This window comes from Macaca fascicularis, chromosome 19, assembly GCF_037993035.2.
Source record: "Macaca fascicularis isolate 582-1 chromosome 19, T2T-MFA8v1.1".
In the NCBI taxonomy this organism is placed as follows: Eukaryota; Metazoa; Chordata; class Mammalia; order Primates; family Cercopithecidae; genus Macaca; species Macaca fascicularis.
Window position 1 is genome coordinate 64,973,432 of NC_088393.1, and position 70,633 is coordinate 65,044,064.

The following is a 70,633-nucleotide window of genomic DNA, read 5'->3' on the forward strand; positions in this document are numbered from 1 at the left end:
GCAATATATATTTTAAGTAATGTAAAAAGTCCATCTTAACGAAACATAAAAATTGTAAATAGAGAGAAGATCCTACCCTGCACAGGCACGACCCTGCAACTTATGCAAGTGAGGGTACCTGTGCATTGAAAAAAATGCCTCACTATTGACCAGTCATTGATCAGTCATTGATCAGTCTTGAGGGAAGCTGGCTGGTGGTTGCCACATTTTATAACTGTAATCTACAATACTGCAGGATAAAAGGGAAAGTTTTATTACATGTATATATTTGTGTAATTTTAAAAATGTTATCAAAAGCACATAGTGAAGTGATATGAATTTCATTTATTGATATATTTGACTATCCACAAATAAAATTTGGCCAGATATCAAGCCATTTTTGAGAAACAATTTTGAACCAGGAAAACAACATGAAATAACATTTAACAGGAAAATTTTACACTTTATTTAATTAAAACAATGATAAATTGTTTTTCTTTTCATATATGATATTTCATCACAATGTTTTTCACCAAATTTATCTGGAAATCTAGAGCACAATGTTCTGCTGTTTATTTATATTGATGTTTATATTTTGATACAAATTATATGTTCATCTACTTGAACATTAGATATTACAATTATAAATGTGTTTTAAATTAATTGACACAATATTGAAAATTATTATAATAAATTATAATATATTATTCAATATATTATATTAATATATAATAATAATAAACAATATAATATTGATATACTATATAACATATATATTACATTATATTATATTTACTCCAGTTAAATGCTGTATTTGCTTTTTAGCTTTATTGAGGTAAATTTGACAAAAATGACATATATTAAAATATACAATTTAAATTTTGATATACACATATAATATAATTACCATAATCAAATCAAGCTGATTGATGTATTTACTACCTCAAATCACACCCTTTGTGTATGTGTACATAAGTATTACATTATATTATATTTACTCCAATTAAATATTGTATTTACTTTTTAGCTTTATTGAGGTACAGTTGACAAAAATGATATAAATGATATATATTTTAAATATACAATTTGAATTTTGAAATACACATATGATATAATTACCATAATCAAATCAAGCTGATTGATGTATTTATCACCTCAAATCACACCCTTTATGTGTGTGCATATATGTTACATCATATTATATTTACTCCAATTAAATATTGTATTTTTGTTTTTTTGGAGACAGTGGTTCACTCTTGTTGCCCAGGTTGGAGTACAGTGGTACGATCTCAGCTCACTACAACCTCTGCCTCCCAGATTCAAGTGATTCTCCTGCCTCAGGCTCCCGAGTAGCTGGGATTACAGGCATCTGCCACCACATCTGGCTAATTTTTTGTATTTTTGATAGAGATGGGGTTTCACCATATTGGCCAGGCTGGTCTCGAACTATTGACCTCAGGTTATCCACCTGCCTCAGCCTCCCAAAGTGCTAGGATTACAGGTGTGAGCCACCGTCCTGGGCCTTATATTTACTTTTTAGCTTTATTGAGGTACAGTTGACAAAAAAGATACATATTTTAAATACACAATTTGAATTTTGATATAGACATATAATATGGTATGGTTACCATAATCAAATCAAGCTGATTGATGTATTAACCACCTCAAATTACACCCTTTGTGTGTGTGTGCGTGTGGTCAGAACACTTTTTAAAAAAATATCCTTCTCTCCCCCATGTAGAAGAACACTTAAGATCTAACCTTGTAGCAAAAAATAAAAATCTGTCCTCTTAGCAGCCGGGCACAGTGGCTCACGCCTGTAATCCCAGCACTTTGGGAGGCCGAGGTGGGTGGATCACGAGGTCAGGAGATTGAGACCAGCCTGACCAATGTGGAGAAAGCCCATCTCTACTAAAAATACAAAAAAATTAGCCGGGCGTGGTGGCGGGCCCCTGTAGTCCCAGCTACTCGGGAGGCTGAGGCAGGAGAATGGTGTGAACCCAGGAGTTGGAGCTTGCAGTGAGCCGAGATCATGCCACTGCACTCCAGCCTGAGCAACAGAGTGAGACTCTGTTTCAAAAAAAAAAAAACAAAAAACAAAAAACTATCCTCTTAGCAAATGTCAGGTAGTATTGTTTTTTCGTTTCTGAACATCCCATTTAAAATTTTTTTCTGATTTGTTAACTATGTCACATGTCACTATGTACATATGTCAAATAATGTCACTATGTACGTTAAATCCCCAAAAATTTATCTTGTAAAACTGAAAATCTGTACCTCTTGACCGACATTTCCCCATTTCCCCTTCACCCAAGCCCCTGGCAATCGCCCTTTTACTCTCTGCTTCTATTTTTGCTCCAACCTCACCTTTCGTGTCCATACTGCTTAATTTTCTTGGTCATGAGACCACGAGCTTAGATAACACCTTAGACAATGACACCAGTGACCCTGACCTGTTTCAGTTTCATTATTTAAAATGCTTTTCTTTCTTTTTTAAATTGTATGTATTTGTTTATTTATTTATTTGTTTTGAGAGGGTCTTACTCTGTCACCCAGGCTGGAATGCAGTGGTGCAACCATGGCTCACTGCAGCCTCCAACTCCTGGGCTCAAGCGATCCTACCCGCTAGGGCTCCAAAAGTGCTTTGAGAGAAAATGCATGAGCCACCATGCCCAGCCATTAAATTTTCAATCATTATAAATTTTAGAGCTGGAAATAATATCTCATTGTTTTATTTTTAATTTGAGTACTAGCGTGTTTGAACACCTTTAATCAAATGTATTTGCCATATTTTATTTTTGTTTTCTTAGCTTTCAGATTCTTTGCTTCTTTCTTAGGTAGAATATTTCTTTGAGACTTAAATATTATGCTGTATTTGTCCTATGTACTGCAAGTGTTTTCTTGATTCAGTATTTTAAAATAATATTTTGTTTTTATGTGTTTTTGTATCTTTATAGCATTCTTCTAAATTGGATCTATGTTTATTTTAATTGTCTAGTCAAAGTACTGACAGGGAGGAGTGAACTTCCTGAAAACGGAGAACAAGATGTGATGCCTTTTAGTAAATGTTTCCCAAAAGACACAGGATTCCATTTCCAATTCCATATCGAGAAGCTTTAAAATTGTACATCAAAATGCAGGTGAAGTCGTGGAGAAGGGAGGCCAACAGTGCACAGGTGGTGCCTCTGGGGAATAATCAGAAGTCATCCTGCATCCTAAATTCCTGACCTGACCTTTCTGCAGGGCGAGTATCTGACCTGTGCTACACCATCAGCAACACAAAGAAACCTTGATGAGCTTTTATTTCCTTTTATTTGTATGTTTCACTCCAGTTCTGAATTCCGTGGCCTCAAAAACCCGGGTATCATCACCGGTACCTCTTTTTAGCCTCACCTCTCTGTGCGGTTCCGCAAGTATGTTGGTCTCCCTGGGAGAGTGTGGCCTGCAACCTGCTGAGCGCAGGTGCCTTGAGCTGCCACGTCTGCCCTTTTACCGGCTTGGGTGCAGGCCAGGGAAATGCGTCCCCGGGCGGGGGCGGGGCGCGAGGGGGCGGGGCGCGAGGGGGCGGGGCGCGAGGGGGCGGGGCGCGAGGGGGCGGGGCGCGAGGGGGCGGGGCGCGAGGGGGCGGGGCGCGAGGGGGCGGGGCGCGAGGGGGCGGGGCGCGAGGGGGCGGGGCGCGAGGGGGCGGGGCGCGCCGGTGTGTTCTTCTCCGCTGCGCTCAGTGACTGCAGGGAGGGCTGGCGAGATGCTGGAGCAAGGTAGGGTCCTGATTCTGGGGACCACTGACGTTTGGGTCCCCCTCCCGCGGCTCCTAGCGCTGAGCGGCCCGAGACCTGCGGTCGGGCGGGCCCCGGCCGCGTGGTCGCCCTGCCAGAGCGGTGGATGTCAGGTAGGCGTTGCTGTCCGGGTTCGCTTCTCTCCTATTGTCCTAACTCTGCATCTCTCCCTAGAACCAAAAATCGCATTCTAAGCTCCCGGCCAACTGAACGGACCCCTCCTCTCAGCTAAGAGCATGGCAAAGTTAACTTGAAACACTAGTTCGGCCATGGTAGGAAGGAGAAAGGGCATGCCTCATTTTACCCTCCTCTCTTTGAAATTCAGGCACAGGCCGGGCGCGGTGGCTCACGCCTGTAATCCCAGCACTTTCAGAGGCCAAGCTGAGCAGATCACCTGAGGTCAGGAGTTCGAGACCAGCCTGGCCAACATGGTAAAACCCCGTCTCTACTAAAAATACAAATATTAGCCGGGCTTGGTGGCGGGCGCCTGTAGTCCCAGATACTCAGGAGGCTGAGGTTAAAGCAGTTCTGTTTTTGTTTTTTGTTTTTTTTTTTTTGAGACGGAGTCTCGCTCTGTCGCCCAGGCTGGAGTGCAGTGGCCAGATCTCAGCTCACTGCAAGCTCCGCCTCCCGGGTTCACGCCATTCTCCTGCCTCAGCCTCCCAAGTAGCTGGGACTACAGGCGCCCGCCACCTCGCCCGGCTAGTTTTTTGTACTTTTTAGTAGAGACGGGGTTTCACCGTATTAACCAGGATGGTCTCGATCTCCTGACCTCGTGATCCGCCCGTCTCGGCCTCCCAAAGTGCTGGGATTACAGGCTTGAGCCACCGCGCCCGGCCTAAAGTCGTTCTTGAGGTGGAGGTTGCAGTGAGCCGAGATCGCGCCACTGCCGCTCCAGCCTGGGCGACAGAGCAAGACTCCGTCTCAAAAAAAAAAAAGAAAAGAAAAGAAAAAAAAAAAAAGAAAATTTCAGGCACAGCTGACCAGTATTAACATTAAAACAATTTCTTTTAGTATCTTCATGCTAAACGGTAAGTAGAGATTGCGTGTAGCCTCCCGTCAGTTTATTCCAAATAGCAAACATTTACTGAGCCCTGAGTTAAGTTATTAACCATGTATTTTCTTTTTGTAAACCTTACAATTGAGCGGGCAAGTAATAATATTATCTCTGTATTTTTAATGTGAGGAAACTGAGGCCCAAGAAGACATGTAATTTTTCCATTATCAGGTATTCAGTACATTGGAGATTTGGAGGACAAGTTATTTATTGTGAAAAATGTATACCTTTTCCAAAGTTCAAACAATAATTCAATGAACACATTTATTTTGCCCCAGAATTGCCAATGATGTTATGTCCTATGAGGTGGCCCCTAAGTATACACTTTGTCCATTTGGGGGATTTGAACTTTGACTACTTGGTTAAGATGGTGTCTACTAGATCTCTCCACTCTTTCTTCTTTGTAATTAATAAGTACTTTGTGGGGCAATTCCTTGCAATGTCTGAATAATATTAAGTCCCCCCACTTCACCCTCTAGTGTTAGCCTCCATTGACAATTATTCCTTGAATCTGTGATCACTGCTTGTGGGGATTCTATTTCTATTACTTCTTTACATTTTATACTTATAAGTTGACACTCCTGTAAAGAACTTTACCCATTCATCCTTTTTTTTTTTTCCGAGAAAGAGTCTCACTCTTGTCTTCCAGGCTGGAGTGCAGTGGCGCAATCTTGGCTCACTGCAACCTCCACCTCCCAAGTTCAAGTGATTCTCCTGCCTCAGCCTCCCAGGTAGCTAATTGTTTTTTGGTTTTTGTTTTGTTGTTGTTGTTGTTGTTGTTGTTTTAGTAGAGATGGGGTTTCATTTTGTTGGCCAGGCTGGTCTCAAACTCCTGATCTCAGGTGATCCACCCTCCTCAGCCTCCCAAAGTGTTGAGATTATAGGTGTGAGCCACCGCGCCCAGCCCATCCTATCCTTTTTAAGTTAATTATTTTAGAAGCCACATGGACTGGAAGATTTTTATCGGCTGCATTATAATCTATTTCTTTCATTGTATTGGTGCTCACACTATCCAGTGTTAGCCTCTCCAAACTCGAGTAGGCTTGACTTTCTGATTTCTACCACAGAGCTCCTAAAACCCTTGGAATTTCCTGTGTGTTGAAATGTCTTTCGTTATTTTTAATGACTTTTTGATCACATCTCAGTTTATACCAATGAGATGGCTTAGGGTGGAGCCCCTAGACAGACTCAAGATGAAGCTGGTCACCAGAAAGACTAGAGAGTTGGAACTTTTGCCCCACTCACCAACCTCTGTGAAGGGGAAGGGATGGGGTGGCTCGACATGAAGCTCTATAAAAACTCTTGGAGAACAAGATTTTAGCTTTCCAGATTGCTGAACACATTAGGTGTGCCTGGAGAGGGCATGGAAGCTCCACACCTCTTCTCACATATCTTGCCCCATGTATCTTTTTTATCTGGCTGTTTGTTTGTATCCTTTGTGATATCTTTTATTACAAAACAGTAAACATAAGCAAAGTTTTCCCTGAGTTCTATGAGCCATTCTAGAAATGAGTTCTAGGTGGTTGTGGGAACACCAATTCTAATGTAGTTGGTTAAAAGCACAGGCCACAACCTGGTGATTGTGATTGGCATCTGAAGTGAAGGGCAATTTTACGGGACTTAGCCCTCAACCTGCGGGATCTGACGCTTCAAGTTGATAGCATCAGATTTGAATTATAGGACATCTGCTGGTGTCTCCTGGAGAACTGGGATGGATGAAAAAAACCACTCATTTGAAAAAAAAACTCATTTTATTCAGCTGTTTTATAAGCCTAGAAGCCCTTCAAATGGATCATCCTTCATCGTCTATGATATAATAAATGAATTAATAGGAAAGAGATTTTCTCCTAAGGACCTGGATGATGATGTTTTTTCAGTAAGCCATGAGAGTATCCTCATCATCTCTCAAAGATCTAGAACTTGTCTGCCAAATACATGGTTTTTTTTTTTTTTTTTTTTTTTTTGTGAGATGGAGTCTCGCTCTGTCACCCAGGCTGGAGTGCAGTGGCGTGATCTCGGCTCACTGCAAGGTCTGCCTCCCAGGTTCACACCATTCCCCTGCCTCAGCCTCCCAAGTAGCTGGGACTACAGGCGCCCACCACCACGCCCGGCTAATTTTTTTTTGTATTTTTAGTAGAGACAGGGTTTCACAGTGATAGCCAAGATGGTCTTGATCTCCTGACCTCATGATCCACCCATCTCGGCCTCACAAAGTGCTGGGATTACAGGTGTGAGCCACCGCACCCAGCTACATGGCCTTTTAAATACTGGAGACAACCGAAAATTCATTGAACCTGATAATCGGCATAATTTCTATGATTCCAAGTTCTTCAATTTGATTTGTCTAATGGAATAAATTGATGTCACCTTTGAAGTGGTATGAGGACCTGATACCTTCGGCCTTCTTCCCCCACTCCCAAACTTTGATAGATCTCCAAGTATGGGCTGTGGCCAATCGGCTGGAAGTGATTCCTCAAACTTGGAAAGATAGTAAAGAATATGGTCACACTTCCTGCAACGACCTGAGAGAAGAGATCCTGACACTCATGGCGATGGATAAGCACCCACCAGAGCTTCAGGTGGCATTTGCTGACTGTGCTGCTGCTATCAAATCTACGTATGAAAGCCAGCCTGTCAGACACACTGCTCTGAATTGACCATCTATCTCTCTCAACTGTATAGCTGTCCTTTCTTTCTTTCTTTTCTTTTCTTTTTTTTTTTTTTTGAGACAGAGTTTCACTCTTGTCGCCCAGGCTGGAGTGCAATGGCGTGGTCCCTGCTCACTGCAACCTCCGCCTCCCGGGTTTAAGCGATTCTCCTGCCTCAGCTTCCTGAGTAACTGGGATTACAGGCATCCACCACTATGCTGGCTCATTTTTGTCTTTTTAGTAGAGACAGGGTTTCGCCATGTTGGCCAGGCTGTCTCGAGCTCCTGACCTCAGGTGATCCACCCGCCTTGGACTCCCAAAGTGTTGGGATTACCTACGTGAGCCACTGCACCCAGCCAGCTGTCCTCTTTTTAAGGGCTGGGAGAATCCAGGAAGCCTGGAAAATGTTGGGGCTTTTTAGGAAGCATAACAAGATCCCTAGAAATGAGTTGCTGAATGAGTTTATGGGCAGTGCAAGAGTGTCTAACAGCCATTGAGGTGTCTCCCAGGCCATTGAAGTAGTCGAGCTGGCAAGTGCCTCCAGCTTACCTATTTGTGAGGGCCTCACCCAGAGAATAATGACTGACTTTGCAATCAACCAGGAACAAAAGGAAGCCCTAGGCAAACTTAGCTGCATTGACCAGTGACAGTGATACTGACAGCGGCAGTGACAGTGACCACGACAGTGACACCAGTGAGGGCAAATGAAAGTGGAGATTCAGGAGCAACAGTGGCCTCACCATAGCTGCTGGAATCGCACCAGAGAACTGAGATATGCTAATATTTAACATCGTTCCAGAGAAGACAAGATACAGATTTGGTGAATTTGTCACTGTGAGATACAGACAGTACACAGCTGATTTAGGTAGATTTAAGCTCCTAATTTGCTACTTAATAACCATCTATTAATACACCATTAAAGGTTTAGCATTTAAGTAGCAACATTGCTGTTTTCAGACACCTGATGAGGTCCGTGGCTCTTGTCATCAGCATAAGCCTGCACACCTACAGTGTTAGTGAGCTGACCTCATGCTGCCATCCTCGTGTGACTGCCCTGTCCCTGCTGCTGGGCTTGAGCCTGGGAGGCAGAGGCTGCAGTGAGCCATGATCCTGTCACTGCACTCCAGTTTGGGCAACAAAAAAAAAAAGAAAAGAAAAAGAAAGAAGGTTTTAAAGATACCATTAAGTAGCCTATAGCTCTAAACTCTGATCTGCTTCTCCTTACCTAATCCTTTTCTTTTTTTTTTTATGGAGTCTCGTTCTATCACCAGACTGGAGTGCAGTGGCGTGATCTGGGCTCACTGCAACCTCTGCCTCCAGGGTTCAAGCGATTCTCCTGCCTCAGCCTCCCGAGTAGCTGAGACTACAGGCATGCGCCACCACACCTGGCTCATTTTTTGTCTTTATAGTAGAGACAGGGTTTCACCATGTTGGCCAGGATGGTCTCCGTCTCCCGACCTCAGGTGGTCCGCCCACCTCTGCCTCCCAAAGTGCTGGGATTACAGGCGTGAGCCACCACGCCCGGCCAATCCTTTCTTGTTACTTTCCTTTAACCCAGAGTTTCTCAATCTTGGCACTATTGATATCGTGGGATGGATAATTTTTGGTTTCAGTGGGACATCCTTTGAACTTTAAGAACTTTAACAGCATCACTGGCCTCTTTTTAGGACATACCAGTGAGGCCGGATAGGGAGTCAAGGAGCAATCGTGTCCTCAGGACACAGCAACCATGGAGTCCATACAATCAACACAATAAGCCTCAGCATTCGCACTGTAGTTCAGCTCATTCAAGCAAAACTATCTTCAGCAGGGAATTTCCCCTGTAGGAGCATGGGCACTTTGATTTTACCTGTCCTCAGACACCCTTTGCTCATTATAATAGTAAAAAACAGGCCGGGCGTGGTGGCTCACGCCTGTAATCCCAGCACTTTGTGAGGCTGAGGTGGGTGGATCACCTGAGGTCGGGAGTTCGAGACCAGCCTGACCAACATGGAGAAACCCCGTCTCTACTAAAAATACAAAATTAGCCAGGCGTGGTGACACATGCCTGTAATCCCAGCTGCTCAGGAGGCTGAGGCCGGAGAGTCGCTTGAACCCAGGATGCAGAGGTTGCAGTGAGCCGAGATCACGCCATTGCACTCCAGCCTGGGCAACGAGCAAAACTCCATCTCAAAACAGAAAAAAAGTAAAAAACACACCCATGGGGGGAGATGCTAATGAGACATGCGACATATGAACAAGTGTGTACAGCTACTGCACCTGGGCACCCAGCGGAGCACCCAGAACACGCTTATTAGTAACACCTCTTCCCACCTCCTCATGAATAATCATGGACGTCTCCCACAAAACGAATCCCCTAACACCAGTCTTTGCTGTCTCATCCTTAGGAGCACCCCAGCCTGAATTCTCTCTCTCAGGGTGTATTGTCTATTTTTCACCTAATTTTCAAAATATTATTTTTGCTTTACAATAAATTACTCTGTGCTCCATCTCTTGCTGTGTGACTCTTGTTTAAGTTTTTTTAAACTCAGAAGACAAGAACTGAGCTATCACAACACCATCAACACCAGTAGCACCTCCCCTCCCGGATATGTGTTAGCAAAAAAATGTCTCTAGATTTTGCTAAATGATCCCTGGACCATGACTCTGACCCATTGCTTGCCTGGCTCCATCATGCTCCAGGAGGAGTGGGATTAAGTCTTTGAGGTTGTTAGGGCTTGTAAAGTTTGGGGGCTTAAAGTTGTACCTGCACCAATTTTGGAGGTGTACACGCACATTTGGGGATGCTAGGACTCTGTTCCTCCCTCAAACCCCAGACTTTTAAGGCACCAAGAAATATCATTTATTATTTTCCAGGCATGTGCCAAGCCCTTTTTATTTAATATTCTATACAAAATTTGAAAACTTAAAAACAAAAAACCTAAAGTGGAGATTTCCACCTCTGTTTTTTCAGATGAGAAAACTGAGAAATCCAAAGTTCTGAGACTCATTTTTTAAATTGAGTTCATATGTATTGAGTGTTTCTCATGTTGCCTGATGTCAATGGAGTTTCTGAGGTCTAAGAGGATGTGGGAAAAACATCGTTTCTTAGCTGAGTTGTAATTAATATTGAGAGCATTACGTTTATGTAGAAAAATCATTTTTCCTTAAATCCTCAAAGATAACAAACAAGGATAAAATTCATTTATAGGTTTAGTATTTTTCTGTTAAAATCGTTTACTCTTCTTTGTTTTTGGGTCAATGTCCAATTGGTTTACACACTTGATAGTTGAAATTTACTTACTGAATACTGATATAATTTGTGGGTCCTGGTAGATATTTCGAAGTTGTCGTACAAATAGGACAATAGGTTCTCTCAATTCTTCAAACGTGTAACATGGTATAACATGACAGACTTATAAGTCTTTTTTCTTCTTCTTCTTCTTTTTTTTTTTGGAGAGATCGGGTCTCGCTAGGTTGCCAAGAATGATCTTGAGCTCCTGGGCTCAAGGGATCCTCTCACCTTGACCTTGGGGGCCTCCCAAAGTGCTGGGATTATAGGCGTGAGCCACCACGCCTGGCCTCTTGCAAAGTCTTATAATGTCGTTTTTAAGCTCTTAACCTGCCAAGTGTGGGTGGCTCATGCCTGTAATCCCAACACTTTGGGAGGATGAGGTGGGAGGATCACTTGAGCCCAGGAGTTCAAGACCAGACTGGGCAATATGGCAAGAACCTGTCTTTACAAAAAACTAAAAAGTAAATTAGCCAGGCATGGTGGTACACACCTGCAGTCCCAGCTACTTGGGAGGGTGAGGTAGGAGGATTGCTTCAGCCTAAAAAGTCAGTCGGGCGCGGTGGTTCATGCCTGTAATCTTAGCACTTTGGGAGGCCGAGGTGGGCGAGTCATGAGGTCAGGAGTTTGAGACCAGCCTGGCCAACATGGTGAAACTCTGTCTCTACTAAAAATACAAAAAAATTAACTGGGCATGGCGGCAGGTGCCTGTAATCCCAGCTACTCAGGAGCCCGAGGCAGAAGAATCACTTCAACGGGGAGGCAGAGGTTGCAGTGAGCCAAGATCACACCACTGCACTCCAACCTTGGTGACAGAGAGAGACTCTGTCTCAAAAAAAAAAAAAAAAAAAAGTCAAGGCTGCAGAAAACTGTGGTCACTCCACTGCAACAACACCCTGGGCAGCTGAATGACCTTTAATAAAATTAAAAAGCCCTTGAGCTACTCTTGTAAACCTAGTAAGACTTACACATTTAATAAATCAGATTATCTTGTAAGACTTACACATTTAATAAATCAGATTATCTTAAGCCTTTTGACATCCTAAATATAAGCTTATGCAGAGCAGCACCACACATGTAAAATACAAAAGTAACAAAGATAACTTCAATATAATTTTTTTATTTAAACATTTTTTTTACGAGTTGGGGCTTGCTCTGTTGCCTGGGCTGGAGTGCAGTGGCAGGATCATTGCTCGCTGTGGCCTGAAATTCCTGGGCTCAAGTGATCCTCCCACCTCAGCCTCCCAAGTTTTGGGGATTACAGGTGTAAGCCACCATACTTAGCTCTTAACAACTTTTTTTTGTTGTTTTTTGTTTGAGACAGTGTCTCCCTCTGTCATCCAGGCTGGAATACGGTGGCACCATCACAGCTCACAGCAGCCTCAACCTCCTAAGCTCAAGCGATCCTCCAGCCTCAGCCTCCTGAGTTACTGGGACGACGGTTGTGCACCACCATACCCAGCTACTTATTTAATTTTTTTTGTAGAGATGGTGTCTCACTATGTTACCCAGACTGATCTCAAACTCCTGACCTCATGCAATCTTTCTGGCTTCCAGAGAGAATTTTTCAGTCCATCATTTTTCAAGATTGTGAGCCAGGGTTCCATTAGATCTTACTGAGGTATCTCTAGTGTGTCCGCTATGTGCCAGGCATGGTTTAAAAGACTAGAGATACAGGCCAGGGATGGTGGCTCACGTGTGGCAATGCCAGCACTTAGAGAGGCCGAGGTGGGCAGATTGCTTGAGCCCAGGAGTTTGAGACCAGCCTGGGCAATATGGCAAAAGCCCATCTGCAAGAACAAAAATAAAAATTAGCCGAGCATGGTGGCACAGCTCCAAGTAGTCCCAGCTATTTGGGAGGCTGAGGTGGTCGGATCGATTGAGCCTGGGAGATCAAGGCTGCAGTGAACCAAGGTCGCACCACTGCACTCCAGCCTGGGTGACGGAGCAAGACCCTGTCTCAATAAACAAAAGAAAACTTGGGATCCAGCAGTGAACAAAATCATCACTGACCCTTGCCCTCATGGAGCTAACATTCGGGAGGAAAAGTCAGAAAATAAACAATAATTGGCCGGGCACGGTGGCTCATGCCTGTAATCACAGCACTTTGGGAGGCTGAGGCGGGTGGATCATGAGGTCAGGAGATCAAGACCATCCTGGCTAACACGGTGAAACCCCGTCTCTACTAAAAATACAAAAAAAAAAAAATTAGCTGGGCATGGTGGTGGGCGCCTGTGGTCCCAGCTAATCGGGAGGCTGAGGTGGGAGAATGGCATGAACCCGGGAGGTGGAGCTTGCAGTGAGCCAAGATCACACCATTGCACTCCAGCCTGGGCGACAGAGTGAGACTCTGCCTCGAAAGAAAAGAAGAGAAGAGAAGGGAAGAGAAGAGAAGAGAAGAGAAGAGAAGAGAAACAATAATTGTAATAAACAAATAGACATGAGAAGTTAATCAATGCTATGACAAACAAAAAGAAGGAAAAGTAGAGTAAGGTGGATCAGGGTGTCAGAGTTTGGGGAGTTGTTTGTTTGCAATTTTCATTAGAATGATCAGGAAAGAGCTTATTGAGAATGTGACATAGACCAAAGTCCATAGGGAGAAGAGGGGCTGAGCCATGTGGAGATTGGGGTAGGAACTGGATTTCCTGGCATGGGCTTTAAAGCAAGCATATAATATCCAGGGCTGCGTGCTGTGGCTCACGCCTGTAATCCCAGCACTTTGGGAAGCCAACATGAGAAGATTGCTTGAGGCCAGGAATTCAAGACCAGCTTGGGCAACATATTACGACCTCCATCTCTACTTTTTTTAGTCTTTTTTTTTTTTTTCTTTTGAAACAGAGTCTCACTCTGTCGCCAGGCTGGAGTGCAGTGGCCCGATCTCGGCTCACTGCAACCTCTGCCTCCTGGGTTCAAGCAATTCTCCTGCCTCAGCCTCCTGAGTAGCTGGGACTACAGGCATGCACCACCATGCCCAGCTAATTTTTGTATTTTTAGTAGAGACGGGGTTTCACCATGTTGGCCAGGATGTTCTCGATCTCTTGACCTCATGATATGCCCTCCTCGGCCTCCCAAAGTGCTGGGATTACAGGCGTGAGCCACCACGCCTGGTCTTTTTTTTTTTTTTATCTTAAAAAATAAATAAGCAAGTATATATCCAGTGAATGCATGAAACAGGAGACTAGTGTGGATTAAAGCTACAGGCAGTAAGAGACTGTTTTAACTCTGAGTTTGGAGCCATTGAAGTCATGACTTGCACAAAGACACATTCCAAATTTATGTTTTCTATTATATTTCTATTGTCGTGTAAAAGACACCAAAAGTGTTATGGCTTAAAACAATACAAACACATTGTTTCAGATTTTCAGGAATTCAGTCACAGCTTAACTGAGTTGTCTGCTTCAAAACCTTACAAAGCTGCACTCAAAATTTCAGTCAGGGCTGGGGTCTCATGAGTGACTCAATTGGGGAAGGATTCACTTTGAAACTCATTGAGGTTACCACTAGAACTTATTTTCTTACAGTTGTAGGACTGAAGTCTTCAATTTCTTGCTGTTGGTGAAGGTTACCCTCAGCTCCTAAAACCTGCCTGCAGATGAATATGTAGGTCTACCAACATGGCTGCTTATTTCATCAAGTCTGCAGAGGAGGGAGAGAATCCAGCAAGATAGGCCTTACTATCTTATATAGCATAATCATGAATACATAGTCATGTATATCCCAGCACCTTTGGCATATTTTATTTGTTTAGAAGCAAATTACAGGTCAGGCCCACACTCAAGGATACAAGTCATACGAAGGCTTGAACACCAAGAGGCAAGGGTTATGGGGCCCACACTGGTCATCCTAGAGTCTACCTGCTACATATTTTCAAAGGCTCACTCAGGCTGCTGCAAGAACAGACTCCAGGTGGATTAGGACAGAAGCAGAGAGAACAGTTAGGAAGCTATTACAGGAATTCAGAAGAGAGATTTTGTAGGTCATATTAGGATGATGATAGCAGTGGAGGTGAAGAGAAGTCCTCCCTCTTCATATATATACATAATAAACTTGTATTCAGAAACAATTTCAGAATTACAGAATAGCTGTAAGAATGGCACAAAGAAACTCTGTATACCCTTCACACAAATTTATTAATTGCTAATATAACATTTGCTTTATCATTTTTTCTATTCCCACTATCCATTGATTTGTATTTTTCTGAATCATTCAAGAGGTTTACACTTTTTCTTCCTAAATATTTCAGTTTAAATTTCCTGAGAACAGACATTATCTTACACAAGCAGAGGACAATATCCAATATCATAGAATTTAACATTGCATTAATGGAGCCTACATCCTTCATAGGTAACCCACCATATGTAATATGATATAACAAAGGATCCATACAAGATTTGATCTGAATAGACAGAAATATGCCTTTTTTTTTTTTTTTTTTTAAGACAGCATCTCACTCTGTTGCCCAGGCTGGGGTGCAGTGGCGTTATCTTGGCTCACTGCAACCTATGCCTCCCGGGTTCAAGCGATTCTCCTGCCTCTGCCTCCCGAGTAGCTGGGACTACAGGTACCCACCATCACGCCCAGCTATTTTTTTTTTTTTTGTATTTTTAGTAGAGATGGGGTCTCACTGTGTTGGCCAGGATGGTCTCAATCTCTTGACCTTGTGATCCACCCACCTCGGCCTCCCAAAGTGCTGGGATTACAGGCGTGAGCCACTGTGCCTGGCTGTGCCCGGCTAATTTTTTGTATCTTTTAGTAGAGACGGGGTTTCACTATGTTGGCCAGGCTGGTCTTGAACTCCTGACCTCGTGATCTGCCTGCCTTGGCCTCCCAAAGTGCTGGGAATACAGGCGTGAGCCACCCACCTGGCCTACAATAAAATTAAAAAAAAAAAAAGATTGAAAAAGAAATGGGCTTATGTGATTGATGGGCACGCCAGCCCCAAATCTGTAGGCTACAGATCAGGCCAGCAGAATTGAAATGTGGACAGGAGCTGAAGGTGCAGTCTTGAGACAGAATTTCTTCCCCAGAGAACCCTGTTTTTCTCTTAAGGCCTTTCAACTGGTTAGATAAGAACCACCTACATTATCAAAATAATACTGATTGTAGATGTTAACCATTTCTACAAAATACCTTCATAACAATATCCTGGTCAGTGTTTAATAAAATTTCTGGGTAGTACCACCTAAACAAGTTTACAAATATAGTTGGCAATCATACTCTACCCCTTGTCACCTTAAACCATCTTTAATCTTCAAATAAATACAGTAAAAAAGGCTTATTTTGGCTGGGTGCAGTGGCTCACTCCTGCAATCCCAGTACTTTGGGAGGCTGAGGTGGGTGGATCACTTGAGGTCACACACACACACACACACAAACACAGATATTTATTTCAAGGACTGAATTTATTATTTTTTGTGTGTGTTTGAAATGTTGCTGATTCTTTTTGTTTTGAGTCAGGAGAAATTTTTGTAAATCTTTCTGTCTCTATGAAACTTTTTTTTTCTTTTGAGCTATTTATAGCCTTTAACAATTGAATATACATTTGTAAACAAAATTTGAGGGCTATTTCTCTCTCTGACTGATTTCTCCAGAATTCAGAAACTATTTGTGAATATTCTTAATTCATGGCAATGTGGTTGTTTGTATATGTTCACTAAGAATCTGTTTTCTAGCTAGGTGTAGCATATGTTCAACAAGAATCTGTTTTCTAGCTACTTGGGAGGCTGAGGCAGGAGGATTGCTTGAGCCCAGGAGTTTGAGGCTGTAGTGAGCTATGATCATGCCGCTACATTCCAGTCTGGGTAAAAGAGCAAGACCCTATCTCTATTTTTTAAAATCCGTGTTATTTTATAACACAATTGTAGGCATTGGGTATTTTCCCAAGGCTTTGACAGGAGTGGCATATTTTTGACGGTGAGAGACTGCTTTGAGGAATTGAGACTGATTTTATGGGCCAGGAGTGGTGGCTCATGCCTGTAATGTCAGCACTTTCAGAGGCTGAGGTGGGTGGATCACAAGGTCAAAAGATTGAGACCATCCTGGCTAACATGGTGAAACCCCGTCTCTACTTAAAATACAAAAATTAGCCGGGCATGGTGGTGGGTGCCTGTAGTCCCAGCTACTTGGGAGGCTGAGGCAGGAGAATGGCATGAACCCAAGAGGCAGAGCTTGCATTGAACTGAGATAGCGCCACTGCACTCCAGCCTGGGTGACAGAACGAGACTCTGTCTCGAAAAAAAAAAAAAAAAAAAAAAAAGACTGACTTTATGGAGCTGATGGGAGCTCTTGGAAGGACTGGCCTCATATCTTGTGTACACAGTTCCTTTGCAGGGTTCCTGGCCTGCAGTAAATACAGTGTCATTTTCTGATAGACCCAGGAACCTCAAGATGTTTTGGGGCCTCAAGAAAAGGGAGTTTCACCCAATTCATGCAGGTATTTGCAGGTGCAGACAGATCTTTGGCTGGGCTTGAGAGATCTTTGGATGTCGAGTCTGAGAGATTCCTTGTGAAGGGTTCCGGCAAAGCCAATTTAGGAGGAATTGTATAAACGGTGATTCTTGCTGTACTTTGTTTGGATAAGTATGGTAGGACTGAAGCTTGTTTTGCAGGTAGGTTGTTCCTGCTATGATTTGCCTTTGATGGAAGTCAGGGACTAGAGAGAGAAAAACTGTGTTTCCAAAGAAAACTATAGTGCTGCTGGGCGCAGTGGCTCACACCTGTAATCCCAGCATTTTGGGAGGCTGAGGTGGGTGGATCATGAGGTCAGGAGTTCGAGGCCAGCCTGGCCAACATGGTGAAACCCCATCTTTACTAAAAATACAAAAATTAGCCAGGCGTGATGGTGGGCACCTATAATCCCAGCTACTCGGGAAGCTGAGGCAGGAGGATCACTTGAACCTGGGAGGCAGAGGTTGCAGTGAGCAGAGATCGTGCCACAGAACTCCAGCCTGGGTGAAAGAACAAAACTCCATCTCAAAAAAAAAAAAAAGAAAAGAAAACTATAGTGTTAGATTAACCTTCGAGTTCATCTGAGTGGCCACGTGGTAATCTATGGTATGCAGCCACCCACAATACCCCTCCTCAGCATAAAGCAGCCAGAAAGATCATGTCCAGATTCCCCATGATCAAGGAATTGATAAATAGAAACCAGCTCCATTGTCCCATAGAATTGATATTTATGATTTCTCTTGAATAAACACATTATAGACATTGAGCCTCCCATTCCTAAAACTCGAGACACTTTTGTCTTATCTGATTTCCTTTCTCAGGAAACCAAGCATCAGCCTTCCCAGATAGTATAAAGAAACTGAAACTTACTGGATTACCACATCTGGAAAACGAGATGCTATACCCCTTACCCATCATGATTGCCTAACTGACCATCTGCTGCCTGTTGACCCATTCCTCTTCCTTACCCCTTCCTAATTCCTGGTTTTCTCACACATAGTTACACTTCTTCCCTGATGTATAAACCCCTAGTTTTAGTCAGTTGAGGAAAGGGATTTCAGATTGATCTCCCATTTTCCTCAGCTGCAGCACCGAATAAAGTCTTCATCCCTGCCAATACTCGTTATCTAGCTCATTGGCCTTCTGTGCAGCAAACAGCAGGATCCAGATGCAAGGCCTGGCCTTTCTGGTAATACTGTCATCAACCATTTAATGATGTAGACTTGGTCCCTGGCTCATGCTCTGTGTGTTCTCTTCTCCATCTGCATGCATTGCCTTGATGGTCTCACTCAGTATCATGACTTGAAATAACAGTGTAAGACAACTCCTAAATTCATATATCCGTGCTCAAACCTTCCAACATTCAGTCATAAGTTGAACTGCCTGTGACAGAGATACTTTGTGGTTCTGTACACATTTCAAACTAACCATCCTGAGCCTCCGAGCCTCCTCCACTTGCAGCCTCCCCACCTCAGAAGTGGGTAAATCCACGTTTTGTGTGGTCTGGGCCAAATACATGACTCCCTGCATCACATGGAGGCTGCACTCATCCAAAGAAAGCCCAAAAGAGGGCAGTTTGCGCACACAACGTGTCAGGGCAGGGCTTCCACTCAGTCATTAGGCTACTTTTTTGTGTTTTCCAAGATGATGATTCGGAGAGGAGGGATCTGAAAGGGGGTCAGTCGCCAGGCGAGCTGAGGACCCAGTTCTGCGCCTTTGCCTGTGCCCTGAACAGAAGTCCCTGTCTCCCGAGCTCCGATTTTCCCGAGAGAAGAATGGAGTGTAACCCTTGCCCCTCGGTTCCCTCCCTCCATCAGCTTCCCCTCGAGTTGTGCCCACCATAAAGAGGTGGGTCTGGAGCGTCTCCTCGGGTCCTGGAGTGCCTTTCCCTAGAAGGAAAACTTGAGCCTTGAAGCGCTCCTCCCGTTGGCGAGCACATCTGGAAAACTACACTACCTAGAAGGCCGTGCGTTATGCGTGCGGCGGGAGCTGGGCCAATGACGACCTAGGACGGGAACGACTCCAACGCCCCACGCCGGCGGGGGCGGGACTTCCGGGTTGTTCGCCGGGGACGCCATTTTCCTCTGCCCTTCTGCCTGGAGGAGTCTGTAGCCACTGAGGGCCCCAGCCGGGACCGCTTTGCAGGTCGCTAGTCAGGACCGAGCAGGGGAGGAGGATAGGAATCCCCGCCGCACCTTTGTACGAGCCTGACTGAGCCTGACCGCCTCCAGGGGCTTGCTCGTGGGTCGTCGTGAAGCCGCGGTCTCTCCTCCCCCGCCCTTCAGCCCCGCGGTCGCCAGGGGCGGCGCCCTGGGTCTGGAACGCGGTTGCCACCGAGGAGGCGGCGGCCCCGGGCGCGCCTGGAAGCCCCGGGCAACCGGCCAGGGCCGGGCACAGGTGGGGTCCGTCAAGCCGCCCGGGGGTCCTTTGTCCCAGCTCTGCGGCCCGGGGGGTGACGTGATGGCGGCAGCGGTGCTGACGGACCGGGCCCAGGTGAGTGGACGGTGGCTTCGCAGTTGCCGCCTCCTTGCCAGCGCGGAGGCGGTTCCCGAAATGGGTGGGAGCCCAGGTATCCCCTATATTTGTCTTCACAGTCGTCGTTCGCTTTGGTGTGTGGAGCTGGTTTGCCACTTAATTTATACCTGGCCGTAAAGGGTGTTGGGCCTGCTGGAAAGAGCTCCGTAGGTGGTTGAGTGAATGATGCTTGCTCTGGGGACTCCCATCACCCTTGGCCTGCAAGCATCCTCTCTGGTGGACCAGGTCTCATTCCAGCATGGAATTGGGGGCCTGAGAGGGGAAGGGGAGGGCAGGGCAGGGCAGTAGCAGGCCGACAAATGCGTGGACAGAGACAAGGTGTATGTTTAAGGAGTCTCAGGAGGGTGTGTGAGGTTGCCATGGTTTCCTGCGGCCGCTGAGACATGGACGGTAAGAGCGTGTGGTCTTTTCCTGGACTTTCTACCCATCCGCAGCTAGTACAGACATTGTGGCCAGTCAGATGCCGTTACTCTCATCGCTACAGCCTGCATTATCCTTGGCCGCTCGTGTTCCGTGGCCCCAAAGTATCTTGGCGTCCGAGACAAGTTCTGTCGGAACCCAACAAGGAAAGAGGCTGGTGGTTGGTTCATTGTGGAATTTCCTTGGGGGGTCTGGGAGACCCAGGGAGATCCCGGAGGGCATGGGAAGCTGTTCTGGGGCCTGTCATTCCCCGGGTAGATGCAGCCCCTCCATTGCCGCTCTGTGGGGTCAGTGAGGAATGCTGAGCTTTTTGTGCCCGTGTTCACAGATACTTTTGTTTTGTTTTGAGACAGGGTCTCGCTTTGTCGCCCAGGCTGGAGTGCAGTGGCGCAATCTCAGCTCACTGCGGTCTCTGCCTCCCGGGTTCAAGCAATTTTCCTGCCCCGGTCTCCCAAGTAGTTGCAGGCATGCAGCACGACACCTGGCTGATTTTTGTATTTTTAGTAGAGACGGGGTTTCACCATATCGGCCAGGCTGGTGTTCAACTGGCCTCAAGTGATCCGTCCACCTCGACCTTCCAAAGTGCTGGGATTACAGGCATGAGACTCAGGTCCTGCTGTTGTAACCTTTGTTGCTATTATTACCATTTCCCTATTTCCTTGTCGTTTTAGAGCCCTTAGTTTCTGTATTTCACAGTCCACAAGTTGTTTCTGTTGTCCTGTGTCATTCTCTAATGGCTCTTAAATAGGAGGCTTCTCTCCTTATTATGTTCAAAGCATCTCCCTTTCCTCTCGAGCCCAGCACAGAGCTAGGCCCTCAGGAGGTGCTCTGTGATTCAGGCCTCCATCACTGTACAACTTTTCCAGTGGAGCACAATCTGTGACCACATTCAGCAGCTGAAAGGCCAATACTGCTAATTCTGTTTGACTTTCCAGGTGTCTGTGACCTTTGATGATGTGGCTGTGACTTTCACCAAGGAGGAGTGGGGGCAGCTGGACCTAGCTCAGCGCACCCTGTACCAGGAGGTGATGCTGGAAAACTGTGGGCTCCTGGTGTCTCTGGGTAAGGCTTTCCTTCCCCGCTTCACCATGCAGATGACCTGCCACTTCTTCATTCCACCTTCTGACTCCAGGCCTGGCTGCACAAGGAGGCCTCTAGAACCTTCCTTGCCTCTTTCTCACAGCTTTAGTCATTTTCTACACTCACCTCTTCCTATCTGGTCTCCCTGTATCTCTTTGGGCTAAAGACAGAGTACTCTGGCTCCCAGCCAAAGGAGAAGGTGGTAAAAGAAAATGGGGTGTTTTGCAAACTCAGAGGTAGGATTTCCGGCTGTGCCTCATGAGGGGCTGGTGTAGGAACTGAGAACCACCACGATGGTGTCCTGGCTTCTCTCTCTGGGTCTGTTCATGTCATGTCTATTCTCTATGGTGTTTTCTGCCTTGGAGAGTTCAAGACAAGAATGGCCACCTGTATTAGGGTTCTCTAGAGAGACAGAACTAATAGAATAGATATATATAAAAAGGACAGTTTATTAAGTAGTATTAACTCACGATCACAAGGTCCCACAGTAGGCCATCTGCAAGCTGAAGAGCAAGGAAGCCAGTCCAAGTCCCAAAGCTGAAGAACTTGTCCGACGTTCGAGGGCGGGAAGCATCCAGCATGGGAGAAAGATGTAGGCTGGTAGGCTAGGCCGGTCTAGTCTTTTCACGGATTTCTGCCTGCTTCATATCCTGGCCTCACTGGCAGCTGATTAGGTGGTGCCCACCCAGATTAAGGGTGGGTCTGCCTTTCCCAGCCCAGTGACTCAAATGTTAATCTCTTTTGGCAACACCCTCACAGACACACCCAGGATCAATATGTTGCATCCTTCAATCTAATCAAGTTGACACAGTGTTAACCATCACAAGTCCATCCCTTGTCAACTTGAACCCATACACATCTCCTGAGATCATACATAATCTTCAAATAAAGACAAAAATAATTATGCCTAACATAATACAACTATCCTTCATGCAACCGAAACACACTAATCCCCAACCCAAGTGCTATTACATAAAGGTAACAATACTTAAATGCTGATATGAAGTCAATAAATCTTATATGTCATATGATAAAGGAAATAAAATGTAGATGTTTTATTAGTACAAGTGTATACATCACAAACATGTTTTTAATAAAAGAAGGAGGAAATACGACAATTATAGTCCTCATTTCTGCAACTGGTCACTTGGTCGTAGTTGGTATTGATGGCTGCCTTCTTCTCCTACACATTCTGTATTCACTTTGCCTTCAGCAAGCACCTCAGCAGGTCATGGTTTTTTTCCTGATGGAGTGACCCAAACCTCCATTCCTGAAGGGTCTGGGCTATTTGTAGTCCTGCCTGGATTGGGCTGTTGTAGCTTCCCATTGACCTTAATCACAGGGCATGGTAATACTAAGAGATGCCCTAATGGATCTCCTGTATTCCATGCATACTCTTCCTTACCTCCATTGTGGAGTAGACTGATTTCATCGTGATAGTCTGGGTCAGTCATCCCAGCCAACACCGTACCTCCCTTCTTAGCCTATTGACTTAAAGATAGGAGGAGCCCAAAGTGTCCAGGTGGCAATCTTAACTTCCAGTTTAATGGAATCGTCGTGTCTCCTGGTGGCAGCATTCCTCCCTCTGGAACTAAGACTTCTAGGCCAGCAGAATGTAATGTCGCGGGAATAGGAAGCAAAATTTTGCTAGTTGATCACTAGGGGTGATGGTGAGTGGTGCCATTTGCACTTCCACCCCTTGATTCCTGGACCCATGAATCCTGGCTGTAGGAGAAACAGTACCATATATTGGATGCTGATGCAGAGCATACATGGCCTACTGCAAAGTATTGTCACTAGTTGGCATAATTGTGACTTCAAAAGGTCATTGCACCCTTCTGTCAATCCAGTTGCTTCAGTACTATGGGGAACATGGTAAGACCAGTGAATTCTGTGAGCATGAGCCCATTGCCACACTTCTTTAGCTGTAAAGTGAGTGCCTTGGTCAGAGGCAATGCTGTTTGGAATACCATTACGGTGGATAAGGCATTCCATGAGTCCATGAATGGTAGTTTTGGCAGAAGCATTGCGTGCAGGATAGGCAAACCTATATCCAGAGTGTCTGTTCCAGTGAGGACAAACCTCTGCCCTTTCCATGATGGAAGAGGTCCAGTGTAATCAACCTGCCACCAGATAGCTGGCTGATCACCCTGAGGGATGGTGCCATATTGAGGGCTTAGTGTTGGTCTGTGCTGCTGGCAAATTGGGCCCTCAGCAGTGGCAGTAGCCAGGTCAGCCTTGGTGAGTGGAAGTCCACGTTGCTGAGCCCATGTGTAACCCCCATCCCTGCCACTATGACCGTTTTGTTCATGGGCCCATTGGGCGATGACCAGGGGTGGCTGGGGCAAGAGGCTGAGTGGTGTCCACAGAATGGGTCATCTTATACAATTGATTTTTAAAACCCTCCGCTGCTGAGGTCATCCGTTGGTGAACACTCACATGGGATACAAATATCTTCACAGTTTTTGACTGCTCAGGTCCATCCACATCCCTCTTCCCCAGATTTCTTTGTCACCAACTTACCAATCATGCTTCTTCCAAGCCCCTGACCATCCAGCCAAACCGTTGGCTGCAGCCCGTGAATCAGTATATGATCACACATCTTCTCTTTTCTCCTTCCATGGAAAGTGCACAGGCCGGGCGCGGTGGCTCAAGCCTGTAATCCCAGCACTTTGGGAGGCCGAGACGGGTGGATCACGAGGTCAGGAGATCGAGACCATCCTGGCTAACATGATGAAACCCCGTCTCTACTAAAAAAAAATACAAAAAACTAGCCGGGCGAGGTGGCAGGCGCCTGTAGTCCCAGCTACTCGGGAGGCTGAGGCAGGAGAATGGCGTGAACCCGGGAGGCGGAGCTTGCAGTGAGCCGAGATTGCGCCACTGCACTCCATCCTGGGCGACAGAGTGAGACTCCGTCTCAAAAAAAAAAAAAAAAAGTGCACAACCAGGTGCACTGCTTGAAGTTCTGCCCACGGGGAAAATTTCCCTTTGCCACTATCCTTCAGGGATGTCCTAGAAAGCAGCTGTAGTGCTGCAGCTGTCCACTTTCGGGTGGTGCCTGCATATCATATAGAACCATCTGTGAACCAGGCCCTAGTCTTCTCTTCCTCTGTCAGCTGATGATAGGGAACTCCCCGTGAGGCCATCAGTGCAGGCTGGGGGAGAGAAGGTAGGGTGGCAGGAGTGGAGTCCGTGGGCATTTGAGCCACTTCCTCATGTAACTTACTTGTGCCTTCAGGATCCGCTTGAGCCCAATCACGTATATACCACTTACATCTGATGATGGAATGCTGCTGTGCATGACTACTTTATGGCTAGCTGGGTCAGAAAGCACCCAGTTCATGGTAGGCAGTTCAGGTTGCATGGACTTGATGACCCATAGTGTAACAGGCCAAGAGCTGTCTCTCAAAAGGAGAGTAGTTATCTGCAGAGGATGGCAGGGCTTTGCTCCAAAATCCTAGAGGCCTCTACTGTGATTCACCCATGGGGGCCTGCCAGAGGCTCCAAACAGCATCCTTATCTGCCACTGACATCTCAAGCACCATTGGATCTGCTGGGTCATATGGCCCAAGTGGCAGAGCAGCTTGCACAGCAGCATTTCGGGTCCCACTCAAAACTGGCAGTCTTTCGGGTCACTCGATAAATAGGCCGGAGTGGCATACCCAAATGAGGAATGTGTTGCCTCCAAAACCCAAATAGGCCCACTAGGCATTGTGCCTCTTTCTTGGGTATAGGAGGGACCAAATGCAGCAAATTATTCTTCACCTTAGAAGGCGTATCTCAACAGGCCACACACCACTGGACCCCTAGAAATTTTACTGAGGTAGAAGGTCCCTGAATTTTAGTCAGATTTATTTCCCATCCTCCGGCACACAAATGTCTCACCAGTAAGTCCAGTGTGTTTGCTACATCTTGCTCACTGGATCCAGTCAGCATAATGTCATCAATGTAATGGACCAGTATGATATCTTGTGGAAGCAAAAAGCGATCAAGGTCTCTCTGAATAAGATTAGGACACAAAGCCAGAGAGCTGATAGGCCCCTGGGGTAGGACCATGAAGGTATATTGCTGGCCTTGCCAGCTGAAGGCAGATTGCTTCTGGTGAGCCTTATGGACAGAAATGGAGAAAAGCATTTGCCAAGTCAGTGGCTGCACACCAGGTACCAGGAGATGGTTAATTTACTCAAGCAATGAAGCCACATCTGGTGCAGCAGCTGCAATTGGAGCCACCACTTGGGTAAGCTTTCTATAATTCATGGTCATTCTCTAAGATCCATCTGTCTTCTGCTCAGGCCAAATGGGAGAGTTGAATGGGGATGTGGTGGGAATCACCACCCCTGCGTCTTTCGAGTCCTCGATGTTGGCACTCATCTCCACGGTCCCTCCAAGGATGTAACATTTTTTTTATTTACTATTTTTCTAGGTAGAGGCAGCTCTAATGGCTTCCATTTGGCCTTTCCCACCATGGTAGCCTTCACCCTACCAGTCAGGGAGCCTGTGTGGGGGTTCTGCCAGCTCCTAAGCGTGTCTGTGCCTATTAGTCCTTCTGGCAGTGGGAAAATGACCACAGGTTGAGTCTGGGGACCCACTGGACCCACTGTAAGTCGGGCCTGAGCTAAAACTCCTGACCTCCAAAAGCCCCTACTTTAACTGGAGGACCACAGTGACGTGTTGGGTCCCTGGAATCAGCATCAGCTCAGAGCATGTGTCCAGTAGTCCCTGAAATGTCTGATCATTCCCCTTTCCCCAGTGCACAGTTACCCTGGTAAAAAGCCAGAGGTCTCTGGCGGGCGCAGTGGCTCACACCTGTAATTCCAGCACTTCGGGAGGCTGAGGCGGGTGGATCACAAGATCAGAAGATGGAGTCCATTCTGGCTAACACGGTGAAACCTGTCTCTACTAAAAACATACAAAAAAATGAGCTGGGCGTGGTGGCGGGTGCCTGTAGTCCCATCTACTCAGGAGGTTGAGGCAAGAGAATGGTGTGAACTCGGGAGGTGGAGCTTGCAGTGAGCTGAGGTCGCGGCACTGCACTCCAGCCTGAGCAACAGATCGAGACTCCATCTCAAAAAAAAACCAAAAAAAACAGAGGTCTCCTTAGGGAAGGATGGGAGAAAAATTTAACTGCATAAATTGTCAGTAGTGTGGTGGGGTCCTTCCTCAAGGGACCTGACCTCCCCTTCATTCAAGGGGTTCTGGGTCTATAAACTGGCCCAAGTCTGGAAATTGATAGAGGAGGGGCCACGATTCTCTGCTTTTATAATTCAAATTAGTCTTTTGTCCGTTCGACCTGGAAGTTTTCTGCTTATATAAATTAAGTAGAATTGCAGTGGCTTCCTATCAGTTTCACTTCTAAGAACACCGCGATTAATTAGCCAATGGCAGAGATCTACGTAAGTCAGACTATTCTGATTGCTGCTTTGTCTCTGCTGTCCATTATGATAGCTGTGCCTACCTTGCCTTTGATGGTTGAGTGCCACCACTTGGCCCCTGCCACCTGGGGATCCAGTTATTCCCAATGTATCTAAATTTTTGTAGATGAGTGACTGCAGTTCCCACTGCTAGATCTGGCAATTACAGGGCTCTTCAAAGATGCAAGTGCTGCCCTCGCAAATCTGTTTCCCAAGGCAATGGTCAAGGGTATGTCCTCTGGACCCTCCCAGCTGGGATGAGTAGGTCTAAAGTTACTAATCCACTCCACCATCCCAGTCGCCCTGAGCCTTTGGATCCCTTCCTCTACGTTAGACCAAGGGAGATCGAGCATTCCCAGCTCGCTCATGATGGGCCATCTTTTAATCCATATTTCAGCTAGCCAAGCAAATAAGCTATTACAACCTTTTTTAGCTCTCCAAGCTGCAACATTAAATGCAGGATCCCTACTTAGTGGGCCCAAATCAATAAATTCAGCCTGATCCATCTGTATGTTCCTTCGTTCCAGCATTATCCCACACCCTTAATATCCATTCCCATGCCTGTTCTCCAGATTTTTGCTTCTATAAATTAGGAAACTCAATTCCTTTCGAGTGCAGCTCACCTCCCCATGGGTCACACTCTGAACCTCACCTCTGTGGGCCCACCAGGACTTTAGTTATAGGTCTAGAACCAAACAAAGGTGTTGGGCGTGCCAGAGGAGAATCAACGTTATCTTGCCTGGCAACTGCCTCAGGAGAGGCCATCACTGTTGCTTCAGGCAGCACAGGGTTCATGTCCTCAGACAAAGGTGGAAAGGCTGATGGCAGCATGGGTCAGGGAGGGGATGTTGCCACTACTGGGGATGGGGAAGCTGTTTCTTCTGGCAAAAAAGTTTCAAAAAGAGTTTACAAGCTCAGCATCCCCAGCTTCATCAGCGTCCTCCCACACATCCCTATTCCGAGTTTCAGGGTCCCATTCTTTTCCTATCAGTGCCCTCACTTTAACAGTAGACACTGTGCATGCACCTTTTGTTGCAGGTCAGCCACTCACATGACGAGCTTATATCTGCTTTCCCACAATTTCAGCTCTTTCTCTACAGGAGATAAGACTCAGGGCAATCTTAGCAGATTTGAGGCTTAGTATCTGCTTCTGAAGCCGGGAGTTAGAATCCCTGAGTTTATCATTTTCTTTCATCACTTTGTCCAGTTAACTTAGGAGCAACGAACCAGCTTCATTAGGTTCCTTGTTTCTCCACATATAGTCAAATGTATTTCATGAACCACTAAAAATTTAAAAAACTGAACATCCTGCTGTGACAGAGTTATATAAGGACATTTACAGAAACATCAAATAGTATCTACTCTCACCAACGTTTCATAAAAAGAGGACTTCTACTTTAAAAAAAAAAAAAAAAGAAAACACAACCCTCAAAGGACAGCTTCATAGGTCTGGAATCACTGAACCTGCCCCTCCCCCTGCCTGCCGGTCCCTGAGGATGACTCTCCAGCTCACATCTCTGTGTCGTCATCACCACCCACCACCCACTCTGTGGTGCTAGTAGTTTCTTCCTTAGTGTAGTGTTTGGAAGGGGAGCCAGGACCCTGGTGTCCAGCCCCAGCCCTGCTCTTTAAAAACTGTGGCCTGGTGAAATGACTGACCTTGTCTGTGCCTCAGTGTTCTCACTGGTGAGATGAGGACTTACCACATCTGCATCCCAGGGTTGTTACCGGGGTAAAGAGTTATTGATAGGGTTTGGCTCTGTGTCCCCACCCATATCTCACCTTGAATTGTAATAATCCCCATGTGTCGTGGGGGGTAATTGAATCATGGAGACGGGTTTTTCCCGTGCTGTTGTCATGATAGCAAATAAGTCTCGTGAGAGCTGATGGTTTTATAAAGGGAGTTCCCCTACACATGCCCTCTTGCCTGCTGCCATGTAAGACGTGCCTTTCTCCACCTTGTGTCATGATTGTGAGGCCTCCCTAGCCTTGTGAAACTGAGTCCCTTAAACTTCTTTTTCTTTATAAATTACCCAGTTTCGGATATGTCTTTATTAGCAGCGTGAGAACAGACTAATACAGTTATTACGTGAAAAGGGCTCAGAACAACACCTGGGAGACCAGGCTGTGTGCAGGGAGCCATTGCCATCCTGTTGCCATCAGTACTGTTACTGTCATCCTCATCACAATCACTGTCGTTGGCATGCCTGGACCCGGGACGTTCTGGGCAGCATTGTGAGCCTGGGTTTCTTTGTCAATAAAATGGTGTTGATCACGATGTGGACTTCCTGAGAATGCTGTGAGAAAATCCTCAGCTACAAACCTCATTTTGTCTTGGGTCTAGAGGAAGAGCGTTATAAAACATTTCTTAGGATGCAAAAAAAAAAAAAAAAGACTTAGATCAGTGAAATCACATACCTTGTTTCGAATGAAAAGAGTCAGTATTTAATATTTAAATACCTCAGTTTTTCTCTAAGGTATTCCCTAAATATTGTTCACTTTTGAAATGACATAATGCATTTAAATGCTTGGCATAGTCCCTTGGATGTGTTTATTTTTTTTGTTTGTTTGTTTGTTTTTTTTGTTTTTTTTTTTTTGAGACGGAGTCTCGCTCTGTTGCCCAGGCTGGAGTGCGGTGGCCGGATCTCAGCTCACTGCAAGCTCCGCCTCCCGGGTTCACGCCATTCTCCTGCCTCAGCCTCCCGAGTAGCTGGGACTACAGACGCCCGCCACCTCGCCCGGCTAGTTTTTTGTATTTTTTAGTAGAGACGGGGTTTCACCGTGTTAGCCAGGATGGTCTCGATCTCCTGACCTCGTGATCCGCCCATCTCGGCCTCCCAAAGTGCTGGGATTACAGGCGTGAGCCACCGCGCCTGGCCTGTCCCTTGGATGTGTTTATATCCTATTAGTACTAGTTTTTGACTTACTATTAGGAGTAGAGATTCTGCGGCAGCATGACAGGACCTGCTGTTGGTTTCCAGGTCACATGCCAGCTTTTCGTTCCCGTGCACAGGAGCGGCTTTATTCCAAGGTCTGGTCCGCATCCTGAAATCCCAGACTAGACTGAAGGTCTTTATTTCTTTTCACCAGCATCCATGTGTCCACTTTCTTTCTCCATAAACAGGGTGTCCTGTTCCCAGACCTGAGCTGATCTACCACCTAGAGCATGGACAGGAGCCATGGACCAGGAAGGAAGACCTCTCCCAAGACACCTGTCCAGGTAGGAGCGAAGATCTGGGGAGGTCGGAGTCCCTGCTGGCTTGAGACTGGATGGAGACCACCGGCCCTGGAATCCCTTGGGAAGCTTCTCATTGTGGCCTCTCTATATATAACTCCATATAACTGTATCACAGTAGAATGTTCCATTTAAGAGCCATGGAGCCCTTTGACCTGTGGTTTCTCTGTCCTCCCAGCCCCGTCACAGTGTCACCATTCCTGGGAAGGAGTGAGATTTATGAACTAAGATGTGTCCAGGGGTTCCAACTGTGTGGGCCTGAGCTGTGGCTTACCAGTCACCTGCTATGTGGTCAAGATCTCCTGTCTTTATATATAACTTCAGCTAAGTTAACAGTAGCTGCTGTATCAGACAGACTCTAACATTTCAGTGGTTCACATATGATAACTCTTACTCATACCAGGGTCTGTGTGGGTCAGTGGGGAGCTCTGTACCACACAGTTATTCAGGACCCAGCTTCCTTCTGTCGTCATCCTGTTGCATTAAGATTATCCTAACATCCACGAGCTGGCAGAGAATTGAGGGAATAAGGGAAGTTACACCCACTTCCAGAAATACCAGCTCCCGTCACATTCCACCCACAGGAACTAGACATTTGTCATGGGTCCATGGGTCTGGGAAATGTGGCTGAACCACTTGCCCACGGAGAAGAGCAGAAGGTTTGGTGAACACCTACTCTCAGTCCACTACATTGAGTCTGTTCCTGAAAAGTGTTACTAGAAATCATTTTTATGTCATTGAGTAGTTTGAAGATGTTATCATGTGATACAGTAATGCATAAAACCGAATAGTTTCTGAGCCATAGTAAGTGACTCATCAAAATGTCATTATTAACCTTAAAGAGTGATGCTCTGTGGCCGGGCGCGGTGGCTCAAGCCTGTAATCCCAGCACTTTGGGAGGCCGAGGCGGGTGGATCACGAGGTCAGGAGATCGAGACCATCCTGGCTAACATGGTGAAACCCCGTCTCTACTAAAAATACAAAAAACTAGCCGGGCGTGGTGGCGGGCGCCTGTAGTCCCAGCTACTCGGAGGCTGAGGCAGGAGAATGGCGTGAACCTGGGAGGCGGAGCTTGCAGTGAGCCGAGATCACGCCACTGCACTCCAGCCTGGGAGACACAGCGAGACTCCGTCTCAAAAAAAAAAAAAAAAAAAAAAAAAAAAAAAAAAAAAAAAAAAGAGTGATGCTCTGTTACATTTCCTTCTGAACTCTGGGGAATAGGGTCTTTCTTACTCTCCCAATTTCTCTTTCCAGTTATATTCTGCCTATCAGCCTCTCCTACCTTCTCCTTTCACCCATTCCCTTAGTGTCAGTCAGACACTAAGAAGCAGTATTTCGCCCATGTCTTCCTATATCTCCTGTTTTCCAAAAACCTCAGGGTGACATTTGACCTTCTCTGTCCCACACTCAGGCTGCTGAGGACACTGAGGCCATCTGTCAGGTGTGTGGATTGGTGCCACTGCAGAAGCCTTGGCGTCTGCCCGCATGGGTTCCTTGAGCTGCTTATCCAACCCTGAGTGTCTGTGCAGTCCCTGTTCAGCCCCTCAGAGTCTCTTCCAGATCGTCCCCTCTTCAATGCCACGTCTCCACTTGAAAATCTCAAAAGCACAAAACTCAACATGCATAACAAGGAACCCATGATCTTGCTCGCTCCTGCCACTTCCCAAGTTTCTGTGAATGGCTCTGCCATCCAGGCAGATTAGGGGACTGGCCCCAACCTCAGACAGGTCAATCCCTCCACCTCCATGAGTCCCTGCATCCAGCCAACCAGACAGTTTGCATCTCCAGGCACAGATGTCTCAGCATGTGAGTGCTGATGTGTCAGCAGGCTTTCATGTTGAAAAGGAAGTCCACCGTCTTGTATTGCTTGATCAGCAGCCCTTAAATGTTTATCTCAACTTCTCTTTTCCTTACTGAAAGAGGTCTTGCCCCAGTCATGGCCAGTTCCTATACCAGGGTCTAGATGACGCTTCCTTTCATGGACATCCTTTCTTCATTTATATTCTGCTTGTTTTGTGATTTCATCCTTCTCTACTCAACATAAAAATATGCTTGTTTTTTCTTTTTTCTTTTCTTTTTGTTTAGATAGAGTCTCACTGTATAGCCCAGGCTGGAGTGCAGTGGTGCTGTCTTGGTTCACTGCAGTCTCTGTGCCTCAGCCTCCCAAGTAGCTGGGATTACAGGTACACGCCATTACACCCGGCTAATTTTTGTGTTTTTTTGTTTGGTTGGTTTGTTTTGTTTTTTGAGATGGAGTTTCGCTGTTGTTGCCAAGGCTGGAGTACATTGACGCAATCTTGGCTTACTGCAACCTCTGCCTCACGGGTTCAAGCGATTCTCCTGCCTCAGCCTCCCGAGTAGCTGGGATTCTAGGCGCGTGCCACCACGCTCAACTAATTTTTTGTATTTTTAATAGAAATGGGGTTTCACCATGTTGGCCAGGCTGGTCTCCTGACCTCAGGTGATCCACCTGCCTTGACCTCCCAAAGTACTGAGATTACAGGCGTGAGCCACTGTGCCCGGCCTCAAGTTTCTTACATTTGAAGAAAATAAATGCTTGTGGCTTATGATACATTTGTATATTAATTGATACATTTGTTTAGTATGTGAGCATTTAATTGTCTAGATTTGGCTGGCACCGTGGTTCATGCCTATAATCCCAGCACTTTGGGAGGCTGAGGTGGGAGGATTACTTGAGCTCAGGAGTTTAACACCAGCCTGGGAAACGTGGCGAGACCCCGTCTCTGCAAAATTTAAAAAATTAGCTGGGCATGGTGGCTCATGCCTATGGTCCCAGCTATTCTGGAGGCTGAGGTGGGAGGATCTCTTGAGCCCAGGAGGTCAAGGCTGAAGTGATCTTATTCAGGCCACTGCACTCCAGCTTGGGTGACGGTGAGCTCCTGTGTCAAAAAAATAAATAAATAAAAATAATTCATGAGAGACCATGAAGCAGAGGCAAAAAATAATAATGATTGTCTACGTTTCATTCACAAAAACAGTGATGCTGTGGACATTCGTATATATAGTTCGTTTTCCACTTGTGGACGAGCATTTTTTGATAATTCTTGGAGTGAAGTTATTGGTTTGTAGGCTATGCAAATGCTCAAGTTTGTAAGATCATTCCTTTTGTTTTCTAAAGCGCCTATGCCAATTTGTACTTAACCAGAAAAGTGAGAGGTTCCACTGATCCATATCCTTTCCATTATAAGGCTTCTCAATGTTTGCTCATCAAATGGACACAGAGTAGTCTCATGTGCTCTTGATTTCCCTTTCTTTCACTGCTGTAATGTTTTAGCAACTTACCATGATTTTTGGTTGATTTATATTTTCTTCTGTGAAAATACAAATCATTTTTTATTTTATGATAAATGCCTATTTCCATTAACCTGTTTTCCTTTCTCTGTTTGCTTGGTAGGGGTTCTTTGTACATATCTTATGCTTACCTTTTATTACTTATATATGCTGAAAAACATATTCTAGGTTTTAATTTTGTCCTCTTACTCTCTTTAAAGTATCTTTCACCAAAACATCTTAATTTACTGTAGTCTAACTTGCGACTTTTCTTATATAATTAATGATTTTTTGTCTTGTATAAAAAATATTGTTTTACCTCCATATTAAAATATATTTTATTCTAAAAGTTTTAAAACTTGGCATTTGACGTTTTTTCAGTGAGGTTGATTTGGAATATATAGTGTGATAGCAATGCAGTTATTTTCGTTCTCCATGTGGCTACCCAATTTTTCTAGCTTCGTTTGCTTAACAGACCATCAAGTTCTGTAATTAAGTATAGTTGGTATTTTACAGGGATTTATATTGAATTTATATAATTTGGGTCAAATTGTCAGTTCATATTATTAAATTCTTCATTGATGTAGATCGTCTTTATTGTCTTCAAATAAGATTATATAATTTTCTTCATCTTGATCATGTGTATTTGGAGTTTTTTTTTTTTTTTTTAAGAGATAAGGTGTTGCTCTGTTGCCCAAGCTATAGTACAGTGGCACAGTCATAGTTTGCCGCAGTCTTGAAATCTGGGGCTCAAGCAATCCTCCCCGCTCAGCCTCTAGAGCAGCTGGGACTACACAGGCTTACACTACCATGCCTGTCTACTGTGTTTTTGGTTTTGTTTTTAAACAATTTTTTAAGAGATGGGAGCTTGCTGTATTTCTCAGAGTGGTGTTGAACTTCTGGGCTCAAGTAATCTACTCACCTCGGCCTCCCAAAGCACTGGGATTACAGGCTTTGGGGGGCTGAGGTGAAAAGATGAGCACAGGCCGGGTGCGGTGGCTCACGCCTGTAATCCCAGCACTCTGGGAGGCCAAGGCGGGCGGATCACGAGGTCAGGAGATTGAGACCATCCTGGCTAACACAGTGAAACCCCGTCTCGACTAAAAATGCAAAACATTAGCCGGGCATGGTGGCGGGCGCCTGTAGTCCCAGCTACTTGGGAGGCTGAGGCAGGAGAATGGCGTGAACCTGGGAGGTGGAGCTTGCAGTGAGCTGAGATTGCGCCACTGCACTCCAGCCTGGGCGACAGAGCGAGACTCCGTCTCAAAAAAAAAAAAAAAAAAAAGAAAGAACAGATGAGCACCATACACAGCAGCCTGGCCATTGGTCGTGTGTGTGGTGCTCATCTTTTCTCCAGGCTGTTCCTCAGGCACACGAGACTCTGTGTCAAGCCAGGTCCTCTTAACTCTTTCCTTATGAGCCTTGGAGTGATAGTAACATCAGTCATACGACCTTCACTGTCACCCAGCTTGGAATCATGGGAATCAATCTCCCCTCTGTCCCTGGATTGTCATCAACACCATCCTGCAGTTTCTTTGTACTTTGTCTCCTAAGACTACAGTGTCCTTCCCGCTTTCTCTTTATGGCAACTCTTCTTCACAAGCATAGGACTCACTTTGTTGAGCACCTCTTACTGGATAACTGATTTCTTCCTACCCAGGATTAGCCAAGCTCAAGGTTAAGGACACAGTTCTCTAAGACTACCAGGTCTGTCCAACTCTACTGACACCGACTACAATTTGGGTCCCAAAGCCATTGTCAGGTTCACTGATTAGCTAAAAAGACTCACAAAACTCCCTAAAACCTATTTTAGTTGCAGTCATGTTTATTACAGCAAAGGGAGCAAATTAGAAGTGACACAGAATGTTGGGTTGGAAAGGTTCCCAACACAAAGCCTTAGTGTCTTCAGGAACTCACTGTGCCCCAGTCTGGCACATGGCAATATGAGCGTAGAGTGTTGCCAACCCAGGAAACTCACCGGCTCTTCATTGTCCCCAGTTGTATTGAAGCCTCATTACATAACCACAGTTGATTGTCTCATCACCTGTGTGGCTCGGTCTCCAGCATGCCATCCTTTCCAGACATTCAGCATTTACATGGTGACTTAAGCCCTAACCTTCTAATCACGTGGCTTAGCTTTCTGGTGTGTCCAGACCTTAACCCGATCAGGATAAACTGTGGAGGGGTCCATAATGAGTTACCTGTTTGCATAAACTGCCAGATGGGGCTGTTAGGTCCCACCGTGAGGAAAAACATTTTGGAAATACTCAGTGTTTACAGGTTACTTTCCACGACTTCACACGAAAAGCGTACTTCTCTTTGGGGATTAATTTTTGTTACTCGCTTCCTGTCTTCCATGTGGGCTTATTAGGTGCTCCTTCCTCGTGTTCTTGTAGCAAGACAGCGTGTCCTCGCTTAGTTGCCCAGAGGAAGCTTACCATGCACAGTGTCATCGTTACTCTGTCTACCCAGGTCCAGTCTGTAATTGTGAAGGTGACTCCACGGACAGACGCATTGTCTCCTGACTCTGCCTGTGCCCCTAGGTCTCCCTTTCAGAATATCCCGAGTCCATGGACCAGGATAGAAAGAAATTGCAAACCATAGAATTTGAGATACAGAAAATAGCAGACACAGAGGCAATGTTTTTATCTACGGTTTTTCACAGAAACGGTAATACTCTTTTTTCCATGTTGTCCTTTACTAACGCCCTTTTGTGTGCTGGATTTCTTTCAGGCAACAAAGGAAAACCTAAGACCACAGAACCTACCACTTGTGAACCAGCCTTGTCAGAGGGAATCTCACTTCAGGGACAACTGACAGAAGGAAACTCAGTGGACTCCCAGTTGGGGCAAGCCGAGGATCAGGATGGGCTATCAGAAATGCAGGAAGGACACTTCAGACCAGGAGTAGATCCCCAGGAGAAGCCTCCTGGGAAAATGAGCCCTGAATGTGATGGTTTAGGGACAGCTGACGGTGTGTGTTTGAGGATCGGACAGGAGCAAGTCTCTCCAGGAGATACAGTCCACAGCCATAACTCATGTGAGTCCGGTAAAGATCCCATGATTCAGGAAGAGGAGAATATCTTTAAATGCAGTGAGTGTGGAAAAGTATTTAACAAGAAACACCTCCTTGCTGGACATGAGAAAATTCACTCTGGAGTGAAGCCCTATGAATGCACAGAATGTGGGAAAACCTTTATTAAGAGCACACATCTCCTGCAACATCACATGATCCACACTGGGGAGAGGCCCTATGAGTGCATGGAGTGCGGAAAGGCCTTCAACCGCAAGTCATACCTTACCCAGCACCAGCGGATTCACAGTGGAGAGAAGCCTTACAAGTGCAGTGAATGTGGAAAGGCCTTCACCCACCGCTCCAATTTTGTCTTGCATAACAGGAGACACACGGGAGAAAAATCCTTTGTGTGCACAGAATGTGGGCAAGTCTTTCGACACAGACCAGGTTTTCTCCGGCACTATGTTGTTCACAGTGGTGAGAATCCCTACGAGTGCTTGGAGTGTGGCAAGGTCTTCAAGCACAGGTCATACCTCATGTGGCACCAGCAGACTCACACCGGGGAGAAGCCCTATGAGTGCAGTGAATGTGGGAAGGTCTTCTTGGAGAGCGCAGCCCTGATTCACCACTATGTCATCCACACTGGGGAGAAGCCCTTTGAGTGCCTCGAGTGTGGGAAGGCTTTCAACCACCGATCATACCTCAAGAGGCACCAGCGGATTCACACTGGGGAGAAGCCCTTCGTGTGCAGTGAATGTGGAAAGGCCTTCACCCACTGCTCTACTTTTATCTTGCATAAAAGAGCCCACACTGGAGAAAAACCTTTTGAATGCAAAGAATGTGGGAAAGCCTTTAGCAATCGGAAAGACCTCATTCGCCACTTCAGCATCCACACTGGAGAGAAGCCCTATGAGTGCGTGGAGTGTGGAAAGGCCTTCACGCGCATGTCAGGCCTCACGAGGCACAAGCGGATTCACAGTGGAGAGAAGCCCTATGAATGTGTTGAGTGTGGGAAATCGTTTTGCTGGAGCACAAACCTCATTCGACATGCCATCATCCACACTGGAGAGAAACCGTATAAATGTAGTGAATGTGGAAAGGCCTTCAGTCGCAGCTCATCCCTCACTCAGCATCAAAGGATGCATGCTGGGAAAAATCCCATCAGTGTAACAAATGTGGGAAGACCTTTTACGGGTGGACAAACCTCAGTTACCCTTCGAGAACTTCTTTTAGGGAAGGACTATTTGAATGTAACCACTGAGGCAAATGTTTTGCCAGAGGAAACATCTTCCTTGGCGTCTGATCAACCATACCAAAGAGAAACCCCTCAAGTGTCTTCACTGTGAGAAAAACCTGTTGCTGAATATTACTTGTCATCTGAAGAGTCATATTAGAAATTCATTCAGTCGAGAGCCTTATTCTCCATCTGATAATTTATCCTGGGGAGAGACCCAGTCGTTATTGTGCACATAGGAAAACCTTCAGCTGCATCTTTCTCCTTAGTTTACAGTGCAATGTTATCTCAGGAATTATTTTCAAAAGGAGGAGGAGACATAGAAAAAATGAAATGCAAGCACAGATCTTTTCAGACTTCTCTGCCAAGCCTATGGTGCTTTGTCATAGATTTCTTAATGTGTTTGGGGGAAGGGAAATGTTTCAAGGTAAAGGGCCTTGACCCTTTTTGTGCTTGTGTGTACATTTATTGCTATCCAGTGTCAGAATAGTTAGTTTAGGAAAAGTCTGCAAACTTTAATCGCACATCTTCTGTGTTCCACAATAGTACTTACTCTTGAGAAGCGTAATTTTATGACAACTTAGGAGGCTTGAGCCATGAAATACTCACGTTTAAGTCAGTAAGGATACACATATTAACACTCAGGCTTTTTTCTTGATGCCCATCTTTTGGTTTACTTCATCACTGTAGCCACATGGTAAATTTTTATTTTTTAAATTTTAAAAAATTACGTAGCTCAAAATGTCAATGGTAAATTTTTAAATTGAGTACAGTGATTCTTCTTTGCTCTTTAAAATTGACAGCATTTCTAGTTCCTTTGACATTCCATATAATTTTTAGGATTAGTTTGTACATATTTACAAAACAGTCTTAGATTTTTACAGAAATTGAGTTAAATCTGTGGATTAATCTGTTAAGAATTGGTATCTTTACTATGTTGGGTTTTGAAATTCATGAGTTCAGGAGTAGGTCTCTTAATTTATAATAGCTAAGCATTCCTCAAAGTATTTTATTAATGTTAAAATTTTCAGCATATAGATCCCTATGCATTTTTGTTAGAATTTGCATCCTAGTGTGCTTTTTTGTTTGTATGTGTGTAAGTTGAGTGATTGTAAATGGCATTGATGTTTGAACTTTGAATTGCACACAGTTTTTGGTAGTATACAGAAATATAATTTTTTGGACATTGTTTTGCTACCCTGCAACCTTGCTGAGTTCACTTATTATTTTTAGCTATTTTTTTTGACAGAGTCGTTGGACTTTTCTATATAGAAATGTCATCTGCAAATACAGACCATTTTTTATCTTTCATCTTATCTGTATACCTTTTATTTCCTTTTTGTTTGTCTTACTGCATTGCACAAGCTGGGACTTTCATTATAACGTTGAATAGGAATAGTGAGAAAGGCCGTCCTTACCTGGTTCCTGATAATAGGGGGAAAATGTTCAGTTTTTTGTTTTTTTGATTTTTGTTTGAGACAGGGTCTCGCTCAGTCACCCAGGGTGGAATGCAGTGGCACAATCTTGTCTCACCATAGCCTTAAGTTCCCTGGCTCAAGTGATCCCACCACCTCAGCCCCCACCACCCCCCAGTAGCTGGCACTACAAGCACACACTATCACGCCCAGCTAATTTTTGTATTTTTTTGTAGAGACAGGGTTTCACCATGGTGCCCAGACTGGTCTCGAACTCCTGGGCTCAAGCAATCTGCTTGCCTGGATCTCCCAAAGTGCTGGGATTACAGGCATGAGCCAGAGGGCACAGCACGTTCAGTTTTCATCATAAAGTATAATGTAAGTTTTATAAAACACATGTTCTCTATAAGCATAAAAAATGTCCTCTGTTCCCAGTCTTCTGAGATTCTGTGTTGCTATGAATGAGTGTTCAATTTTGTCCAGTGCTTTTGCTCCACCAGTTGTCATCATGCTATTTTGCTTCTACATCCTTTTGATAGAATGTATTGCTTTGATCAAGTTTTGAATATTGAGCCAGGCTTGCATCCTTAGAACAAAGCACACTTGTTTGTAGAGTATAATATCATTTGACATCATTCCCTTTGTTTGTATTTTGTTGAGGAAATATTCCTCTAATTTATTGGCTAATGATGTGTAGTTCTGTTTCTTTTTTCTTTTGTTTCTTATGTTCTAAATGTCTTATGTGTGGTTTTGATGTCTAGGTGATCTTGACATTTCAACATTAATTGGAAAGAGTTCTCTTCTAATTTTTGGAAGACTGTGTAGAATTGGTGTTATTTGTTCTTGTCACGTTTGATGACCTCTAGTCAACCATTGGGCTGGAGATTTTTCTTCTGGAGGCTTTTACATTACATATTTATTTTATTGGATAGGTAGAACTATTCAAAGTATCTATTTCTTGTGTAATAAATTTTGATAGTCTGTCCTGTTGAAGGAATATTTCATCTATATTTGTAGCATTCCCTTATTCTTTTTTGATAGCAGGATCTGCACTTATATCATTTTATTTTTAATATTTAAAATGTACATACGGCCGGGCGCGGTGGCTCACGCCTGTAATCCCAGCACTTTGGGAGGCCGAGGCGGGCGGATCACAAGGTCAGGAGATGGAGACCACGGTGAAACCCCGTCTCTACTAAAAATACAAAAAATTAGCCGGGCGCGGTTGTGGGCGCCTGTAGTCCCAGCTACTCGGGAGGCTGAGGCAGGAGAATGGCGTGAACCCGGGAGGCGGAGCTTGCAGTGAGCCGAGATCGCGCCACTGCACTCCAGCCTGGGCTGGGCGACAGAGCGAGACTCCGTCTCAAAAAAAAAAAAAAAAAATGTACATACTCGTTTTATGATCGAGTCTTCTTAGACATTTATCAGTTTTATTGTGCACCATGCTGAAAGATGTAATTTTTGCTTCATCTCTCACTTCAAAGAACTAGCACTTTATATTAATTATTTGTCTCTTTCTATTCTTGATTTCTTTGATTTCTGCTGTGATCTGTATTGTATTCTTCCACTTGCTTTGGCTCTTTGTAACTTTTCAAAGTAGGTTTTTAGATTATTGATTTGAGATTTTTTTGTTTTTTAATGTAAGCATTACATTCTATAAATTTGCCTCATATCACTGTTAGTTTAATCCCACAAGTTTTAATGTTTTCATTACATTTTACTCAATTCTAATAGTTTTTATTTTTTGAGACATTCTCTGTTAGCCATGAATTATTTAATAGTATGTTTAATTTTCTGGTGTTTGGCATATTTGTTACTGATTTCTAATTTGTTCTTTGTTTGATCTGACTCTTTAAATGTGTTAACATTTTTTTTTTATGACCCAGGATAGTGTCTATCTTGTTCCGTACAGCTGCTTGAAAAGAATGGGTGTTCTACTGTTACTGGGTGGAGTGTCTGTAAATGTCTCTGTGATCCTGCTCATTGTTATTCAGGTCAGCTATTTCTTGCTGATTTTCTGTCCAGCATTTCTGTCACTTACTGAGAGGGGTGTTGAAGTCCTGAACATAGGCCAGGAGCGGTGGCTCACGCCGGTAATCCCAGCACTTCGGAAGGCCAAGGCGGGCAGATCACCTGAGGTCAGGAGTTTGAGACCAGCCTGGCCAACATGGCAGAACCCCATCTCTACTAAAGATGCAAAAATTAGCCAGGCATGGTGGCGTGTGCCTGTAATCCCAGCTACTGGGGGACTGAGGCAGGAGGATCGCTTGGGAGGCAGAAATTGTAGTGAGCTGAGATCTCGCCACTGCACTTCAGCCTGGGCAACAGAGCGAGACTCTGTCTCAACAACAACAACAAAAAGTCCTGAACATAATTGTGGAAGTATGTTGCTCTTTTAAGTTCTATCACTTTTTGTTTCGCAAAGTTCAAAACTGTGTTGTTTGGTAAATATACATGTGGGTTTGCCAAGTCTTCATGGTGAATTGACTCTTTTATCATTACTTTTTCTGTCTTTTAATAGTCTTGTCAATACTTTATCTAATATTCTTATAATGACTCCTGCATATTTTGATTAATGTTTGCATGGTTAATATTTCTTCAATTTTAAAGCTTACCTGTATCATTACTTATGAAGTCAGTTTCTTTGAACAGCGTATACTCAGGCCATGCTTTTTTAAATTCATTTTGCATATTTCTGTCCTAATTGGTATATTGAAATCATTTAAATTAAAATAATTACTGATATTTTAGGGCCTAAGTGTGCCCTTAAATGATTTTTGTGTTCCTTTTTTATTGTTCCTCTCTTTGTTATTTAGGGTTGTTTACTAGTCTTCCTGTAGATTACTTCAACTTTTTTTTTTTGGAATTTGATTTGATATATATGTAGTAGTATTTTTTAGTATGGATGCTCCTTGACTTATGATTGGGTTATGTCGCGGTAAACCCATTGCAAGTTGAAAATAATACGTCAAATATGCATTTAATACACCTACCCTTCCGAACATCATAGCCAGTCTTGCCTTCAACATGCTCAGATAACTTACATTAGCCTGCAGTTGGGTAAAATCATCTAACACAAGGCCTACTTTATAATAAAGTTACTACAAAGAATTCTGAATAAAAATTAAAGTATGGTTTCTGAATGCATGTCGCATTCGCACCATTGTAAAGCTAAGTAGTAAGTCGAACCATCGTAAGTCAGGGACTGTCTGTATATATCTGCATTTTTTAGTGATTGTTCTATTACAGTGTAAGTATATAACTTACAACAGTTTAGTAAGTTATCAGCAATTTAACTGATAATTTTATTGCTGATGCAGTTTTAATATTGTAATTGCTGATGTAAGTTTCAGCAGTTTAGCACTTTACTTCCATTAAGTTCCTTTAGCTTACCTGTTAATGTAACTATCTTAAGTAATAGTAATTCCTCTTCAAAAATTGAGCACTATGTTGCAAGACGTAATTTTTTTTTTTTTTTTGAGATGAAGTCTCGCTCTGTCACCCAGGCTGGAGTGCTTTGACATGATCTCAGCTCACTGCAACCTCCGCCTCCCGGGTTCAAGCAGTTCTCTGCCTCAGCTTCCCTAGTAGCTGGGATTACAGGGGCCTGCCACCACGCCCGGATAATTTTTGTATTTTTAGTAGAGACGGGGTTTCACCATCTTGGCCAGGTTGGTCTTGAACTCCTGACCTTGTGATCCACCTGCCTTGGCCTCCCTAGTACTGAGATTACAGGTGTAATTAATGCCGAGTGAGATTAATGCCAAGTGCTGAGATTATAGGTGTAAGTCACCACGCCCAGCCGCAAGATGTAATTTTTGCTTTAGCTCTCACACATATTTTACAAAAGATCGTGAGAAGCATTGTCTCTTGATGTCTTTTTCTTTTTCTTTTTCTTTTTCTTTTTTTAAATAAAGAGACAGAGTTCCCCTCTGTTGCCCAGGCTGGAGTGCAGTGGCATGATCTCTGCTCACTGCAACCTCTGCCTCCTGGGTTCAGGCGATTCTCCTCCCTCAGCCTCCTGAGTAGCTGGGATTACAGGCATGCGCCACCACGCTTGGCTAATTTTGTATTTTTAGTAGGGGCAGGGTTTCACCATATTGTTCAGGCTGGTCTTGAACTCCTGACCTCGTGATCAACCTGCCTTGGCCTGTCTCTTGACCTCTTTACCCATTCCATTGTTCATTCCTTCTTCTTGAAATCCCAAGCCACCTTCTATTAGCATTTCATTTCTGTTACACACTACTGACCTTACTAATCTTTCTTCTAGGGTAACAAATGTTCTTTGTTTTCCTTCCTCTAAAGATGTCTTTATATTTCCTTCATTCCCAAAGAATATTTTTGTGGAATATAAGATTCAGAGTTGGCAGTTGTTTTCTTTTAGACTTGAGAAACGTGTCTCTCTGTTCTGTCCATTATGGTTTAATACAAGAAATCAACTACCATTCAAATACTCATTCCTTATTTTGTAATGCATCAGTTCTGTCGAGCTTCATTCAAAGTGTTTTTCATTGTCTGTAGTGTTCATAAGTTCAACTGTGATGTGCGTGGCATGGAATTTTTTGAGTGTATCCTATTTGGTGCTCCCTGGTGCTTGCCTAGCTTTTTGATCTACAGGATTATGCCTTTTGCCAAATTTGGGGAACTTTCAACTATTATTTCTCCAAATATTTTTTCACCCCAGTCTTGGCTCTATAGGGACTTCAGTAACATGAATGGCAGATCTTTTTTTACAGTCCCGTGAATCCTTCAGGCTCTCATCTTTTTTCTTTTTCCAGTCTGTTTTCTCTGTTGTTAACATTGATTAATTTCTATTGACCTTCCATGGTCCTCACTGGTTGTTTCCTTTGTCATGCCTAATCTGTTGAGTTTGTGCAGTGAGTTTTCATTTTGGTTTTGTATTTTCCAGTTGTTTAATTTCCATTTGGTTCGTGTGTGCACCTTCTGTTTCTTTGCTTATTTTTTAATGCCAAAGAAAGACTCAGAGAATAGACAACTGTATTCCAAAGGCATGGTTCTCTGGTGGTTTGTCTTGACATTTGAATAGAAATGTTAAACTATCTGGGGGAATAGAAAGTCCACAGTCTTCTGAGTTGTGCTACACCAGTATTTCTATGAGCAGATCTTATAGCTGAGAGTGATCTGCAGATCGGTCAGAGTCATGTTCTCCGTGGAGCGTTGGTAAAGTTCCCTAGCTCTCTAAGCCTTGTTGTGTCCTCAGGAAGGAGTCACCTCTCTTCCAGGATCACTCTTGCCTTTTGTTATTGGGCACATTTTCCCACCTCCTGCCCAGTCTGGGCTCTCTGTCATACTCCCTCGCCTAGTCTTTAACTGGTCTCTGATAACCCGATTTTTCCCCCATAATCTGTATCTGTGTTCAGGTCTCTATCCTCATCCCCAAATGGGTTCCACCCCACTTGCCCATTAGTCTCTGCCCATTTCTTCTGTCTCCCACAGACACGGTCTGTGTAGTTGTTCTGCACACTACCTGTCCCCACCCCTTCTCGTTTCTCACTCCACAGACAGCTACAGGAGGGCTTCCATCATTTGTCCTCTTACTTCCTTGTTAGAACTTTGTACTGTTGACCACCGCTCTGACCTGAAGCTTCTTTCCTGGCTTCTGAAAGTTGCTTTCTTCTCCAGAGGGTCTGTGTCTTCCTTCCAACTCTTAAACATTTTTGTTTCCCAGAATCCATCATTGGTCGTTGCTTTTTCACTTGCTGTGATTTCTGGGAATGAGATGGTTCCTGCTGAAGACATTTACTTTTGATGATCTACAGAATTTCCCAAATCTGTGTCTCCAGACTGGATGTTTCTCACGTCTGTGGCCCACTGGGCATCTTCTGCACTTTCTCTGCATTTGTAAACACTGAGCCTGTATGCATGTCCGTGTGGCTATGGCCCTGGCCGTGGGGATGAACCCATAATTCTCATGAGAGCAAGCGAACATAGTATGGCTGTGTGTCAGACATTGTTGTGAATGTTTTACGTGCATCAGCTCTTTCAACATTTACAGCATCTGTGTGTGGTAGTAATGCTGTTTCCTCCGTTTTGCAGAGCAGAATATAGATAGGCTCGGGTTAAGAATGAGCCCAAGGTTACACAGTTACATTTGGATTTAGGAATGGGAGGCCACATAGACTGGCTTCAGAATTCATGTCTTTAACCACTGTCTTGCTTCTCATATGGGGGGTTTGTTTTCTGGTCACCATTTTTACCGACGTTTATTCAACAGTGCTGTAATCTGTTGCTCTCATTTGACATCTTGGCTGTTTCTTCAGCTTGAGGAAAGTAAACCGAAGCCACTCTTTAATGAGTGCAATCTCCATTGTAACTATGTAGAAAATACAGCATCTGGGTTTGAGGAAAGGGGAGTGGGAAAGGAGTAGAGAAGCGGTAAGACGTGCATCTGGCTTTAGGAGTGTTTGAAGTGCCTGAAGAAGATCAGGGTGAATTTCCCAGACTTAAACCTTGTTGCCCAAGCCACATTGCAACCACCTCTGTTTCTCTTACCTCATCCGCACATCCAGCCACTGCCCCATTCTGTCATTCCACCTTTTTTTAGTAGTCCCTCCATATATGTGTGTGTTTTGGTGAATGGCCACACACAGCAAAGCATTTTTATTGCAATTTTGTTGTTGTTGTTGCTTGAGATGGAATCTCACACTCTGCCACCCAGACTGAAGTGCAGTGGTGCGATCTCAGTTCACTGCAACCTCCATCCCCCAAGGTTCAAGCAGTTCTGCCTCAGCCTTCCAAGTAGCTGGGATTACAGGCCTGGGCCACCATACCCGGCTAATTTTTGTATTTTTTGTAGACTCGGGGTTTCACCACATTGGCCAGGCTGGTCTTGCACTCCTGACCTCAGGTGATCCACCCACCTCGGCCTCCCGAAGTGTTGGCATTACAGGCATGAGCCACTGCACCGGCCTTTATTGCAGTTTTTGGTTCCCTCACGGAATGTTTGCTACAAAGCTGTGCATATAGGTGGCACCATATATGACATACCTGACCTCAAAGATAATCTACTTGGGCTTTATTATTTTTTTTTTTTTTTGGAGACAGAGTCTCCCTCTGTTACCCAGGCTGGAGTGCAGTGGTGCGATCTTGACTCACAGCACCCTCCGCCTCCCGGGTTCAAGTGATTCTCCTGCCTCAGCCTCCCAAAGTGCTGGGATTATAGGCGTGAACCACCACGCCCAGCCTACCTGGTCTTTTTTGGACAGATGTACATGATTTTAGAAATTGTTATGAATGAGGATCCTCAAGAACCACCCCCAGGTTTGACGATTTGCTGAGAAGACTCAGGTCTCAGCATTCTGTCATACTCAACAGCTATGATTTACTACAGCAAAAGAATACAAAGCGAATAGTAAAGGGAAGACTGAAATTCAGAGAAAACCAGGCACAATCTTTTGAGTCTTGTTTCAGTGAAGTCACAGGATGTGCCATATTTAAGTTCCATCTGGTACTTATGACAACACATGCTGTATGTCCACTGGGAAGCTTATTAGAGACTCAGTGCCAGGGTTTTTATTGGGCATGTTTTCTGGCACATCCCACAATTCTGGACTTCCAGAAGGTTAGCAGGGGTTCAGCTTTTCAGCTGGAAAGGGGATAACCTTTTCAGCTGGGGACTGGGAGAAAAAGCACCGAAAAACAGGACACTGTGCTACTCCTGTTTTGGGTGGGTGGAGCAGTAGTAAACCTCCCAAAATCTAAGGTCCCACACTCCAGCAAGGGTGAACCTTGCAAACTCAAAAAGGATAGCAGTCTCCAACCTGCTGTTTTATACAGTGAGTTAAATGGTACTAAAATGCTATATAAGTCAAATTTATGTAACATTAAGCAAATAATTTTTTTTTCAGCAAAAAAATAATGGTCATGACTTTGTGGTGAAGGCTTACATAATGATTATAATAAATTCAGGCCGGACGCGGTGGCTCACGCCTGTAATCCCAGCACTTTTGGGAGGCCGAGGCAGGTGGATCACTTAAGGTCAGGAGTTTGAGACCATCCTAGCCAACATGGCAAAATCAGGTCTCTACAAAAGTGAAAAATTAGCCGGGCGTGGTGGTGCATGCCTGTAGTCCCAGCTACTTGGGAGGCTGAGGCAAGAAAATGACTTGAACCTGGGAGGCGGAGCTTGCAGTGAGCCGAGATCATGCCACTGCACTCCAGCCTGGGTGAGAGAGTGAGACTCTGTCTCAAAAAAAAAAAAAAAAAAATCCTCCTTTCCTCAGTTTTGTTAAGAGGAAAAAGAAAATCTTAAGTTACAGTGGAAGTTATGAACAACTTAGTCTAGAGATTTAATTTAGTAATGAAAAGGTACAGAGAAAGTCTTTTAAAAAAGGACCTGGTCTGCTCGCTCTCTCTCTCTCTCTATATATATATGTGTGTGTGTGTGTGTGTGTGTGTGTGTGTGTGTGTGTGTGTGTGTGTGTGTATGTATGTGTTTATATGGACCACTTCAAGATATATATATATACACACACGTGTATGAATATATATATATATATATATATGGCTACAAGTGGTGCAACTTGCAGGTACTCCCTTTGTTCACCTTTGTAAAGACGTTATTGCCAGATCAATGTGTATTTCTATAGTATATGTGTAAACAATTCGTCATCCTTTTGTTGCTGCTTTTGAAACTAGTTCATGGCTTCATTGGGGAGAGATTTAAATAATATGGATTTATAATAATTTCTGCATTATTAAATGCAGATAACTTGCGATTAAAGAGTATGTTATTGGAATCATGGGTGTCTGAGTTTTACTTTGGAGGAGCTGAACAGCTGACTCCAGCCGAGAGGTCCCCTACAGAGACGGGATGCTGGAGACCCATGGGAATCTGGCTCGTGGGAATTGCATAGCACCCCTTTTTATCATACCGCAGCATGGCCTTTCCTGCCTCAATTGTGGGAAGCTGGAGTGCCTCCGGAATGCTCAGTGGTGTCCTTGGGTTTTGAGGGTTAAAGATTTTTAATCTTTGCCACAGGCATGTTACACATCTTAAAATTGTGTGATCTCAACTGAACTGCTCCAAGGAGAAGAAATACCCTCTTCAGGAAGTGTTATGAGCCATGGGCCTTGTGTTGACTGGCCAGGTGATTTTAATGAACTTCTGTCACCCAGGCTGGAGTGCAGCAGTGCATTCGTAGCTCACTGCAGCCTCAATCTCCTGGGCTCGGGTGATCCTCCCGCCTCAACCTCCTGAGTAGCTGGGATTACAGGTGCTTGCCACCATGCCCCACTGATTTTTTTTTTTTTTTTTTTAATCTAGAGATGAGATCTGTGTTACCCAGTCTGGTTTCAAACTCCTGAGCTCAAGTGGTCCTCCTGCCTCAGCCTCCCAAAGTGCTGGGATTACAGGCATGAGCTACCTCGCCTGGCTCAGCATGTGTTTTTATTCTGATGTTTTGACAAATGGGACCTTGCTGATCTTGGCTCACTGCAACCTCCGCTTCCCGGGTTCAAGCGATTCTCCTGCTTCAGCCTCTCGAGTAGGTGGGATTACACGCATGCGCCACTACGCCTAATTTTTGTAGTAGAGACGGGGTTTCGCCCTGTTGGCCAGGCTGGTCTCAAACTGGTGATCTCAAGTGATCCGCCCGCCTCGGCCTCCCAAAGTGCTGGGATTACAGGCGTGAGTCACCATGCCAGGCCTTCAATTGTATTTCTGCAAGATATGTTCCCTGTCTAAAAGAATTCAATTTTAAATGTTTTTGAAACTTATGTGTTTGCTAAACAAATAAATACGTGGGGGCTGATTTTACGATCTAAGGCCAAAACCACAAACTGATTACAGGGTCCAACAAAGGCTTGGCGAGTGGGAGGAGAGGGGTAAGTGAGCTGGGCTCGTGGCGTCCTTGCTGTGAGCAGGCATAGCCACAGGCTTCAGGGAGCCCCATCGCGGTGACCCTGGACAGTGGCCTGAATCGGATGTGACCTTGAAGCAAGGTGGTTTTGGGGTCTCGGACTGCACGAGGCGTGAGGTGGTTTCGGGTGGCGGGCTGCACAAGGCTCCCGCATGTCAGGAGTGGGCGTCTGTTCATTCTCACGTGCATCGCGGCTCTTTCCTAGGTGATGCATGCGCACCCCATGGGTGTATGCATTGTTCATGCTCTCTGGCCCGCTCCCATCACCGCCTCGCCGCACCCTCTGCCTCCTTCCTTCTCGGGCCTCACCCCTGGGCCTCGCTTTCAGGGCCCAGCCCCGGCCTGCGCGCTCCAGTTCCGCCCCGACCCGGGGGCCCTGGGCGGAGAGTCCCATTTCTGTCTTTTCTATTGGGCGTACTTCCGATGGCGTCAGGAATTTCAGCCAATGGGAGTCAGCCAGGAAGTACCTCTCTGAGCGGGCAGCGCCGGGTATAAAAGAAGGCCGCGCAGCCACGGCTCTTCACGAGGCCGCGGATACCGGGGCTTGTGTGTGTTTGGGACCTCGTGAGGCCGCAGGACGAGCAGGATTGGAAGCGCATCAGCCAGAAAGTGACCCCCAACCCCTTTCAGGACGCTGTGAAAGGGAACAGCCATCCAGAGGGCTCAGGAAGGCGTCCGCGCCGTCACCTCTTCTCCCCATGAGCTCCCCCAAAGCTGCGGTGCAGCTGGGCAGAGCTCAGCCTGCAGGCGAAGCGGGTGAGAGCCAGCGCCGGAGAAAGGACGCGGGAAAGGCTGGGGGCTGGGCCAGGGGTCGGGTGCGCAGAAGACACATCTGTTGACATCTCCCTTCCCCAACCCTTTCCTTTCCTACCCACTCCCTCCCTTCCCTCCCATTCTTTCTCTCACCTTTCCCTCCCCTACTCTGCCCTCCCCTTCCTTTCTCTCTGCCTCTTCACCTCTCCCTCCCCTCCCTCCCTTACCATACTTTTTCTTCTAACCCCTTACCTCTCCCTCTGCCTCTCCCCGCCTTCTCTCCCTCTGCCTTCCCCTTCCCTCTCTTTTTGTCCTCCCCTTCTTCCCCTCACCTCTCGCTCCCTCTTCCCTCTACTGTTCCCCTCCCCTCTTTGTCTCACCTTCTCCCTCCCTCCCCTCTCCTTTCCTCTCTTTCAGTGACTGCAGCAAACCAAACAGCCCAGCAGCCCAGCAGCCCAGCCATGTGAGCCCCTTGGGTTTGGTATCTGGAAAAGGAAGGGAGGTGGGACGTGGGGATGAAGGACAGGCTGGGTGTGTGGGGTGCTGGCTCCTGGGACCGAGAACTACTGTCCTGAGGAACATAGGACTAGGCCCGTGTGAGAAGGGAAAGCGGCAGAGGAAGGATACAGTGAAAGAGGAAGGAAAGCATTGGGGTCCCTGACTGTCCCTCCACCTACCCTACCTCCCAAGCTGAGGCTCTTTTCTTCCTCTCCTCTCAGGCGGCGCCTCAAAATCGATGACTTTGAAATCGGGCGTCCCCTGGGCAAGGGGAAATTTGGGAATGTGTACCTGGCTCGGCTCAAGGAAAGCCATTTCATTGTGGCCCTGAAGGTTCTCTTCAAGTCGCAGATAGAGAAGGAAGGGCTGGAGCACCAGCTGCGCCGGGAAATTGAGATCCAGGCGCATCTACAGTAAGGACAGTCTCTGCTTCCTCTTTCATCTTTGACGTCAGAGCCCAGCATTTTCCCCAGATACTAACCCCAAGTAAACCCTTCACTTATGCCTTGAAGACTTTTCTCTGCAACTCATTCCATTTACACTACCTCCCACCCTGGGTCAGACAGTCGAATCCTGGTTCTTGTTCTCTGTTTTCCCCTCACTCGCTCCCAGATAGGGCTGTTGTTATTCTGGTCCCAGCATAATTTGCCAGTTGTGTGACCAGGCAGTGACAGTGGCATCATATGATAGGCCTCAGGGAGAAATCTGACTCTTCCAACATTAATCCTTCAGACACCCCAATATCCTGCGCCTGTATAACTATTTCCATGATGCACGCCGGGTGTACCTGATTCTGGAATTTGCTCCGAGGGGAGAGCTCTACAAGGAGCTGCAGAAAAGCGAGAAATTAGATGAACAGCGCACAGCCACGGTGAGGTGGGGGACTGGAGGCTCTGGGGTCTATGAGTTTATTGTGGGCTGGTGGGAGCTCTGTTTGTGGCTGTCAGGAGGGTCCGGATTGCCTTTTGAAAAGTTTACTTTCATCCTTGGATACCCTAATTAACCTCATTGCATCTCCAGAATATTAAGAAGTACTGTGTATAGGTTTGGATTATTTGGTTGTAAGCAACAGAATCTAACTCCACTGCCTTATGTAAAGAAACATATTGAAAGCCTGTGAAGGAGTTCACTGAATAAACAGCTAGAACTGGCTTAGAGATAGGTACAAAGAGATTTCTAGAGGGTGCTGGAAAGGGAATCATGGCAATGATCTTCCCAGCAGCAATGCTCCAGTCAGCTTGCTCTGCCAGGACGAGTGGTGTTCCATCTTTCCTCCTGTTTCTGTTTCCTTTCCTCAGGCCTCAAGTCCTGTAAGAGATCATCTGAGTGGCTCAGTGTAGGTTCTGTATCTGGCTACTTGCTGTGCTAGGACAACAGGGAGGATCTGTGTCCATTTTACCATCCATCCTATAAGACCACATAAAAAGGAGAGGAAATCCACACCCCACACACCAGTAACTGGTGCAATTAGTTGCTGGACCAGAAAGATTCCACTGCAATCATTCAATTCATGATGAGTGTTCCACCTCAGACGGAAATTGTGGCAGGCTTCACTTTCAGGGTGACTTTTCTTTGCACTCACAGATAATAGAGGAGTTGGCAGATGCCCTGACCTACTGCCATGAGAAGAAAGTGATTCACAGAGACATTAAGCCAGAGAACCTGCTGCTGGGGTTCAGGGGTGAGGTGAAGATTGCAGATTTTGGCTGGTCTGTGCACACCCCCTCCCTGAGGTAAGTCAGGTGGTGGTGGTAGGGTGAGTTCTGAGTACCAGTTAGGAATGACCCAATTTAATGTATTTCATGTGTCCATGTGTAAAACCTAGATACGAACTTGGGGTTTGTATTGGAATACTGCCTTTTTCTTTTCTTTTTTTTTTGAGACGGAGTCTCACTCTTTCACCCAGGCTAGAGTGCAGGGGCACAATCTCGGCCTCCCAGGTTAAAGCGGTTCTCCTACCTCAGTCTTCCAAGTAGCTGGGATAACAGGCATGTGCCACCACACCCAGGTAATTTTTGTATTTTTAGTAGAGACGGGGTTTTGCTATGTTGGCCAGGCTAGTCTCGAACTCCTGACCTTAGGTGATCCGCCCACCTTGGCCTCCCAAAGTGCTGGGATTACAGGCATGAGCCACCACGCCTGGCCTATGCTGCCTTTTTCAAACACATATACTTAATATGTATTTGTAAATTTAAATAATGTGATCCAATCAAACCTTTTATTTTCTGTTCTTTGTTAATATATAACTATACCAGTAAGTTTGCATGTAAAGAAAGTCATTGCTGGCCGGGCGCGGTGGCTCACGCGTGTAATCCCAGCACTTTGGGAGGCCGAGGCGGGTGGATCACGAGGTCAGGAGATTGAGACCATCCTGGCTAACACAGTGAAACCCCGTCTCTACTAAAAATACAAAAAATTAGCTGGGCGTGGTGGTGGGTGCCTGTAGTCCCAGCTACTCGGGAGGCTGAGGCAGGAGAATGGCGTGAACCTGGGAGGCGGAGCTTGCAGTGAACCGAGATTGTGCCACTGCACTCCAGCCTGGGCGACAGAGCGAGACTCCATCTCAAAAAAAAAAAAAAAAAGAAAAAGAAAGTCATTGCTCCATAATTCCAGCAGTGCATTTTTCTGTATGAATAATTTTCATACAGAAATTTTCTTACCGTAATTTATTTACTTGGTTCTCATTGATACACCATCACCATCAGTTTGTTCTAGATCTTTCTTAATGCTGAGACTATTCTGTGAAAACATTGTGGAGCTAAATCACTATACTTCCAAAATATGGATTTATGAATAGTCTGTCCCAGTACTTACCTTCTCCGAACCTTGATCCATATTAAAAATTTGTCTCGGCCGGGCGCGGTGGCTCAAGCCTGTAATCCCAGCACTTTGGGAGGCCGAGACGGGCGGATCACGAGGTCAGGAGATCGAGACCATCCTGGCTAACACGGTGAAACCCCGTCTCTACTACAAAATACAAAAAAAAAACTAGCCGGGCGAGGTGGCGGGCGCCTGTAGTCCCAGCTACTCGGGAGGCTGAGGCAGGAGAGTGGCGTGAACCCGGGAGGCGGAGCTTGCAGTGAGCTGAGATCCGGCCACTGCACTCCAGCCTGGGCGACAGAGCGAGACTTCGTCTCAAAAAAAAAAAAAAAAATTTGTCTCTCCAAACTCTTGTGCTTGGGAGAGACTTTCCAGGCTGTCCTAGGGTCTCCACATCTCAATGAAAGCTGGGGAAGGAGAATTTCCCTCATCCTGGGCCTCTGCTTCGTACTTACTCCCTTTTCTGCCTTCCTCTAGGAGAAAGACGATGTGTGGGACACTGGACTACTTGCCCCCAGAAATGATTGAGGGGAGAACATATGATGAAAAGGTGGATTTGTGGTGCATTGGAGTGCTCTGCTATGAGCTGCTGGTGGGATATCCACCCTTTGAGAGCACCTCCCACAGCGAGACTTACAGACGCATCCTCAAGGTGGGACAGTCACCGTTGGGCATTCATGGGGGAACTGGTCAGTGATGGCTGCTGGGCTGTGGGAACTGGGGCACACACACAGGGTTGTCTGCTGTGGTCCAGAACAACGCCTTAACAAGGCTCAAAGAAGAGGGAGAACATTGACCAAAGAAATTAACCAGACTTCTCTTTCTTCTTTCCTGGCCTCATCAGGTAGATGTGAGGTTTCCACTATCAATGCCTTTGGGGGCCCGGGACTTGATTTCCAAGCTTCTCAGATACCAGCCCTTGGAGCGACTGCCCCTGGCCCAGATCCTGAAGCACCCCTGGGTTCAGGTCCACTCCCGAAGGGTGCTGCCTCCCTGTGCTCAGATGGCTTCCTGAGCCCTGTCTGCCTCTGTTCCTTTGTGTGTGTTCAGGGAGCTCTCCTGGCTCTGCCACCTCATTTGTCTTTATTTTTTTTCTTTTAAGATGTAAGATGCTAATTAATAAAAGCTGAATCATTTCGAACCAGCTCTTCATAGTTGTGTGAATTAGTATGAGACTGGGTAGAATATTTCTTGTGGGAACTCTTTCCCATGAGAGCTGCCCAAGGTGGTTCTCCCTGCTACCCCCACCTTCCACCTCTGGAGATGGTGACTTCATTCTCCTTGAAAACTCTTGCCTACTTTCAGGTTGGGCATGGTGGCTCACGCCTGTAATTCCAGCAGTTTGGAAGGCCGAGGCAGGTGGAACACGAGGTCAGAAGTTTGAGGCCAACCTGGCCAACATGGTAAAACCCTGTCTCTACTAAAAATACAAAAATTAGCCGGGCGTTGTGGCGGGCACCTATAATCCCAGCTACTCATGAGGCTGAGACATGAGAATCACTTGAACCCGGTAGGTAGAGGCTACAGTGAGCCAAGATCGTGCCATTGGACCCCAGCATGGGAGACAGAGTGAGACACCGTATCAAAAAAAAAAAGAAAACTCTTGCCTACTTTCTGCAGATAAATGCCTTGAGGGTACATAACCTGCCCCCTATCACAGTGGCTCCTTGATCCAACTTACTATTCTCCATGTTTTCAGGAGTACGCCATTTGTAAAACAAGACTGTCATCAACCGAAAGATCCACTCTCTTTTTATGGACATCAATATGCTGCTGTTTTAGAAATAAAATATTTCACTGCACATCAGTGCAACCCAATTCTCAAATGAATACATTAGCACCTCTGTGTTGTGTCATACTCTGATTACATTAGAATAAGTCATTCCCCGGCCGGGCACAGTGGCTCAAGCCTGTAATCCCAGCACTTTGGGAGGTCGAGACAGGCGGATCACGAGGTCAGGAGATCGAGACTATCCTGGCTAACCCCGTGAAACCCCCGGTCTCTACTAAAAAATACAAAAAACTAGCCAGGTGAGGTGGCGGGCGCCTGTAGTCCCAGCTACTCAGGAGGCTGAGGCAGGAGAATGGCGTAAACCTGGGAGGCGGAGCTTGCAGTGAGCTGAGATCTGGCCACTGCACTCCAGCCTGGGCGACAGAGCAAGACTCCGTCTCAAAAAAAAAAAAAAAAAAAAAAAATTAAGTCATTCCTCATAATAAATATAACATCACTTCTTTTGAAATTACTGCATGCTGCAGTTTGGGGAGTGGCCTTCCAGCCTTCTGTAACCTTCTGTGATGGTTTCATGGGTCATCTGCTCCCTGCACCCATTATAAACTGACTACCACAGTAAGCATCTAAACTACTCAGCTGTAAGCTCAAATACGTTTTTTGATCAATGCAGTCAGTTACACCAGTATTTCTCCTAACTTCAGTTGTTAAGCACTTTATATGGAGTTTGCCTTGTTAATGTTACTCCCACAAAGGCTCCTCATTGTGAAATGTCCAGCAGTTGCAGGCATGATTTCTGTTATGACCAGACCCACTAACGTAAGTATAAATAATTCAGCTACTTCACTCAGATGAGCAGCTCCCACTATTGCAGATTTATAAGTTAAATACTCCAAGACATTGGTTCATGGTTTTTAACCTGCACCTTCAGTATTTGCCTCTCTTTTTTTTCTTTCTTTTACCTGCATGAGGAGACACAGTGCTTACCTCTATGCTTTGCTTTATCCTATCAGTTTTCCTGAATTAACATTTCAAACACTTGGCAATTCCTAATAAATTAACTGGTACATACATATAAACTCTGCTATTTATACATTTTAGGTGCTGGATAAACACATCACTGGGCACATTTTTGGCAGGTAAGGATAGAAAAATCACTAGGGCCTCAGCACTGATCACCAGATGATATATGTTTAAATAATGAAGACACTGACATGCCTTACATGAGGGATTTAAAAGTGTCTCCAGGCCGGGTGTGGTGGCTCATACCTATAATCCCAGCAATCTGGGAGGCCGAGGCAGGCAGATCAACATTCGAGGTCAGGAGTTCGAGACCAGCCTGACCAACATGGTAAAAACCTGTCTCGACTAAAAAAATGCAAAAATTAGCTGGCCATGGTGGCTCGTGCCTGTAGTCCCAGCTACGTGCCACTGCACTCCAGCCTGGGCAACAGAGTGAGACTCTGTCTCAAAAAAAAAAAAACAAATTGTCACCAGTATCTACATAGCTTTCCTCACCTGCACTGATCCCAGACATTCCATGATGGAATATAAACATATTAACTTTAATATCTGTTCTGCATCCAAAGCCAAAACTAACCTAAGGGTCATACATATGTGAAAAGGAGAATTATGACTCTCTTCTAAATTGGGTGAAATAGTATTGTCAGTGATGGATAACAGTGTTAACAGCTTGTATGCTAATTAAGCCACATTGCTCAATAATCTCAATTTATAAATAATACCTTCTAGAAAATTGATTCCATGTCCATTTCCACCCAGTTAACATCCTGTCATGATACTTTCTGCACTTTTAAATCTCTGGAGGGCATTTTCTGTATACCCTGTTTCCATTTTCATAACCATAATGTATTTGTCAAATCATTGAAAGCTGGATTTTATTCTCTAACCTTCATAGTCATAAGAAGAAAAAAAAAAAAGCAGTCACCAATGGAGACTACTAAAGTTTTGTATAATATAATTCTTTTTTCCTTTTCTTTTTTTGAGGCGGAGTCTTGCTCTCTCACCCAGGCTGGAGTGCAGTGGCATGATCTCGGCTCACTGCAGTCTCTGCCTCCGGGGTTCACACCATTCTCCTGCCTCACCCTCCCGAGTAGCTGGGACTACAGGTGCCTGCCACCACGCCCGGCTAATTTTTTGCATTTTTAGTAGAGACGGGGTTTCACCGTGTTAGCCAGGATGACCTCGTGATCCACCCTCCTCGGCCTCCCAAAGTGCCGAGGGATTACAGGCGTAAGCCACCGCGCCCGGCCTACTTTTTTTTTTTTTTTTTTGTACCAATGAGGTCTCGCTCTGTCGCGGAGACAGGTCTCAAACTCCTATCCTCAAGCGATCCCCTTGCCTCAGCCTCCTGGGACCACGGGTGTGCGCCAGCACACGCAGCTATTTAAAAGAAAAAAAAAAAAAATTTTTTTTTTGGTAGTCTCCCTACGTTGCTCAAGCGATCCGCCCCTCTTGGCCTCCCAAGGCGCTGGGATTCCAGGCTGGCCGCATCGCGCCGCCTGACGTCCCCCTTTGGTTACTCTGACTGCCCACTGATCTGTATAAGAGGATCCGGAGGGGAGAAAACGCAAGGTGGAAGTCAGGCTCCGGAGCCTGGTCCAGGGTCTCTGCACTGGCCCTGACCCTGACAAATGTCCCTGCCTGCTGGGGCTCGATTTCCTCCGGCGAAGAATGGACGGTCTCACGCTTGGCCCCTGGCCTCCGAGTTGTGCCCCCAGGACCCAGGCAGGCCTGAGCCGGGCTGTAGGCCCCCTGCGGCTTTTACACTGAGGTCTACCGGGTCAGGATCGGTCCGCTTTGCAGGTGGTTTGTTGAGAACATTAACTAGAACATTAACTACATTAACTAGAAGGCATTGCCAGGTGCGACGGCGGGCCCTGGGGCCAATGATAGTCCAGGACAGCGGCGTTTCCTGTGGGTCGCGAAGCTTGGGGCGGGACTTCCGGCATTTGGATGGAGACGTAATTTGGGCGCGACGGTTCCGTCCACGCCTGCTGTAGGGAGGGGGCGGTGTTCCGTGGCCGCCTCCCTGGCGGCTCTGGGGAAATGAGCAGGTAGGAGGCCGACAGCGACCTCCGCGTCTCGGAGCGAACCGTGAGCCTCCCCGTAACGGGAGAGTTCGACTGTCAGCCAAGGTCACCGCGCCCGGCGCAGGGAAGGGGTGGGGCTCGGCTGAGCCCGCGAGACCCGCCCTGCTCGCCGCAGCCCCCGCCCCGCTCGGGCCTCAGGGTCCCAGTATGGCGACGGCTTTGACGGACCCGGCGCAGGTGAGTGGACGCGCTTTCGGCCTTGCTGCTTTTCTGCTAGTTCGGGGAAGCCTCCTGGGCAGGCCGGAAGCCAAGACAGCCACAGGATTCCTCTTTGTAGTGTTGTTTGTTTACGAAACGTGGAGCATGCTCGTCACTTAGTTTATCTTCTGTCGTGGTAGTACCTGAGAGACTGAATATTCAAGTGGACAGTAGCCAGACTATACATAGATTATAGGGCTGTGACGTACAATTTTTTGTAGCCACCTGCCCAGGAAACCAACCTCCTGTTCTACATTAAACAACTCTGGAAACCAGTCTGCCTTAACTTAGTCTTGCAAGGAGCTAGTTTACTCTCTGGTGACATTTCAGGAAGCTAAACGGTAACTCCTGGAACAGTAGGCCCCAAATAGGACTTGATTAGTAACTGACTGTTCTAATTTTTGCCTCCGCTTCCAGCAGAGGACCAAGCAGAGAAAGCCATACGTGCTCAGCCTAACCACATACGATGCCCCACTTTTAGCCCTTCTGCAGCTTTCCACCGCCAAAAGTGTCAGGCCTCTGATAGGTGCTCAATAATTGGTTGAAGGATAAATGAAGTTCCGCTCCAGGGACTCTTGTCACACACATAATCCGAACTCAGCCATGGCCTGCATGTCCCTACCCGGTCCACTATGGCTGACCACCTCTGTCCTCCTTTCCTTCCTTTCCTCCCTGGCTCAGCCCTTCAGACACATGAATATGATCACTCAGAGTTCTTTCTCATCCCTCAGCCTTCACCTTTACAGTTCATTCAGCCTCAGACGCTATCCTCAGATCTCTGCAAGACCCTTTCATATCTTGTTAGCTCTGCTCAAATGTCACTTCTTTGAAGCAGCCTTTCGTGGCAGTTCAGACTAAGGTAGTCCCCTTCTCACCTGCCATTGGTCTAACTTTTTGTATACAGAATCTGGCAAAATTTTAGACAGCTACTGAGTTGAGGTCTTAAGGATTTTGTGGGGACAAAGAGCATCAATATTAACACAAGAACTGTAACAGTTGGCCTTCATTGAGTCCTTGATGTGAACTGAGAAATGGACATTATTTATCATCTCATTTAATCCTGATCTCCTTAAAGTGACATTCTATTATAAACACTGCCGTACACAAGAGGAGGTCAAGACTCCAACCTGTTTAGTTACCTGCTGACACACAGCACTTAAGTAACAGAAATTCATATTTAGTGTGTGGACCACCAGAGCCTTTGTTTTTAGTCAGTTGGCTGAGAAGCCCTGGAGGTGAACTTTGCAGTCTTTCTCCAGCAAGTCACAGTGGCCATCGGAAGCGAAAGGCAGATATTCCATTACAGAGGACTGTGTAGACAAAGGCAAAGTGTGTTGGTTGTTTAAGGAGGTCCAAGAGGACTTGTGAGGTTACCATGGTTACCCCATCCCCACCTGCTGAGACATGGCCTGGAAGGGCAAGATCCTGTGGTCTTTTTTGGATGTTCATCCTGCCTTCAGCCCATAAGGCATTTTGGCCAGTCATAAGCCGGGGTTCTTGTGACCACAGCCCGCGTTATCCTCAGCCACTTGAGTTTCCTGGTCCTGAAGTACACTGGTCTTAGGGATACCTGCTGGCAGGACTCAGGGAAGGAAAAGGCTGATGGTTCATTATGCAATCTCTCTGGGGTCCAGGGGAGAGGATGAGCTGGTCCAGGCACTGTCACTCCTCCGGCATTTGGCACTCGTGAATTTGGTGATGAGGGTTTTGCCCACGTCTTGGGGATATTTTCAGGAGCTACTAAAATAGATTAAATAGCAAAAATATGTAGAAATGTTTCACAACTGTATTGTAGATTCACGTTGGTGATGGAGGGTTGTTGGGGTCACAGTATTAAACCCTGAAGCAGAGGGACCTGGGGTAAAATTCTGTCTCTGCTTATAACATGTGAAACTCTAGCTGGGCTTGGTGCTCACACCTGTAGCCCCAATGCTGTGGGAGGCTGAGGTGAGAGGATCACTTGAGGCTAGGAGTTTGAGACCAGCCTGGTCAACATAGCAAGATCCCAGCTCTACCAAAAAGAAATAATTGGGCGCAGTGGTGCATGCCTGTAGTCCCAGCTGCTTGGGCAGCTGAGGCAGAAGGATCGCTTGAGCCCGGGAGTTCGAGGTTACAGTGAGCTCTGAGCATGCCATTGCACTCCTGTCTGGGTAATAGAGTGAGACCCTGTCTCTGAAAAAAACAAACAAGCGAAAAACAGAAAACACAAAAGACTAGGAGAATCCACGGAGCTCCCTTAGCCTCAGGTCAGTGACTGTGACATGGAGGTGATTGGCGGTGGTGTTTAGTAATACTTCAGGGGCTGTGGGAGGATTAATAAAATCCCAAAGTCCATGAAGCTCTGAATAACTCATGTCTGTTATTGGGAAAATGGGAACTCTGTATTAATCTGAAAATTGAGGCAGAGATAAATGAGGTCCCTAAGGTCACAAAACTGGCAAGTGTCAGTTTCAGGAGTTTGGATTCAAACGTGAGAAGTCTGACTTCAGAGTTTGGGAGTTGTAGTAGCTTTAAAACAGAACGTGAAGCCTTCAGCATGAGCTGGACCAGTGAGGCTCAGGCACTGTGGCTGTCAACATTATTGCTACTATTATTGTCATTATTTCCTCATTTCTTTGATGTCCTCGAACTGTAATTGTCTACATCTCACCGTCCACAAGTTGTTGCCATTGTCTTCTGTCATTCTCTGATGGCTCCTGTATAGGATGCTTTTCTTTTTTACATTACAGTAATCTGTCCAAAGCACTGTCTGCCTTCCTCCTTCAGCCTGGTACAAAGTTAGGCCCTCAGGAGGTCCTCAGTGACTTGGGCCTTGATCTTGCTGCACCTTTTCCAGCAAACCACATACGACAGTCCCACGGCAAACTCTACTACCTCTATTTGACATTTCAGGTGTCTGTGACCTTTGATGATGTGGCTGTGACTTTCACCCAGGAGGAGTGGGGGCAGCTGGACCTAGCTCAGCGGACCCTGTACCAGGAGGTGATGCTGGAAAACTGTGGGCTCCTGGTATCTCTGGGTAAGGCCTTCCCCCTCCACTATGCAGGGGACCTGCCACTTCTTCATTCCATCCCCTGACTCCAGGCCTGATGGGTCAAGAAGGCCTCTCGAACCTGCTTGCCTTCTTCCCACAACTTCAGTCATTTTCTACACTCACCTCTTCCTGAACAGTCTCCCTGTATCACTTTGGACAAGAAATAGTGTACTCTTTGGCTCCCAGCCAAAGGAGAAGGAGGTGGTGGAAGGAAATGGGGTGTTTTGCAGACCCCAAAGGTAGGATTTCCAGCTGTATGTTATGAGGGGTTGAAGTAGGAGCTGAGAACCACCACGATGGTGTCCTAGTTTCTCTGTCTGGGTCTGCTCATGTCACTGTCTACTCTGTGTGGTTTTTTTCTGCCTCAGCGAGTTCAAGGGAAGAATAACGACCCCAGGTTTTACTCTTTGTGACCCCTCCTTCCCCTCCAGATTTCTTGTCTTGTTTCTCTGGCCTCTGTGGGGCCTGCTTGAGGCAGCAAATGCTGCTCCACCTCCAGCTCATACTTGCCTCCATCTCTCACCCACTGCTCAGCATGGACTGGCCTCCGTCTGCAGTTCTTTTTTTGAGTTCCAGAGCAGGATCTGCCTGGGTGGGCCTGGTTGCTTGTGTATCTGCTCCACAGCGCAGTCTGGGGTGTCAAGGGTGGTGGGGTGTTCTCCAAGAAGGGTTGAGTCAGGCAGGCCCCCAGGAGACTTTGACCTTCTGTACTACCAGGTGTTATTCTAAACAACACTTTAATCACCTTCGTGTCCTCGTGATTCTAAAGTCACTCTGCTGCAGCCTTGCTGGGCTTCTTGTTATTTCCCCAAGTGCCCACCCCCCTCAGGCGATTGCATTTGCTGTTCTGTTTGATGAGTGTTCTCAGGGTAATTCAGCATTTCACATGGCCGCCGCTTCTTAGCACCGCCATTGCCTCCTCACCCAGCCCTTCCCTGACCACCGAATCTTGGGAAGGCCCCTTTCTCACCACAGCCTCCTCCCTTTACCTTGTTCATGTCTTTCTAAGCTAGTGGTTCTCAAGCAGGGACGATGTTGAGCTTCAGTGGACACTGGGCAATATGTGGAGACATTTTGGTTGTTAACACTAAGATGATGACATTGACATCTAGTGGGTGGAGACCTGGAATGCCACTAAACATCCTTGTAATGCACAGGACAGATCCTTCTTCCCCCGATCTCACAAAGAATTATCTGAACCTGAATGTCAGTTGTGCTAAGGTTGAGAAGCTCTTTTTCAGAGAGTGCTTGGACAGACACTACTTCAGCTGGTGCTGAGACACCCCCAAGGAAGTTGTTCTTTTATTGCATCTCGTCTTGGCTTCTTAGCATTTGAGGAAAAGTCTGGTTTAGTGCTGAGTCTTAATATCCTGCAAACTCTTGGTAACTTCTCCTTTTCTACAGAGGGAGCAGCCTTAGGCTCACAGCCCTGAACAAGCAGCATGAGCTCACAGGGACCAAACAGCACTGTTTGTCTTGAGACAGAGTCTCGCTGTTGCCTAGGCTGAAGTGCAGTGGTGTGATCTTGGCTCACTGCAACCTCTGCCTCCTGGATTCAAGCATTGCTCATGCCTCAGCCTCCTGAGTAGCTAGGATTACAGGCAGGTGCCACCACACCCAGCTAATTTTTGTATACGTTGTTTTGATTTATTGCTGCTTTTTTATGGTTACCTGCCATCAAGACAAGTGACTCTGGATTTTCCATTTACCAGAGTGATAAGGATTCCATTTTTGAAGAAATCTAAGAAAAATAACAAGTGAGTCACTTTTAGGAAAAGCAGGCCAGGCACGGTGGCTCACGCCTGCAATCTCAGCACTGTGGGAGGGCACGGCAGGCGGATCACGAGGTCAGGAGATAGAGACCAGCCTGGCCAACATGGTGAAACCCCGTCTCTACTAAAAATACAAAAATTAGCTAGGCATGGTGGTGCGTGCCTGTAGTCCCAGCTACTCAGGAGGTGGAGGCAGGAGAATCACTTGAACCAGGGAGTCAGAGGTTGCAGTGAGCTGGGATCACGCCACTGCACTCCAACCTGCTGACAGAGTGAGGCTCCATCTCAAAAAAAAAAAAAAAGAAGAAAAAGAAAAGCAATTAACAGTCCAGATCCCCAGAGCACTGACTGGGCGTCTCAGGCCTGTTCCAGGCAGTGTTCATGCTCCATTTCTTCTCACAGTATCCTTGTCGTCAGCAAATAAGGAAAATTTAGCCACTCCTACGAGTCCCGCATCCAGTTTAACTTACTCAGCACAGATGAAACACCTTCATTTTATGAAACCACTGAATTTTTTTGTAGTAAAAATTCTTCTTTTGTGAACTTTTTTTTTTTGAGGTGGAGTTTCACTCTTGTTGCCCAGGCTGGCTGGAGTGCAGTGGTGCAAGATCATAGCTCACTGTGATCCTAACACCTCACCCTCTCCAGTAGCCGGGACTACAGATGTGAGCCACTGTGCTGCTATATGAAGTTTCTGTCAGTATCCTTATGTAACCATATCACAGTAGGACGCTCAGTTTTTAAATATTTGAATGGTTCATGAAATGCTGGGATCTGGAGTCACTGACCCGCCCCTCACCCTGGCCACTGGTCCCTGAGGGTGAATCCTCCAGCTCACATCTCAGCCTCGTCACCACCCTCTGCCACCCACTCTGGTGCTCTTGGTTTCCTCTGTAGTGTATTGCTTGGGAGAGCAAGGTTTGGAGCCAGAACCCTGGTGTCCAGCCCCAGCTCTGCTCTTTAAAAACTCCACGGCCTTGGGCACATTACTGAACTTGCCTGTGCCTCAGTGTTCTCATTGTTCAAATGAGGACTTATCCTGTTCGCATCCCAGGGCTGTTGCCAGGGTCAAGGGTTATTTTATGAAAAGGGCTCAGAACAGCACCTGGGAGACCAGGCTGTGTGCAGGGAGCCATTACAATCTCTGTTGCCACCAATACCGTTACCGTCATCCTCATCACGATTATTGTCAGGGGCATACCTTGACCTGGCACTTTCTGGGCAGTATTGTGGAGCTTTGTGGTTAAACAGCACAGACAGAGATGGCAGGACCTGGGTTTCCTTATTGACTCAGCCATTCACCAGTTCTGTGCTCTTCAGCACATCACTTTACCTCCCCGAGCCTGGGTTTCTTTGTCAACAAAATGGTGTTGATTATGATAATGGACATCCTGGGTATACCGTGAGGAAATCCTCAACTGGAATCCTCATTTAACGGCTAGGCATGGTGGCTCACACCTGTAATCCTAGCACTCTGGGAGGCTGAAGCGGGTGGATCACCTGAAGTCAGGAATTCAGGACTAGCCTGGCCAACATAGTGAAACCTCATTTCTACTTAAAATACAAAAAAATTAACCAGGCGTGGTGGCGCGCGCGTCTAGTCCCAGCTACTCGGGAGGCTAAGTGAGCCGAGATCGCACCACTGCACTCCAGCCTGGGCAACAGACACATTTAGTCTTTGGTTTAGAGGAAGAGCATTATAAAACATTGCTTAGGTTGTTTAAAAAAAAAAAAAAGACTTAGATCAATGAAGATACATACCTTGTTTTGAATGAAAAGAATCAATATTTAATATTTAAAGTGTATCACTTTTTCTCTAAGATATTCCATAAATGTTGTTCACTTTTGAAATGACATAATGCATTTAAATGCTTGGCATAGTCCCTTGGACATGGTTATAGCCTACAAATACTAGTTTTTGACTTACTATTAGGAGTAGAGATTCTGTGGCAGCATGACATGGCCTGCCCTTGGTTTCCAGATCACATGCTAACTTTTTGTTCCCATGGATAGGTGTAGCTTCATTCCAAGGTCTGGTCCCCATCCTGAAGTCCCAGACTGGATTGAAGGTCTTTATTTCTTTTCACCAACATCCATGTGTCCACTTTCTTTCTCCATAAACAGGGTGTCCTGTTCCCAGACCTGAGCTGATCTACCACCTAGAGCATGAGCAGGAGCCATGGACCAGGAAGGAAGACCTCTCCCAAGACACCTGTCCAGGTAGGAGCGAAGATCTGGGGAGGTCGGAGTCCCTGCTGGCTTGAGACTGGATGGAGACCACCGGCCCTGGGATCTCTTGGGAAGCTTCTCACTGTGGCTTCTCTAAGGGTTTGGGAGCCTTGGAGCCCTTAGTGGTTTCTCCATCTTCCTAGCCCTGTCACACTTGTCCCCACTCCTGGGGAGGAGTGAGGTGTATGAACTGAGATTGGTCCTGGGGCTCCAACCTTGTGTGCCTGAAACCTGGTTTGCCAGTCAGCTACTCTGTGACCCTAGTGAAGTTTGTATATGAGTTTGGCTAAGTTAACACCAGCTGCTGTATCCAACAAATTCCAAAATTTAAATGATTCACATATGAAAACTCTTTTCACTCATACCAAGGTCTGTGTGGGTCGGGAGGGAACTCTGTACCACAGTTATTCAGGACCTAGAGTCCTTCTGTCGTCAACCTATTGCTTTAAGGTTGTCCTGACATCCTCTTGCTGGTAGAGAATTAAGGGAATAAGGGATGTCATACCCACTTCCAGAAATACCACCTCCCCTCACATTTCACCCATGGGAACTGGGCATTTGGCTGTACTTGGGTCCATGAGTCTAGGAATTGTGGCTGAGCTGCCTGTCCAAGGAGAAGAGCAGATGGTCTGGTGAGCACCTACTCAGTCCACTATACTCAGTCTGTTCCTGAAAAATGCTATTAGAAATTTTTTTTTTTTTTTGAGACGGAGTCTCTCTCTGTTGCCCAGGCTGGAGTGCAGTGGCGCAGTCTCAGCTCACTGCAAGCTCTGCCTCCCAGGTTCACGCCATTCTCCTGCCTCAGGCGCCCACCACCGCACCCGGCTAATTTTTTGTATTTTTAGTAGAGACGGGGTTTCACCGTGTTAGCCAGGATGGTCTCGATCTCCTGACCTCGTGATCCGCCCGTCTCGGCCTCCCAAAGTGCTGGGATTACAGGCGTGACCCACCACGCCCGGCCCAGAAATTATTTTTATTAAAAAAAAAGAACATTATTTTTATGCCATTGGGCAGTTTGAAGATGTAATCATGTGATACATTAATGCATAAAACTGCATAGATTCTGAGCCGTGTTACGTAAGTAACTCATCAAAGTAAGCTGTGAGTGTTACTCATGTCATATAAACCTTAATGAGTGATGATACGTTACATTTCCTTCTGAACTCTGGGGAGCAGGGCCTGTTTTACTCTCCCAAGTTCTCTTTCCAGTTATATTCTGCCTATTAGCCTCTCCCACCTTCTCCTTCCACTCATTCCCTTAGTGTCAATCAGACACTAAGAAGCAGTACTTCCTCCATGTCTCCTATATCTCCTGTTTTCCAAAAATCCTCAGGGTGACATTTGACCTCTGTCCCACACTCAGGCTGCTGAGGACATGAGGCCATCTGTCAGGTGTGTGGATTGGTGCCACTGCAGAAGCCTTGGCGTCTGCCCGCATGGGTTCCTTGAGCTGCTCATCCAACCCTGAGTGTTTATGCGGTCGCTATTCAGCCCTTCAGAGTCTCTTCCAGATCGTCCCTTCTTCAGTGCCACGTCTCCCCTTGAAAATCCCGAAAGCACAAAACTCAACATGCCTAACAAGGAACCCGTGATCTTGCTCGTTCTTGCCACCTCGCAAGTTTCAGTGAATGGCTCTGCCATCCAGGCAGATTAGGGGACTGGATCCAACCTCAGACAGGTCAACCCCTCCGCCTCCATAAGTCCCTGCATCCAGCCTATCTCCAGAGCCTTTCGATTTCACATCATGCATGTCTCCTGAATTCATCCCTCTATCACCTCCATGAGACCTATCCTTCTGCTTTTTTTTTTTTTTTTTCTGAGATGGAATTTCGCTCTTGTTGCCCAGGCTGGAGTGCAATGGCATGATCTTGACTCAATGCAACCTCCGCCTCCCGGGTTCAAGCGATTCTCCTGCCTCAGCCTCCCAAGTAGCTGGGATTACAGGCATGCGCCACCACACCTGGCTCATTTTGTATTTTTAGTAGAGATGGGGTTTCTCCATGTTGGTCAGGTTGGTCTCGAATTCCTGACCTCAGGTGATCCGCCCACCTCAGCCTCCCAAAGTGCTGGTATTATGTGCGTGAGCCACTGTGCCCCGCCTCCTTAGGCTCTTACTCTAAGCTCTTACCATCTTTTTTCTAGGGCATGTTAATAGACTCCCAAAACGTAATCTCTGTATCTGCTTTGTGCCTCTGGTCAGCTCTTTGTCCTGCATGGGGTACTCCAGCATTCAGACCTTGTTCCAGACAGTTAATATTTCCCCAGCCACTCAGCATGTGACTGCTGATGTATCAGCAGGTTTTCATGTTGACAATATCATCTACTTATATTGTTTAATCAGCAATCCTTAGACATTCCTCTCAACCTCTCATATCGGTAGCTTCTCTCTTCCCCTGATGAAAGAGGTCTTGCCCTTGGCCACGGTCAGTTTTTTTGAAGAGTTTGTATCACACCTTTTCATGGACATTTTTTCTTCACTTATATTCTGCTTGTCTTGTAACTTCATCCTTTCTGTACTCAACATAAAAATGCTCAACTTCCTTATCCTTGAAGAAAATTCAACAATTCAGTGTTCATGGTTCACAGTATATTCATATATTCATTCACTTTCTGAGCACTTAATTGTTTACGTTTTTATATCAGTGATGCTGTGGACATTTATATATGTTGTTCATCTTTCACATGTGTAGGGGCACATTTTTGATGTTTCTGGAGTGAAATAATTGGATTATAAACTATGCAAATGTTCTAGTTTGCAAGATCATTCTCATTGTTTTCTAAAGGGCCTATATAAAAAAATTCCTCTCAGGAATTTTTGGAAGTTTCCATTGATCCATATCCTATCTAGTACTTGAAACTATAAGGCCCCTCAATTTTTGCTGATCAAATGGAAACAAAATATTTTCTCTTGTGCTCTTGATTTGCATTTTCCTCATGGGTAAGGTTGTTTAGTGTCTTTCACAATTCTGAGCCAATCTGTATTTTCTTCTGTGAGATGTTATTTGGTGATAAATGCCTATTTTTCAATTAACTTCTTTGGCTTTCTCTTTTTATTTGATTTTTATACATTCTAGATACCTATCTTTTATCAGTTACATTTGCTGCAGGTATATTCTTCTAGTTTTTCATTTTGTCCTTCCACTCTCTTTAAAGTATCTTTTGTTCAGTGAGTTCTTTACATAGTGTAGTCTGATTTATGTTTTTTTTTACGTGATTAATGATTTTGTGCCTTGTGGAAAAAATGTTGCTTTACCCTAATATTGAAAAGGTATTCTTGTTTATTTTATTGTCAGTTGTAAAACTTGCCATTTGGCATTTAAGTCTTTATCAATCTGAAGTTGGTTTTGAGTATAAAATGTGATAGAATACAATATTTCCATTCCCCATGTGGGTAGCCAATTTTTCTAGCTCTATTTCCTTAGTAGTCTCTCACCACTGAGGTGCTGTGCCTCCTTGCCATCTACCAAAGCCCCATCTGTGTGCAAGGGGATTTCTGAGCTCTCCGTTCTTCTTTATTCCCAGTTGGCATCGTGTCTGTGCCAGAGTGGTACCTCTGCCTTATGAGCCCTGTCCTGAGAGTGGCACTGCTCTTCACAGCTGTCACCTAGGTCAGAATGTTAGGAATCAGTTCCCCTGTGCCTCTTCTTTCCCTAGATTCTCATCACCACAACCCTCTCATGTGCTATAGCTCATTTGCATATTCTGTCTCCTAAGGCTATAGTGTCTTTCCCACTTTCTCTCGTGACCAGTAGGACTTACTTCACTGGGTATCTTCTACTGGAAAAATGCCTTGACCTTTTTCTACCCAGGATTAGCCAAACTCAAGATTAAGGACACAGTCCTCCAGGACTTTGTCAAGTCTGCCCAAATCCTCTAATTCCAACTGCAAATTCAGGGATTTCCTGAAACCACCCTCAGGTTTCATAACTTGCTAAAAAGATCCACAAGACTTTCTAAAACCTATTATGCTCACAGTTTTGTTTATTACAGACAAAGCATACAAATTAGAAGAGGACACAGGATATGGGGCTGAGGGTGTTCCAAACACAAAGCTTTCTCGGTGACTTGTTACCCACCCAGCATTGATGTGTAAAATATGTGCACAGAGCATTGCAAACCCAGGAAACTCAGTGGAGCTCTGGTTTTTAGAGTTTATTGAGCTTTATTACACAAGCGCAGTTGATCGAGACATTGCCCATAGTGCCATGTGAAGTTTCCAGCCTTCGCCCCTTTTCCAGAGTTCAGCTGATATCTTGTGGCTCAGAGACCTAACCTTCTACTCACTGGTTGGTCTTTCTGGTGCCACCAGACCTCAGCCAGAGTCATCTATTTAGGATAAACTATTTAGGGACCCATAATGAGTTACCTTTATATAAATATTCAGTCTGGAATTGAGGCGATATCTCCACCCTAGGCCTTGTCCCCTCACCTGGTCTCTCTGCCTGGTCTCCCTCTCAAGGAGTCAGGAATCCAAGGAAAAGAAAAGAAACAAATTACAGACCTTGGATTCAAGATGGCAAAATATAACAGACATAAAGGCACCATTTCCAACTTCATTTTTTTCACTGAAGTGGTGATTTTGTTTCTTCTCTTTTTACATTACTAACAGGCCCTTTTGTGTATCGGATTTCTTTCAGGTGACGAAGGAAAACCCGAGAACCCAGAACGTACCACCCGTGAGCTAGCCTTGTCTGAAGAAATCTCATTCTGGGGACAACTAACACAAGGAGCTTCAGGGGACTCCCAGTTGGGGCAACCCAAGGATCAGGATGGGTTTTCAGAAATGCAGGGAGAGCACTTGAGACCAGGGTTAGATTCCCAAAAGGAGAAGCTTCCTGGAAAAATGAGCCCCAAACATGATGGTTTAGGGACAGCTGATGGTGTGTGTTCAAGGGTTATACAGGATCAGGTCTCCTTAGGAGATGATGTCCGTGACTGTGACTCTCATGGATCAGGTGAAAATCCAGTGAGTCAGGAAGAGGAAAATACCTTTAAATGCAGTGAATGTGAAAAAGTGTTTAACAAGAAACGTCTGCTTGCTCGGCATGAGAGGATTCACTCTGGAGTGAAGCCCTATGAATGCACAGAGTGTGGAAAAACCTTTAGCAAGAGTACGTACCTCCTGCAGCACCACATGGTCCACACTGGGGAGAAGCCCTATAAGTGCATGGAGTGTGGAAAGGCTTTTAATCGGAAGTCACACCTTACCCAGCACCAGCGGATTCACAGTGGAGAGAAACCTTACAAGTGCAGTGAATGCGGAAAGGCCTTCACCCACCGCTCCACTTTCGTCTTGCATAACAGGAGCCACACTGGAGAAAAACCCTTTGTGTGCAAAGAGTGTGGCAAAGCCTTTCGAGATAGGCCAGGTTTCATTCGACACTACATCATCCACAGTGGTGAGAATCCCTATGAGTGCTTTGAATGTGGCAAGGTCTTCAAACACAGGTCATACCTCATGTGGCACCAGCAGACTCACACCGGGGAGAAGCCCTATGAGTGCAGTGAATGTGGGAAGGCCTTCTGTGAGAGCGCAGCCCTGATTCACCACTATGTCATCCACACTGGGGAGAAGCCCTTTGAGTGCCTCGAATGTGGGAAGGCTTTCAACCACCGATCATACCTCAAGAGGCACCAGCGGATTCACACTGGGGAGAAGCCTTATGTGTGTAATGAATGTGGAAAGGCCTTTACCCACTGCTCTACTTTTATCTTGCATAAAAGGGCCCACACTGGAGAAAAGCCTTTCGAGTGCAAAGAATGTGGGAAAGCCTTTAGCAATAGGGCAGACC

At 45.7% G+C, this 70,633-nt stretch overlaps 3 protein-coding genes and 1 pseudogene across 5 annotated transcripts in view; all 4 read left to right on the forward strand.

Moving 5' to 3' along the window:
- Positions 1-3,724: 3,724 nt before the first annotated feature.
- On the forward strand, positions 3,725-8,168 carry LOC102127094 (small ribosomal subunit protein mS39-like; annotated as a pseudogene).
- An 11,070-nt stretch (positions 8,169-19,238) lies between these two features.
- On the forward strand, positions 19,239-38,715 carry ZNF264 (zinc finger protein 264). 2 transcript variants are annotated; one of them, XM_005590496.5, is made up of 4 exons: positions 19,239-19,671; positions 21,069-21,195; positions 29,749-29,844; positions 35,884-38,715. In XM_005590496.5, exons 1-4 carry the CDS (start codon positions 19,639-19,641, stop codon positions 37,509-37,511), a joined length of 1,884 nt encoding a protein of 627 aa, XP_005590553.3. In that variant the 5' UTR covers positions 19,239-19,638; the 3' UTR covers positions 37,512-38,715. The 2 variants fall into 2 exon arrangements, with proteins under 2 accessions (XP_005590553.3, XP_065391121.1); XM_065535049.2 differs by lacking the exon at positions 21,069-21,195.
- Positions 38,716-49,168: 10,453 nt separating this feature from the next.
- On the forward strand, positions 49,169-53,910 carry AURKC (aurora kinase C). The gene is made up of 7 exons (XM_005590498.4): positions 49,169-49,451; positions 49,866-49,911; positions 50,168-50,359; positions 50,679-50,817; positions 51,531-51,679; positions 53,244-53,418; positions 53,611-53,910. Exons 1-7 carry the CDS (start codon positions 49,394-49,396, stop codon positions 53,779-53,781), a joined length of 930 nt encoding a protein of 309 aa, XP_005590555.3. The 5' UTR covers positions 49,169-49,393; the 3' UTR covers positions 53,782-53,910.
- Positions 53,911-57,495: 3,585 nt separating this feature from the next.
- The window catches only part of ZNF805 (zinc finger protein 805), a 14,552-nt gene continuing 1,414 nt past the window's right edge, over positions 57,496-70,633 (forward strand). The window contains exons 1-4 of one of the 2 annotated variants that reach the window (XM_005590500.5): positions 57,496-57,785; positions 60,699-60,825; positions 64,737-64,832; positions 69,479-70,633. The exon at positions 69,479-70,633 is cut by the window's right edge and continues 1,414 nt beyond it. In XM_005590500.5, coding sequence (XP_005590557.3) covers positions 57,756-57,785; positions 60,699-60,825; positions 64,737-64,832; positions 69,479-70,633 — 1,408 coding nt within the window. In that variant the 5' untranslated portion in view covers positions 57,496-57,755. The remainder of the gene's footprint in view (positions 57,786-60,698; positions 60,826-64,736; positions 64,833-69,478) is intronic. The other variant, XM_015441803.4, reaches the window with a different exon arrangement.

Bases quoted from the DNA above. Each gene is read 5' to 3' on its own strand.
- ZNF264 (XM_005590496.5), top strand. From the start codon at position 19,639: ATGGCGGCAGCGGTGCTGACGGACCGGGCCCAG. The intron at 19,672-21,068 runs GTGAGTGGACGG...TTGACTTTCCAG, and splicing joins TGCTGACGGACCGGGCCCAG to GTGTCTGTGACCTTTGATGA. The intron at 21,196-29,748 runs GTAAGGCTTTCC...CTCCATAAACAG, and splicing joins TGGGCTCCTGGTGTCTCTGG to GGTGTCCTGTTCCCAGACCT.
- AURKC (XM_005590498.4), top strand. From the start codon at position 49,394: ATGAGCTCCCCCAAAGCTGCGGTGCAGCTGGGCAGAGCTCAGCCTGCA. The intron at 49,452-49,865 runs GTGAGAGCCAGC...CCTCTCTTTCAG, and splicing joins TCAGCCTGCAGGCGAAGCGG to TGACTGCAGCAAACCAAACA. The intron at 53,419-53,610 runs GTGGGACAGTCA...TGGCCTCATCAG, and splicing joins CTTACAGACGCATCCTCAAG to GTAGATGTGAGGTTTCCACT.